Below are 72,089 nucleotides of genomic sequence, written 5' to 3' on the forward strand. Positions count from 1 at the left end.
GGAGTGCCAACAGAAGAAGATCTTCAAAGGTAAGGCATTTATTATATCGCTATTTCTGACTTTTGTGTCACACCTGCCTGGTTGAAATGTTTTTAAATGTTGAAACAGCAGCTGGATTAACAAGAAGTTAAGCTTTATTCTGATGTATTACACATGTATTTTCATGATTGTTAAATATTATTACTTCTGTAGTTTGAATTTCGCGCTTGGCAATTTCACCGGATGTTGTCGAGGTGTCCCGCTAGCGGCACGTCTAGCCGTAACAGTTAAACAGAAGCTGCTTTTGTCTGTTTGGCGGAAAGATTGTCAAATTCTGATTGGTGTAGCAGTCTCTCTTTGTAGAGTTCAGGAGTCTGAGAAGAGGCATATCTGTAGTCCACATCTAGAATGAGTTGACATATAGCTCCGATAAGTGTTTGGTGCTCTGTTTGTTGTCAAACGCTGTGTATGAAATAATGTAGCCCCTTAGATATGCTTTTAACGACTCCCACACAGTAGAGTGAGACATGTCAGGGGTGCATTTGATCTGTAAAAATACATCAATGTGAGTTGATACTGTATGTATTTTTTAAAGGCACTACAGGATGGTAGTAGTGGGTCAAGTTGCCATACGTGCTGTGACACAGTACTGTCCGGAAAGCAGATATCTAGCTGGACAGGGCAATGATCTGAGATAATGATGCTGTGATATTGGCTATTGTCCTGCAGGAAAAATTCGATCCTAGAGTATGAGCGGTGGACAGGAGAAAAAAGGAGTACGGTCTAGAAGTGGGATTGCTCCTCCATGGATCAGACAAATTATGGGATTCTAGAAATGAGTTGATTACTGCGCTTGATTTTGAAATTACATTGTTGGGCTTCGGTCTGGATATGTCTAGACTTGGATGCATTACACAATTGAAATCTCCGCACAATGTCAAATGATGAGTTAAGGTCAGGAAGTGTTGCGATGAGGTCAGAGAGAAATTGAGCATCATCCCAATTAGAACCATAGAGGTTAGCTAGAATAACCTGTGTGGTAAACAATTTCCCCATCACTATAATATACATGTATCTGCCATTAGTATCTGAAATGACTTTGGAGGAGACCAACAGGGTGCCTTTTCTACCCCTCTGGCCTTAGCACCAAAGTTGGAGTGAAATGTTTGGTCTACCCATCCTCTCTTTAGTTTATCATGGTCGCTGGACCGGAGAATGGTCTCTTGGATCATGTATTTTTATTTTTAATTAATATTATTTTTTAATACACCTTATTTAACCAGGTAGGCCAGTTGAGAACAAGCTCTCGTTTACAACTGCGACCTGGCCAAGATAAAGCAAAGCAGTGCGACACAAACAACATCACAGAGTTACACATGGAATAAACAAACGTACAGTCAATAACACAATATAAAAAGTCCATATACAGTGTGTGAAATGAGGTAAGATTAGGGAGGTAAGGCAATAAACAGACAGTAGTAGCGAAGTAATTACAATGTCCGGACTTAAGATGAGCATACACTTGGCTAAGCTTGACCGCCTGGTAAAATCCTTGGGTTCGATTCCATAAATTGGGTTCGATTCCAAATTAAATGTTACAAAATTAATGGGGGAGGTGTTGGTCAAGTAATAATAGTAAATATTTTGACACACCAGGTCCAGATGTCTCTGTCCTAGAGCCTGACACACCAGATCCAGATGTCTCTGTCCTAGAGCCTGACACACCAGGTCCAGATGTCTCTGTCCTAGAACCTGACACACCAGGTCCAGATGTCTCTGTCCTAGAGCCTGACACACCAGGTCCAGATCTGTCCTAGAGCCTGACACACCAGGTCCAGATGTTTCCGTCCTAGAGCCTGACACACCAGGTCCAGATGTTTCTGTCCTAGAGCCTGACAGACCAGGTCCAGATGTTTCCGTCCTAGAGCCTGACACACCAGATCCAGATATGTCCTAGAGCCTGACACACCAGGTCCAGATGTCTCTGTCCTAGAGCCTGACACACCAGGTCCAGATGTTTCCGTCCTAGAGCCTGACACACCAGATCCAGATGTCTCTGTCCTAGAACCTGACACACCAGGTCCAGATGTTTCCGTCCTAGAGCCTGACAGACCAGGTCCAGATGTTTCCGTCCTAGAGCCTGACACACCAGATCCAGATGTCTCTGTCCTAGAGCCTGACACACCAGGTCCAGATGTCTCTGTCCTAGAGCCTGACACACCAGATCCAGATGTCTCTGTCCTAGAGCCTGACACACCAGATCCAGATGTCTCTGTCCTAGAGCCTGACACACCAGGTCCAGATGTCTCTATCCTAGAGCCTGACACACCAGATCCAGATGTCTCTATCCTAGAGCCTGACACACCAGATCCAGATGTCTCTGTCCTAGAGCCTGACACACCAGGTCCAGATGTCTCTGTCCTAGAGCCTGACACACCAGGTCCAGATGTCTCTATCCTAGAGCCTGACACACCAGGTCCAGATGTCTCTGTCCTAGAGCCTGACACACCAGGTCCAGATGTCTCTGTCCTAGAGCCTGACGATCCAGATGTCTCTGTCCTAGAGTCTGACACACGAGAACCAGATCTCTCTGTACTAGAGCCTGACACACCAGGTCCATATGTCTCTGTCCTAGAGCCTGACACACCAAGTCCATATGTCTCTGTCCTAGAGCCTGACACACCATATCCAGATGTCTCTGTCCTAGAGCCTGACACACCAGGTCCATATGTCTCTGTCCTAGAGCCTGACACACAAGGTCCAGATGTCTCTGTCCTAGAGCCTGACGATCCAGATGTCTCTGTCCTAGAGTCTGACACACGAGAACCAGATTTCTCTGTCCTAGAGCCTGACACACCAGATCCAGATGTCTCTGTCCTAGAGCCTGAGGTGTTGGTCAAGTATTAATAGTAAATAGTTTGCCCAAGAAAACACGTCTTCACATGTTGCTGCTCACCAGCGCCCCCCTTTCACTCAAATTCTAACATAAATCCAAGTGGGATTGTGGTCCAAAACCTGCGAGACAGATGAAAACAACATAAACACAATTTAGATTTTAGATTTTTACAACTCAATTAGCCTGACAGTTGCTTGCCAGGCCTATGACATCCCTGGAAGACGTATATGGTGGGTGAACAGAACTAAATCTCAATTCACCTCACAAGCAATATGGAGGACACTGAGTACCAACCAACATATTAACCTGTGTGGGAGATTTTGACATCATACTGGAACCCAAATAAGCAGATCTTTCACTGCCCTAGAGCGAGGCACACCAGATCCAGATGTCTCTGTCCTAGAGCCAGGCACACCAGATCCAGATGTCTCTGTCCTCGAGCCAGGCATACCAGATCCAGATGTCTCTGTCCTAGAGCGAGGCACACCAGATCCAGATGTCTCTGTCCTAGAGCGAGGCACACCAGATCCAGATGTCTCTGTCCTAGAGCGAGGCATACCAGATCCAGATGTCTCTGTCCTAGAGTGAGGCACACCAGATCCAGATGTCTCTGTCCTAGAGCGAGGCATACCAGATCCAGATGTCTCTGTCCTAGAGCGAAGCACACCAGATCCAGATGTCTCTGCCCTAGAGCGAGGCACACCAGATCCAGATGTCTCTGTCCTAGAGCCAGGCACACCAGATCCAGATGTCTCTGTCCTAGAGCGAGGCACACCAGATCCAGATGTCTCTGTCCTAGAGCCAGGCACACCAGATCCAGATGTCTCTGTCCTAGAGCGAGGCACACCAGATCCAGATGTCTCTGTCCTAGAGCCAGGCACACCAGATCCAGATGTCTCTGTCCTAGAGCCAGGCACACCAGATCCAGATGTCTCTGTCCTAGAGCCAGGCACACCAGATCCAGATGTCTCTGTCCTAGAGCCAGGCACACCAGATCCAGATGTCTCTGTCCTAGAGCCAGGCACACCAGATCCAGATGTCTCTGTCCTAGAGCGAGGCACACCAGATCCAGATGTCTCTGTCCTAGAGCGAGGCACACCAGATCCAGATGTCTCTGTCCTAGAGCGAGGCACACCAGATCCAGATGTCTCTGTCCTAGAGCCAGGCACACCAGATCCAGATGTCTCTGTCCTAGAGCCAGGCACACCAGATCCAGATGTCTCTGTCCTAGAGCGAGGCACACCAGATCCAGATGTCTCTGTCCTAGAGCCAGGCACACCAGATCCAGATGTCTCTGTCCTCGAGCCAGGCATACCAGATCCAGATGTCTCTGTCCTAGAGCCTGACACACCAGATCCAGATGTCTCTGTCCTCGAGCCAGGCATACCAGATCCAGATGTCTCTGTCCTAGAGACTGACACACCAGGTCCATATGTCTCTGTCCTAGAGCCTGACACACCAAGTCCATATGTCTCTGTCCTAGAGCCTGACACACCAAGTCCATATGTCTCTGTCCTAGAGCCTGACACACCAGGTCCAGATGTCTCTGTCCTAGAGCCTGACACACCAGGTCCAGATGTCTCTGTCCTAGAGCCTGACGATCCAGATGTCTCTGTCCTAGAGTCTGACACACGAGAACCAGATTTCTCTGTCCTAGAGCCTGACACACCAGAACCAGATGTCTCTGTCCTAGAGTCTGACACACGAGAACCAGATGTCTCTGTCCTAGAGCCTGACGATCCAGATGTCTCTGTCCTAGAGTCTGACACACGAGAACCAGATTTCTCTGTCCTAGAGCCTGACACACCAGAACCAGATGTCTCTGTCCTAGAGTCTGACACACGAGAACCAGATGTCTCTGTCCTAGAGTCTGACACACGAGAACCATATTTCTCTGTTCTAGAGCCTGACACACCAGAACCAGATGTCTCTGTCCTCGAGCCAGGCACGCCAGAACCAGATGTCTCTGTCCTCGAGCCAGGCACGCCAGATCCAGATGTCTCTGTCCTCGAGCCAGGCACGCCAGATCCAGATCTCTCTGTCCTCGAGCCTGACACACCAGATCCAAAAGATCCTTTCCATTTAACCTGAAAAACCAGATAGTAGCAAGAATGGATTGACAGTAAATTCAACATTCTATTCTGTTCTATTATGTTCCAGTAGGGTACATACAGCACTATATAACCTATTTGGGATTGGGAACAGTCCCATAATGTGAGTGAATGATTGATGGAGCAAAAAGTGTAACTACAAATATGGCAGAGAGCGAAGTCATGAGAGTCTTGAGAGGCTACAACTAAATTTGTTCAGGCTGGACATATCTAATGTATTTGTCACACGCGCCGAATAGAACCGATGTAAAGCTCCTTTACTTCAGCAGGTTTGTGTGTGTGTGTGTGTGTGTGTGTGTGTGTGTGTGTGTGTGTGTGTGTGTGTGTGTGTGTGTGTGTGTGTGTGTGTGTGTGTGTGTGTGTGTGTGTGTGTGTGTGTGTGTGTGTGTGTGTGTGTGTGTGTGTGTGTGTGTGTGTGTGTGTGTGGAGTCACTATAAATGTGTGTTTTTGTCAGTGTAGTATGTGTGAATGTGTTGGTAGAGTGAATGTGCATAGAGCCGGTGCAAGAAGGTCTGTGTAAAAAAAATGTAAAAAAGGGGGTCAATGCAAATCGTCTGGGTGGCCATTTTATTAACTGTTCAGCAGTCTTATGGCTTGGGGGTAGAAGCTGTTCAGGAGCCTTTTGGTCCAAGACTAAGCGCTCCGGTACTGCTTGCCGTGCGGTAGCAGAGAGAACAGTCTGTGAATTGATTGGTTGGAGTCTGACAATTTTTGGGGAGTTTCTCTGACATCACCTGGTATAGAGCTATAATATAAAGCTATAATCAACGTGCTCCATTTTAATAGTAGGGGAGAGGGTACGTTGGGGGGGAAAATGTGCTTCGTCAAGGGAAATATAGTATTATTTTTAACAGAATGTTTAGTATCCCTGGAAATAATCAGAATTAATGTAAACATTACAGCTTTAAAAACATAGGTGGCCTGAAAAAAAGTGTTTTTTTAGCATAATTTACGGGGTAAGTTGAGCCATGGGACAGGGTAGCCTAAGTTTAACTGCCTACAAATTTCTCTACTGAATTAAATATGATATAAAACCAGGTCTATATTTATTTCCCGAACAGAAAACACAATCATAATCACTTTTTGTCTTTTAATCATTTTAAACATATTTTAAAACAGACTTAACACCTAACAAACAATTTGTATTTTTTTTAATCATAGACCAGGCCCTGTTGTTACCTCAGACTTAGAATATGTGGACAAGTACAAATACCTAGGTGTCTGGTTAGACTGTAAACTCTCCTTCCAGACTCATGCTGCCAAACATACCCTCGTAAAACTGACCATCCTACCGATCCTCCACTTCGGCGATGTCATTTACAAAATAGCCTCCAACACCCTACTCAATAAATTGGATGCAGTCTATCACAGTGCAATCCGTTTTGTCACCAAAGCCCCATATACTACCCACCACTGCGACCTGTACGCTCTCGTTGGCTGGCCCTCGCTTCATACTCGTCGCCAAACCCACTGGCTACAGGTCTTCTACAAGACCCTGCTAGGTAAAGTACCCCCTTATTTCAGCTCACTGGTCACCATAGTAGCACCCACCTGTAGCACGCGCTCCAGCAGGTATATCTCTCTGTTCACCCCCAAAACCAATTCTTCCTTTGGCCGCCTCTCCTTCTAGTTCTCTGCTGCCAATGACTGGAACGAACTACAAAAATCTCTGAAACTGGAAACACTTATCTCCCTCACTAGCTTTAAGCACCAACTGTCAGAGCAGCTCACAGATTACTGCACCTGTACATAGCCCATCTATAATTTAGCCCAAACAACTACCTCTTCCCCTACTGTATTTATTTATTTAATTTTCTCCTTTGCACCCCATTATTTTTATTTCTACTTTGCACACTCTTCCACTGCAAATCTACCATTCCAGTATTTTACTTGCTATATTGTATTCACTTTGCCACCATGGTCCTTTTTTTGCCTTTACCTCCCTTATCTCACCTCAGTTGCTCACATCGTATATATAATTATTTTTCTACTGTATTATTGACTGCATGTTTGTTTTACTCCATGTGGAACTCTGTGTTGTTGTATGTGTCGAACTGCTTTGCTTTATCTTGGCCAGGTCGCAATTGTAAATGAGAACTTGTTCTCAACTTGCCTACCTGGTTAAAGACAGGTTAAATAAATCAAATATCCCAGTGATAATGCCTTCCTTGCCTTATGCCTGGGAAGAAAACACTTAAATTTGCTCCACATGCTATTGGCTCAACCATTGGCTCAACTTACCAAAAGGCAAACATTTTGATTATGTTAGCCCACGCAGCTACAAGGATAAACTTTCATGGTAAGTTTAGGACCTCATATTGAAGCTTATAGAGACGCCAACTGATGTATAAAACAATCTACATTGGTGTAGATACAAGCATCATGAAACCTCCTAACACATTAAATGAATTTGACTTGGTGAAAATCTGTTTTTGGACCTTACCACTTTTTCCATGTGATTTCTGCCTTCACAGACTCCTTGAAATGATGTCCTCTTTCCTCAAAAAACACTGTTTGCAAAGTTAAACAAACCATACAACTCTATGCACAAGGAAATATTGAAAAGTAATGCACTTCTAAGACTCTGCACCTCAAATGGCCAAACGCTCAATAATTACTGTTTACCAAGCATATAATTTATACAATTATCATCCCGGTACAGACAGCAGTCAGCCCAAACCTGCAATTTCCATTCTGCAAATCTGTGTTATTACTAATTTACATTCCAACCTTGGTCCAGGCTGCTTGCCCTGTACTGATGTCCTTTCCAAGTTATTATTATGATGCGTTCTTTGCATAGCCAAGGGCTCTAGGCAATGTTCATTGCCTTAAGCTGGCTTCTATGGGAGTCAATTGCATTACAGGGCCTGAAAGGCATAGAGGACTAAAAGTAATATAAGGCCTATTCAATACTATACATCTGCACAGGTATTATCCTAAAGCCTATCATTTCGACTTTGATTTATATTGTAGGATAGGATCACTGTTTTCATTACCTCCTTTTGCTGGGTCTGTCAGCTGTACTGTAAGTAACCTGAAAGAACAACTTAGAGGTGGGACATCTATCTGCAAGCCTTTGTTTCCCATGCATCTGAGAAGATAAATAAGAAAGGAAGACCTTGCTGAATTTGGCTACACTGTGAGCGATTCCTGTAAAGTTTGAGTCGCACTTCTCCAGAAGGACATTCATAGATACTCACTGCCATCTTGTGGTACATTTTATATTTTTGTTATTTAGCAGACGCTCTTATTCAGATCAGAAGCAATTAGGGTTAAGTGCTCTGCTCAATGAGAGGGAGGGAGATAGGGGGAGCCTGTTGAGAGCGAAACAGAAGAAGGGGCATTGAACTCCATGTCTGTTTGTGGGGTTTGTCCTTCAGCTGCTCAAGCTGTTTACCCAACTTTTTAGAGAGCAGGTAGATATACTGTATTGAACCAAGCATGCCATGAAAATGGTATATTCTGAATCAGGAGAGGATTTCCGGAACAATCCACACTTTGTCTTTTTTATTTTATTTATTTGAATTGGTTCAAAAGCTATTGACGAGAGATTACCAAATATCCAATATAAAAATCTTTACCTAGGTGCCAAACCGAATGATATAACCACCGGCTTTCTAAAAGGTTGGGTAAACAATAGCATCCTGTGGATATTTTGTCTGAAGCTGCTGAAGAACAAACTGCACAGAAAACCAGTAAAGTAAGTTTAAATGTAATTTGACTCGTGTAGAGGTGATTAAAAGTGGCATTATTCTTCTTTGGTTGTAACTTTAGCATACAGCGACATCTTCTGGTGATACAACAGATGGGAATGACATTGATCATACTAGTATTTTTAGTAGCCAACAGTAGACCCTATATTGGTAATGATAGAGTCATCGGTTCTCTTCAGTCAGTTTGCAAAACATTTTTATTGCTGGTAAGTTAAGTGTAAATATAGCACATTGGGATATGTAAACCTTACTCCTCAGCCTGAAGTATCCCCACGGTGGTACCGAGTTCGCGCCAGGTGTGTGCCGAATTGGGAGAAAGTAGTACTTGCTAAGCAAGCAGTGTGGCGTCCTTTACATAAGCACAATGGTAAAGACAATCGCACTTACTGGTAATTGTAAACCTAAACAGAGAAAGCAAATTTACATGAAGTTGAGATTAATCTGGTTTTTAAAAAAGCTTTTCTATATGCAACGTTATGCTATTCAATATACTGAATAAATTAGTATTCAAAATGTTTGTGTACTTGACAATGTTTCTCCCAATCATTCGTCAAGCCTGTCTGCTCTCAGGGAATGAAGGCCTCTCTGACCTTTCTCTTCCTGTCTCTCCTTTGAGTTGCAGCAAAGATATGATGATTTATTCCTCTAAGTCTGAATCCTATCTGGCTGCAGTCTCCTGACCTGGCGCTGGTTTCTGAAGACACAGACATAATCTATCAATGACTAAAAGCACAGCAGAACATACAATCAAATGGCCCTGTCAGATGGCCCTGTCAGATGGCCCTGTCAAATGGCCCTGTCAGATGGCCCTGTCAGATGGCCCTGTCAAATGGCCCTGTCAGATGGCCCTGTCAAATGGCCCTGTCAGATGGCCCTGTCAAATGGCCCTGTCAGATGGCCCTGTCAGATGGCCCTGTCAGATGGCCCTGTCAAATGGCCCTGTCAGATGGCCCTGTCAGATGGCCCTGTCAGATGGCCCTGTCAGATGGCCCTGTCAAATGGCCCTGTCAAATGGCCCTGTCAGATGGCCCTGTCAAATGGCCCTGTCAGATGGCCCTGTCAAATGGCCCTGTCAGATGGGTCAAATGGCCCTGTCAGATGGCCCTGTCAGATGGCCCTGTCATATGGCCCTGTTAGATGGCCCTGTCAAATGGCCCTGTCAAATGGCCCTGTCAGATGGCCCTGTCAGATGGCCCTGTCAGATGGCCCTGTCAAATGGCCCTGTCAAATGGCCCTGTCAGATGGCCCTGTCAGATGGCCCTGTCAGATGGCCCTGTCAAATGGCCCTGTCAAATGGCCCTGTCAGATGGCCCTGTCAGATGGCCCTGTCAAATGGCCCTGTCAGATGGCCCTGTCAGATGGCCCTGTCAAATGGCCCTGTCAGATGGCCCTGTCAGATGGCCCTGTCAAATGGCCCTGTCAGATGGCCCTGTCAGATGGCCCTGTCAAATGGCCCTGTCAGATGGCCCTGTCAGATGGCCCTGTCAGATGGCCCTGTCAAATGGCCCTGTCAAATGGCCCTGTCAGATGGCCCTGTCAAATGGCCCTGTCAGATGGCCCTGTCAGATGGCCCTGTCAAATGGCCCTGTCAGATGGCCCTGTCAGATGGCCCTGTCAGATGGCCCTGTCAAATGGCCCTGTCAGATGGCCCTGTCAGATGGCCCTGTCAAATGGCCCTGTCAGATGGCCCTGTCAAATGGCCCTGTCAAATGGCCCTGTCAGATGGCCCTGTCAGATGGCCCTGTCAGATGGCCCTGTCAAATGGCCCTGTCAAATGGCCCTGTCAGATGGCCCTGTCAGATGGCCCTGTCAAATGGCCCTGTCAAATGGCCCTGTCAGATGGCCCTGTCAGATGGCCCTGTCAAATGGCCCTGTCAAATGGCCCTGTCAGATGGCCCTGTCAGATGGCCCTGTCAAATGGCCCTGTCAGATGGCCCTGTCAAATGGCCCTGTCAGATGGCCCTGTCAAATGGCCCTGTCAAATGGCCCTGTCAGATGGCCCTGTCAAATGGCCCTGTCAGATGGCCCTGTCAAATGGCCCTGTCAAATGGCCCTGTCAGGCCGCCTTTGACACAACCTCTCTCTCTCTCTTTCCCCACTGTCATCCTCTCACTATCGGATCGATAAAATAAAATTAATGCCTTAGTACATATTTTTTTAAGGTTTCTCATACCTGACATATGCACCTGAGGAAGCGGTAGTAGACGAAAGGGCCAAGAAAGCAAATCCCTCTTCTGAGGACCAGTGCCAACACCTGCCTCTCCACAATAATAACACTGTCCTTTTTCCAGAGTAGTTGTTTCCCACAAGGAAGCTGATTTATTTAACTGACTATAAAAAAAAAAAGAAACATTGGAAGAAGACAACCGTGAAATGCTGTACAGCCACGGTGTGTGTGTGTGTGTGTGTGTGTGTGTGTGTGTGTGTGTGTGTGTGTGTGTGTGTGTGTGTGTGTGTGTGTGTGTGTGTGTGTGTGTGTGTGTCCAGATGTTCAGTGCGTCAGACTCTTCATGATCAGAGCAGATAAGAGTAAGGAAAGAGTGAGGTCTATCAGGTCATGTTATACTTCATACCCCACCACACACCCCCTCTGACATTTACATGTTATGTACAGCTGAGGAAGCTGTAGCATACGTTTTCATGTCCAAGACTACCCTTTAAATAACCACTGGTTATTACCCCTTGTGGTGGTTGATGACTGCTGCAAACATCCAGAGTCTACTCACACAGTACATGTAAGTGTAACGGTTTTCTAGGTGTGAAAGAGAGTCGGACCAAAATGCAGCATGTAGATTGCGATCCATGTTTAATGAACAACGTAAACACGAATTAACACAAACACTACAAAACAAAGAACGTAAATAACAAAAACAGCCTATACTTGTCAACTAACACAGGAACAAAGACACTAAGGACAATCACCCACGACAAACTCAAAGAATATGGCTGCCTAAATATGGTTCCCAATCAGAGACAACGATAAACACCTGCCTCTGATTGAGAACCACTCCAGACAGCCATAGACTTTGCTAGATACCCCACTAAGCTACAATCCCAATACCAACACCAAAACCCCAAGACAAAACACACCACAATACAAAAACCCCATGCCACACCCTGGCCTGACCCAATACATGAAGATAAACACAAAATACTTCGACCAGGGCGTGACAGTAAGGCTATTGTGAGCTATGAGATACAGCTTGAAGAAGCTCTATCTTATTCAGTGGTCTGTACATAGGACCGTCGTTGCTGTCTACTCATGTCACTACCACTTTGCCTTGTGTAAATGAGGTGATGTGATTTTGAACTATGCTTGTGTGATGTTTATACTGGTATTTTGACTAGCCTTCAGTAGGCCCTAAGTGATATTGGCTAAACAAGAGAGTCATAGGTTCGGTCAGTAGCTTAGTAAAATGTTTGTTAAGTGTAAGCAAAGTTAATGACAATAGCACAAAGTTTATTGTTCAGTACACAGTGGGCCCTTATCTATATCACAAGCAGTTAAGATCAACCTGACATTTACATTCATATCAATCTACATTTGATTTATATCTGAAAATACTGGATGTTAAGCCATTGATTATGCTGAATACATTAGTTAATAGAAGCAAAAGCAAGCTGTGGGTACATGACACTGTTTCTCCCATCATGCATTAATCCTGTCCTGCTCTCTCGTGAATTAAGAACGTTCTCTGAGTTGACTTCCTCTCCCTGTCTCTCCTTTGAGTTGCAGACTCCTGGGCCACCGATGCTGCTTGTCTTTGAAAACACAGAGAGACATAAATATCCCTGAATGAATACAAGTGCAGCAGAACATACAACATTCACAGTATACAAATAGTAACAACCCACCATCACCCAATCTGTTAATATTAGACCCATTCAATCAGAAAGAGACAATCATCACTGTTATACTAGTTTGAGGGATTGAATGGTGAAGTGTAGATATAAGTGATGATCACAAATGTGTAGAGAATGTAGGGTGTGGTGTGGTATATCTGTTGTGTGACATGTTATTGTTGAGGTATCAGAAGAGGAGCACTATGTTACCTGACATATACACCTGGTGATTTATTTATTTATATTTCAACTTGATTTAATTAGGCAAGTCAGTTAAGAACAAGTTATTATTTTAAAAGGACGGCCTACCCCTGGACAATGTTGGGTCAATTGTGCGCCGCCCTATGGGACTCCCCATCACGTCCGGTTGTGATACAGCTCGGGATCTAACCAGGTTCTGTAGTGACGTCTCTATCACTGAGATGCAGTGCCTTAGACCGCTGCGCCACTCGGGAACTGTGGCAAGTGATGAGAAGCCCAGTAAATTACAGACCTCCTATGAGTACCAGCATTAACACCTGTTGGTCAACACATGAAATGAAGATGTACATATAGTATAGCACGTGCATTAACTATGGTCCTAGACAAAAATTGTTACCAGTATATTCTGTAATTTGTTTATTTATAATGTGATTTATCTGGTAAAATAAGAGAACATGATTGAACATAATGCTGCAGTATTTGGCAATAAGTATTCAGTGAGGAATGGATAATGATTGATCAGAGGATAAGTATTCAGCCAGGAATGGAGGATAAGTATTCAGCCAGGAATGGAGGATAAGTATTCAGCCAGGAATGGATAATGATTGATCAGAGGATAAGTATTCAGCCAGGAATGGAGGATAAGTATTCAGCCAGGAATGGAGGATAAGTATTCAGCCAGGAATGGATAAGGATTGATCAGAGGATAAGTATTCAACCAGGAATGGAGGATAAGTATTCAGCCAGGAATGGAGGATAAGTATTCAGCCAGGAATGGATAAGGATTGATCAGAGGATAAGTATTCAACCAGGAATGGATAAGGATGATCAGAGGATAGGGCTACCTATGATGCTCAAATTCAACTTCATTATCCTTACACCCCATACACCTGTTACTGTACAATTGTAGAGCCATGTGTCAGTCAGCTCTACATCAGAGATCCTAATCTCTAGGCGTAACAGGATCAAAATTCATCCTGTCTGAAGGGAAGTTGCTCATAGTTTTATTAGAGCAAAAATCACAACTGGGTCTTTTTTCCAGATGACTTGATAAGTAGTCATGGATACATTGCCCATCAAAGCAACACGTTCCCCTAAAGAAGCTGATTAATTTAACTGGCAATCTGCTGGATGTTTAGTTGACTAAAATAGAAAGAACAAAATGGAAGAATACAACTGTGAAATACTGCGAATACGTACAGTATACTGTACAGACAAAAAAAGGTGTCAGCCAGCAAATGAACAGTGTGTGTGTATTTGTATTTATTATGAATCCCAATTAGTTCCTGCCAAGGCAGAAGCTACTCTTCTTGGGGTCCAGCAAGATTAAAGCAGTTTATACAATTTAAAAAACATTACAATGTATTCACAACAGATTTCAGAACACATTAAGCACGCATATTAAGTATATGATCTCAGGCCACTACTCTACTACCACATATCTATTGTGGGTGTGTATGCATGTGTCTGTGCCTGTATTTTTATTTGAAAAATTATCTGAATCGAATGCTTGCATCAGTTACTTGATGTGGAATAGAGTTCCATGTTGTCATGGTTCTATGTAGTACTGTGCGCCTCCTATAGTCTGTTCTGGACTTGGGTGCTGTGAAGAGACCTCTGGTGGCATGTCTCGTGGGGTATGCATGGGTGTCCGAGCTGTGTGTCAGTAGTTCAAACAGACAGCTCTGTACATTTAACATGTCAATACCTCTCACAAATACAAGTAGTGAAGAATCAATCTCTCCACTTTGAGCCAGGAGAGATTGACATGCATTTATTAATGTTAGGTCTCTGTGTACATCCAAGGGCCAGCCGTGCTGCCCTGTTCTGAGCCAATTGCAATTTCCCTAAGTCCCTCTTTGTGGCACCTGACCACATGACTGAACAGTAGTCCATGTGTGACAAACCTAGGGCCTGTAGGACCTGCCTTGTTGATAGTGCTTTTAAGAATGCAGAGCAGTGCTGTATTAAGGACAGGCTTCTCTATATCTTAGCTACTGTTTACAATTTACAATTCAGGGTTACTCCAAGCAGTTTAGTCACTTCAGTTTGCTCAATTTCCACATTATTCATTGCAAGATTTAGTTGGTTTAGGGTTTAGTGAATGATATGTCCCAAATACAATGCTTTTATTTTTAAAATATTTAGGACTAACTTATTCCTTGCCACCCATTTTGAAACTAACTGCAGCTCTTTGTTAATTGTTACAGTCATTTCAGTCGCTGTAGTAGCTGAGATTTAAAGTGTTGAGTCCTCCGCATCCATAGACACTCTGGAATTATTCAAAGCCAGTGGCATGTCGTTAGAAAAGATTGAAAAAAGTAAGGGGCCTAGACAGCCACTCTGGGGAATTCCTGGTTCTACCTGGATTATGTTGGAGAGGATTCCATTAAAGAACACCCGCTCTGTTCTGTTAGACAGGTAGTGGCAACCCTCCATTCAGGGCAGGTGGGGCTCTGACCGACATTTTTAGCAAAATAAATAAAATCTTATTGTTTTTGGGGGGGGGTTGTCTGTTTTGCATGTTATTTTGGCATAATACTTGTCACATACCAGTTTGCAAACAATGTTAAATATATATATATATATATATCATTGACTTAATTAAGCCGCATACAAACATGGTCTCTTTTGTGCTTTCTTGAGTAAGGCAGCTCCAGAATGCAGGTGTTTCAGTCTAATTCAGTGCTTTCTGTGGTGGTGGGGCAAGCCAGCAGAAAATACAGAGCGTTCTGCTGTGATTGGCTCAGTGTAATTATTTATTTTATTTAGAATGTATGCACACATGACTGTAAGTCGCTTTGGATAAAAGCGTCTGCTAAATGGCATATATTATTATTATATTATTATTCTACCAGGTAAGTTGACTGAGAACATGTTCTCATTTGCAGCAACAACCTGGGGAATAGTTACAGGGGAGAGGAGGGGATGAATGAGCCAATTGTAAACTGGGGATTATTAGGTGAATGTGATGGTTTGAGGGCCAGATTGGGAATTTAGCCAGGACACTGGGGTTAACACCCCTACTCTTATGATAAGTGCCATGGGATCTTTAATGACCTCAGAGAGTCAGGACACCTGTTTAACACCCCTACTCTTATGATAAGTGCCATGGGATCTTTAATGACCTCAGAGAGTCAGGACACCTGTTTAACATCCCAGTAGTGTCCCCAATCACTGACCTGTGGCATTGGGATATTTTTTTTTAGACAAGAGGAAAGAGTGCCTCCTACTGGCCCTTCAACACCACTTCCAGCAGCATCTGGTCTCCCAGCCAGGAACTGACCAGGACAAACCATTTACATTTACATTTACATTTAAGTCATTTAGCAGACGCTCTTATCCAGAGCGACTTACAAATTGGTGCATTCACCTTATGAGATCCAGTGGAACAGTCACTTTACAATAGTGCATCTAAATCTTAAAGGGGGGGGGGGAATACTTATCCTATCCTAGGTATTCCTTAAAGAGGTGGGGTTTCAGGTGTCTCCGGAAAGTGGTGATTGACTCCACTGTCCTGGCGTCGTGAGGGAGTTTGTTCCACCATTGGGGGCCAGAGCAGCGAACAGCTTTGACTGGGCTGAGCGGGAGCTGTACTTCCTCAGTGGTAGGGAGGCGAGCAGGCCAGAGGTGGATGAACGCAGTGCCCTTGTTTGGGTGTAGGGCCTGATCAGAGCCTGGAGGTACTGAGGTGCCGTTCCCCTCACAGCTCCGTAGGCAAGCACCATGGTCTTGTAGCGGATGCGAGCTTCAACTGGAAGCCAGTGGAGAGAACGGAGGAGCGGGGTGACGTGAGAGAACTTGGGAAGGTTGAACACCAGACGGACTGCGGCGTTCTGGATGAGTTGAAGGGGTTTAATGGCACAGGCAGGGAGCCCAGCCAACAGCGAGTTGCAGTAATCCAGACGGGAGATGACAAGTGCCTGGATTAGGACCTGCGCCGCTTCCTGTGTGAGGCAGGGTCGTACTCTGCGGATGTTGTAGAGCATGAACCTACAGGAACGGGCCACCGCCTTGATGTTGGTTGAGAACGACAGGGTGTTGTCCAGGATCACACCAAGGTTCTTAGCGCTCTGTGAGGAGGACACAATGGAGTTGTCAACCGTGATGGCGAGATCATGGAACGGGCAGTCCTTCCCCGGGAGGAAGAGCAGCTCCGTCTTGCCGAGGTTCAGCTTGAGGTGGTGATCCGTCATCCACACTGATATGTCTGCCAGACATGCAGAGATGCGATTCGCCACCTGGTCATCGCAAACCCTGCTTAGCTTCAGAAGCAAGCCAGCAATGGTATGCAGGATTGTATGCTGCTGGGATAAATGTAATGCCACTCCTGGGGAGACTACGTCACCGCCAAATCTAAGGGTAGAACTAGAAAATTCTAGCCCCTTGGGTGCTGCTATAGAGTTACATTGGAAGTGCCCCTCCAAGAAGGCTCAAAGGTCATTGACCACAGATAAAATTACGTTAAATCACATTACATCTACAGTAGCTTTGGACTGATCATGTCAACATCATACTTTCAAAATCTTAGCTAGCAGTCATCATCATGAATCAAGTCGACAATCTACTGGCAAATCCTTTTTAATCCTTGTCATATGAATAGAAATACTGAAGAGAAATTATAGATAAAGGGTATCGGTGCTCATCTGCCACTGCACATGAGCATTATTCGCAAATTCAACAGTGAGTGGTTTGGAAGGAATCAGTGACAGTGGCTAACTGCAAGCATTGCAAAGCAATCACTAGCCTGTTATTCAGTGGAGTAGCTGTGTGGTCCCAAATCTGGGATTAAGGGACTCTTTTCCATGTTTAAAATGATAAACATTCAACATTGGCTATGCTGTCAATGAATCATGATTTGTACTGTGCCCAAAACATCTGTTAACTTGACTTCAGTGAGTTCAAGATAACTGGGAAGTCGGGAATAAACGAGCTCCAATTGGAAAAATATGATATGAATGGTCATCCAACTCAGAATTGTAAATCCGGCATCTTTCTAGAGCTACGACCTGAAGATCAATGACATCATCATGATTCGATTTAGCTTTTTTCTGAGATCCCAGTTATTTTGAAATCACCATAACTCCAGAGAATGCCAGACTTTGATGACAATATTTGCCCATGAAGGACCACCATGCCACCTTCCTGTTCAAGTGAGCACCGCACAACAAGGGGGGTCCAAAAATGTATGCTGCTGCATAAATTATGTAATATACCAGGGAGATATATGTATACTGTAGCTAAGAAAGTAATACTAAGTGTATGTTGTGTAGTAAACTGTTAGTAGCCCATGTACCTCACCCTAATCATTTGGTTTATTTACCCCTCTTAATTTCACCTACTGTTCTGACTTGATGGTGCACATGCAGCCTATAACCTGTTTTAGAGAAATGTAATAATTGAATATTGTAAGAGCTTTCATTGTCTGCTTATATGCCCCTTTATTTATCCTATGGTTCTGACTTGGTGTACAGGGAGAACACCAAGGATGCCCCATGTTCTGAATACTGTCACTGTACATTTGAAAAGTGCTAAACAAATAGTTATATAGACTATGGCTGTCCTAGCACGCTCATTAATGTCCTAATCGAAATTGCATCTTATCCTCTTATCGTTCCCCTATGCCATAGTTTGTACTTCTCAATTGTTATTAGAAACCACATTTGTTTAAGCAAGTCAGACATATCAGCTATATATATTTAAAAGGCAGTAAATTAGGCTGAATGAACTATTTCGCTGCCAGACAAGGCTCTGCTGATAGCCAGGTGTAGCGGTGGTAAGGTGTTTAGACAGCTGTTGGTACAGCTTTATTTAGGCCGTTTGTGAGCACCGTAGGTCACGGTTATAATGGTTGATGTGTTGTATTGTATAGTGTAGTGGCTTTGCTGGCATGCATTCTACTTTCTCTTTTTTTGCCCCACCAAGATGTGCATGCTAAAATCGCCACTGTAGACCGGTAACTCTTTATCCACGATATAGCAGGGGTGTAAAGCCAGAACACATGCGCGTTTCCAGCAGCAGACTATGATAAATTTCTATCAGCCAATCATCAGTCATAAGTGCGGTGCTTGTTGAATGTCCTTCTCTATAAGCGTGCTGAAAGTCTGTTGTCAATTTGTTTATTGTAAAATAGCATTGTATCTGGTCAAACACAATTTTTTCCAAAAATGTACTAAGGTTCGGTAAAAGGCTGATTGGTCGGCTATTTGAGCCAGTAAAGGGGGCTTTACTATTCTTGGGTAGCGGAATGACTTTAGCTTCCCTCCAGGCCTGAGGGAACACACTTTCTAGTAGACTTACATTTAATATGTGGCAAATAGGAGTGCCAATATTGTCCTCTATAAACCTCAGTAATTTCCCATCCAAGTTGTCAGACCACCGTGGCTTGTCATTGTTGATAGACAACAATCATTTCCGCACTTACGTTACGGAATTCAAATTGACAATGCTTGTCTTTCATAATTTGGTCAGATATACTTTGTGTATGTACAATTGAAATTACATTTGTTGACATCCTAACATATTAACCATGGCATGTTGATATATCACTACTATATGCAGCATACACTTGTCTTGTTGTTACTAACAACAGTGAATTGATTCCATAAAAATATTTAATTTTTAATTTTTAAATAACAATCTTCCAAATGTGCCCCTCCGGACGGTTTTGAGACGCTATTGACAGCTTTGGGTGATCTTGAAGTTCGGCCCCCTGCGCCAGAAAGGGGCGGACTTGTGGATTGAGGTAATCGGAGTAAACAGTAAAGATGGCGACGTCTGGAGCAGGAGATGGGTGCTCCAGCCTGAACGGGTTCGTTTCCGAGATAGAACAGAAACAATTTACAGACCTGCCAGCCGAATTACTTGAGTACATCTTATGCTTTCCTGTCCTCAAACATGTCGACATTTGCAACGTGTCCTGTAGCTGCAAGCGGCTACACGACGTTTGCCACGGCAGGGGAAGGTCTGGGGACACCAGTACAAACTCAGGTAAACTGACATTATTATCATCTTGTTAGCTATCTTGCTAACTAGAGCTTTGACTCTCTAACGCTAATTGGCATCTAAATCGCAGTTTCCTCTCTAAAATATTAGATCTATTTCAGTACAGTCAGAACAGATCTGTTATAGCGAGCAAGCAAAGGGAGCTGTCTAACGGCGGTTGACTTTCTGCTGATGCACCACATTTGACATCACACAAAGCAGTGGGTACTATAGCCAGTTTAGCTAGGCAGCTGCACTAATAAAATGTCTCAGTCAAAATAACAATTTCACAATTATTGTCTTGTGCCGCTGAGGACAGCTATTGAAATTGTGTGACCTTGAACGGTGGGAAATACAATGATTGGACTGCAGGTCTTGTGTAACGTTAGTTGTTGTAAAAATCAGTTGGCTTGACATGGCACTTTGTTTTTCTCTGAGTCCCATGCAGTAACGTAGTGGTTCAGAATATATTGGTATTCTTTGAAGGTCACGAACTATCAGCATCACCGTTTCGATTATTATTATTTTTAAACATGAAATGCATTATGAAACGATGACTTCAAAATGTTTTTCTGAGCTTTTTAATGGCAATTCCACAGCCTAAACAGAAAATATCCCATTGTCTCTGATCAGGTCCACATTGGGTAGACATCAATAGAAACATAGGAAATTACTATGTATTATTTCAGTTGTGTATATTACTTAGTTTTTATTTGATTACTTTCTTAATTTTTCATTCCTTAAAAGTCACCATCTCATCTGCTCAGGCAGTAGCGGTCAGCCAGGCCATCTAGCATTGTCATCCCCATACTGTACTGTCTTTAGTCATCCTATTTATACTGAACAAAAATATAAATGCAACATGCAAGGAAGTTGTGATGTCTTTAGTAGTTAGCTACCGTGGTTGTCATTCTGACTTAGCCTAGCTATACTGAACTCAAATGTAAATGCAACATGCAAGGAAGTTGTGATGTCTTTAGTAGTTAGCTACCGTGGTTGTCATTCTGACTTAGCCTAGCTATACTGAACTCAAATGTAAATGCAACATGCAGCAATGTCAAAGATTTTACTGAGTTACAGTTAATCTAAGGAAATCACTCAATTATAAATAAATAAATTAGGCCCTAATCTATGAATTTTACATAACTGGGTAGGGGTGTGACCCTGGGTGGCCCTGGGAGGGCATATGCCCACCCACTTGGGAGCCAGGCCCAGCCAATCAGAATGAGTCACCCCCCCCAAAAAAAAGGGCTTTATTACAGACAATACTCCTTAGTTTCATCAGCTGTCCAGGCGGCTGGTCTCAGACGATCCTGCAGGTGAAGAATCTGGATGTGGATGTGGAGGTCCTGGGCTGGCGTGGTTACATATGAAGTCAGTTGGACTTATAGCCAACTTCTATAAAACGATGTTGGAAGGGGCTTATAACATTCCATTCTCTGGCAACAGCTCTGGTGGACATTCTGGCAGGCGGCATGCCAATTGCCCTCTCCCTCAACTTGAGTCATCTTTGGCATTGTGTTGTGTGACACAACTGCTCATTTTAGAGTGGCTGTTTATTGTCCCCAGCACAAGGTGGACCTGTGTAATAATCATGCTGTTTAATCAGCTTCTTGATATGCCACACCTGTCAGGTGGATGGAATATTTTGGCAAAGGAAAAATGCTCACTAACAGGGATGTAAACACATTTGTGCACAAAATGTGAGAGAAATAAGCTTTTTGTGCATATGGAAAATGTCTGGGATCTTTTCTTTCAGCTCATGAATCATGGGACCAACACTTTACGTGTTGCCTTTTTTATATTTTTGTTCAGTATAGCTAGGCTGCCAAAGTGTGCTGCAGAGCTGTCGGACAATCATTTTATGAGATCTACTTTGATGAAAAGGCATACTTTCACATTGTCTCTGGCCCTCTTGTCGTTGTTGTGTACGTTCCTCTCTCAGGTGGTCTGTGTGTATCTAACGTAACGTAGCAGATGTACAGGTGTGTTCTTCCAGAGATCTATCTAATGACGAGATGCTCATGTCTCCGCCCTAACAATGGGAGTCGTTGTCCCAAAGGTGGGAAGGCAGGTGACAAACTTAGGTCCAAAATAAACCCATAGAAACGCATTGGGGTTGTTTTGGACTGATTTTGGCGAGAGTAAAACCTTTTGCTTTGCCTCTTCCTCTCTGATCTGTCTGAACTGCAAAAACAACTGCTGCAAGGGATTATGACCATTGTTGTTAATTACTACGTTTCTGATCTGAACTAGGTTGAATATTTGCTTAATGAAAACAACTCCTTTAATCCCTGCACTCCACATGGTTCTTGATTTGATTAATTTTGTGAATGATTTGATTTCTCTCTAGAGAAATGTGTTGCTCTGTTCACACTGCTATGCTTTATCTTGGCCAGGTCGCAGTTGTAAATGAGAACTTGTTCTCAACTAGCCTACCTGGTTAAATAAAGGTGAAATAAAAAATACAAAAAAACAGAATTGAAGTAATTGAACCGACGTGGGCAATCGTTCAGCACTAAATTGAAGCCTAATGCAGATTGCAGACATTGGATGCTTTTGGATTGTTTTATTGTGAGTGATCATGTGTCAGACTGTCACACACCTCAAGTCAATACTTTATATGGCTAACTGTCTGCCTTAACTTTCTGACTGCAGTCCCTTTTCCTACACTCCCCAGATGGCCAAGATTGCAGAAGCATTACCGCCAGAACGAGTGCTGTGATTGGCTGAAAGAATACAGAACGCGGCACACTGTTGGTCTACAAATACGACGAACAGTTGTATCCATCTCCCAGAGATTCTTCACGGAAGTTGTAAGTGATGTCTTTAGTAGTAAGCTGCCATTGTTATTGTCATTCTGATTCAGCCTAGCTATACTGAACAAAAATATAAATGCAACAATTTCTAATGTTTTACTGATTTACAGTTCATATAAGGAAATCAGTACATTTTTAATATTCATTAGGCCCTAATCTATGGATTTCACATGACTGAGCAGGCCTAGAATTGCATTTAATATTTTTGCTCTGTGCACTTCGTGGAGACTGAAAGAGGTGTTACTAACATTGTAAAAAATTTGCATGAAAGATACTGTATTTATTGGCTATCCTAACCCCACCACATCAGGCTCAATGTGACTGGGCTGGCCTGATGGTGTATATGTGCATTGTGTGTGTGTGTTGAGCACATGCAAGCGTGTGTTACCTGCGCTGCGTGCATGTGCGTGTAGTGGTGTCTGTATTTGAGTGTGTGTGAGCTGGACTGGCCTCTAGCACTAACCCAGAGATCTGTAACGCAGCCTTGCGTTGGCCAGGTGCTGGGGGACAGCTTTGCTGAGATTGAGTCCCTCGGCGCCCCAGAGCACTTCTGTGAAGACGAGCTGCTCTCCATACTCAACTCAGACAGGAGGTAAGAACCATGTCCACACTCCAGTCCAGCACAACAACTATCTTTGGCCATTAATTCTGTGTTAATCCTCCCTGGAGCGTTTTAACAATGGACAATGAAAATCAGTTTTTCTCCCTCCTCTCTTGCCTTCTTTCTCATCACTCTCTCCCCAATCTATCTTTCTCTCTCATTTTCACCTCCCTTGCTCCATCCTTCTTTTGCTCTCTCTCCCTTGCTCACTCTTTCTCCTATCTCTCTTCACACTCTCTCTGCCTCCCATAGGAAAAGCCTGACACTGAAGTACTATGCAAAGAAAATCCTTTATTTCCTGCGCCAGAAGAACATCCTGAGGAGTTTAAAGATGTTTCTGGAGCAGCCTGCAGAGCAGCAGTCAGCCCTAGAGGGTGAGTCGTGGACGTGGAATGGGCCTAGCCATACACTACATTGCACTTAGGTTGATAATACACTTTCTTGACTTGCAGTGTAAACAAGGCAGTGGTGGAAGAAGTACCCAATTGTCATACTTGAGTACAAGTAAAGATATGTTAATAGAAAATGACTCCAGTGAAAGTCGCCCAGTAAAACTACTTCAGTAAAAGTCTAAAATGTTGTTTTAAATATACTTAAGTATGAAAAGTAAATGTAATTGATAATGTACTTAAGTATCAAAAGTAAAACTATAAATCATTTAAAATTCCTTATTTTAAGTAATCCACATTGCACCATTTTTTATTTTTAAAAATATATTTATGGCCTGCCAGGGGCACACTCCAACACAGTTTACAAATGAAGCATGTGTGTTTAGTGAGTCATCAGATCAGAGGCGGTAGGGATGACCAGGGATGTTCTCTTGATAAGTGCGTGAATTGGCCCATTTTCCTGCCCTGAAAAGCATTCAAAATGTAACGAGTACTTTTGGGTGTCAGGGAAAATGTTTGGAGTAAAAAGTGCATTCTTTTCTAATGTAGTGAAGTAAAAGTTTTCCAAAAATAAAAAATTGTCATGTAAAGTACAGATACCAAAAATAAAGACTTAAGTAGTACTTGAAAGTATTTTTACTTAAGTACTTTACACCACTCAAACAAAGTAACGCTGAATAATATGGACATAATAGCATACATGTGGAGTGGGCTTAGCCATACACTGCACTGCACACTGCACTGCACAATACACTCTTATCCTAGTGACTAGTGTTAACAAACTCAGAGAAACAGCTTGGTAAGCATTGTCTTCTTGTGAATAATGTTGGGAATCTTGGGCATAATGTTGGAAATAATGAGGTGTTTAGGGAAAAAAAACAATGTCTGTGTTTCCCTCTGCATTGTGGTTTTTGAAAATAACAGAGTGAAACTGTTAAGGTCATAAGAATGAATGTGTATAACCAGCTTTTAACCGTGTATTTTTACAGTCTCCGATTGTCTCCTCTCCTGTTGTAGGAGCTCTGCTGGTAGACCAGTATTGTAACCCCTGGCAGATGTGTCATTGACGGTATATCCTCCCAGCTGGAGGAGATCACTGACAAGATCAAGAAGATGCTGCAGATAAAGAACCCTCTCATCCAAGCCTGAGGGTCACACAAGGTTGGTCTGGACTGAGGAGTTGGAGAGAAACACATGTTCTCTCAGTGTCTCTTAGGAATGAATACAAAGAGCTTATTCCAAAGCAAAAAAACATAGTCTTCATGAGGATTTGAAGCAGAATAATTAGTCTGTCGTTTTGAGTCCATGCACGTTCATATTGACATACGATCCTTTTTTGTTCTGAAAATGCCAAACTTGATTTTAGAGTTAACTCGCCCTTTAAAATATCTAACCAGGTACAGTTGAAGTCGGAAGTTTACATACACCTTAGCCAAATACATTTAAACTCAGTTTTTCACAATTCCTGACATTTAATCCTAGTAAAAATTCCCTGTCTTAGGTCAGTTAGGATCACCACTTCATTTTTAAAAATTGCAATGTCAGAATAATAGTAGCGAGAATGATTTATTTCAGCTTTTATTTCTTTCATCACATTCCCAGTGGGTCAGAAGTTTACATACTCTCAATTAGTATTTGGCAGCATTGCCTTTAAATTGTTTAACATGGGTCAAACGTTTTGGGTAGCCTTCCACAAGCTTCCCACAATAAATTGGATGAATTTTGGCCCATTCCTCCTGACAGAGCTGGTGTAACTGAGTCAGGTTAGTATGCCTCATTTTCTATAGGATTGAGGTCAGGGCTTTGGGATGGCCACTCCAATACCTTGACTTTGTTGTCCTTAAGCCATTTTGCCACAACTTTGGAAGTATGCTTGGAGTCATTGTCCATTTGGAAGACCCATTTGCGACCAAGCTTTAACTTCCTGACTGATGTTTTGAGATGTTGCTTCAATATATCCACATCATTTTCCTCCCTCATGAAGCCATCTATTCACCCCCGTGCTTTACGGTTGGGATGATGTTCTTCGGCTTGCAAGCCTCCCCTTTTTGCCTCCAAACATAATGATGGTCATTATGGCCAAACAGTTCAATTTTTGTTTCATCAGACCAGAGGACATTTCTAGGGAAAGTACGATCTTTGTCACCATGTGCAGTTGCAAAGCGAAGTCTGGCTTTTTTATGGCGGTTTGGAGCAGTGGCTTCTTCCTTGCTGAGCGGCCTTTCAGGTTATGTCTATATAGGATTCGTTTTACTGTGGATATAGATACTTTTGTACCCGTTTCCTCCAGCATCTTCACAAGGTCCTTTGCTGTTGGTCTGGGATTGATTTGCACTTTTCGCACCAAAGTAAGTTAATCTCTAGAAGACAGAACAAGTATCCTTCCTGAGTGGTATGACGGCTGCGTGGTTCCATGGTGTTTATACTTGTGTACTATTGTTTGTACAGATGAACGTGGTACCTTCAGGCGTTTGGAAATTGCTCCCAAGGATGAACCAGACTTGTGGAGGTCTACAATTTTTCTGAGGTCTTGGCTAATTTATTTTGATTTTAATATGATGTCAAGCAAAAAATCACTGAGTTTGAAGGTAAGCCTTGAAATACATCCACAGGTTGACTCAAATGATGTCAATTAGCCTATCAGAATCTTCTAAAGCCATGACACAATTTTCTGGAATTTTCTGAGCTGTTTAAAGGCACAGTCAACTTAGTGTACGTAAACCTCTGACTCACTGGAATTGTGATACAGTGAATGATAAGTAAAATAATCTCTGTAAACATTTGTTGGAAAAATTACTTGTGTCATGCACCGACTTGCCAAATCTATAGTTTGGAAACAAGACATTTTGTGGAGTGGTTGAGAAACTAGTTTTAATGACTACAGAAAGTGTATGTAAACTTCCGACTTCATCTGTAGGTCTTGAGTGTAAGTATAATTTTGTTTAATTCTCAGCCCTATTCTTCACTGACGTACTTTACAATGTGATCCTGTTTTCTGATTGTGTCTGGTTCTAGGCGATTGTTCTGCTGTAGATGACTTTGATCTCCAGAGACAGGTGGTCGTTACCCTCAATGCTGTTTTATACGAGCAGCTTCAGTACAAGGGCAACGAGTGTGACTACTACAACCCTCTCAACTCCTATATACACCAGGTATGAGCTACTACAACCTTCAACTCCTATATACACCAGATATGAACTACTACAACCTTCAACTCCTCATACACCAGGCATGATATACAACCTTCAACTCCTATATACCAGGCATGAGCTACTACAACCTTCAACTCCTATATACACCAGGTATGAGCTACTACAACCCTCTCAACTCCTACATACACCAGGTATGAGCTACTACAACCCTCTCAACTCCTACATACACCAGGTATGAGCTACTACAACCTTCAACTCCTACATACACCAGGTATGAGCTACTACAACCCTCTCAACTCCTATATACACCAGGTATGAGCTACTACAACCCTCTCAACTCCTACATACACCAGGTATGAGCTACTACAACCTTCAACTCCTACATACACCAGGTATGAGCTACTACAACCTTCAACTCCTACATACACAACAACCCTCTCAACTCCTATATACACCAGGTATGAGCTACTACAACCCTCTCAACTCCTATATACCCAGGTATGAACAATCTCAACATCTACACACCAGGTACAGTAGCTCAGAGAGGTTATAGAGGACATGGATGATGATGTTTTCCTTGGCCAGTATTCGCAAAGCGTGTCAGAGTTTTAGTTCTGTGTGTCTTTTCAATCATGATGAATAACAGTAGGGGACAGGGGGACCTGATCCAAGATTAGCACTGTTACTCTGAGACCTTGTGAAAATGGGCCCTGGACTTGATTATTCAAATAAAGTGAAAGTCTATATAGGACCTTTTTATAATGCTATATCAATCAACTAAGAAACATGACAGACATTACGTGGTTCTCATACTCCCATGTCTCCTCCCTACGTAGGTGTTGCTCCGCCGGACAGGCATTCCCATCAGCCTCTCTGTCCTTTACATGACGCTGGCCAGGAAACTGGGGGTTCAACTGGAGCCTGTCAACTTCCCCAATCACTTCCTGCTTCGCTGGTGCCAGCAACAAAGAAGGTAAGGGGCCAAAGTCTGAGAGGAAGTGAATGGAAGGCAAATGCATCTTTAGTGATCAAGGACTATACGTTTTTCCATCCACTGGCATAGTTGTGCATAGAGACAATCATAAAATTAATTGATCTTGATGGGATAGTTTAACGTTTAGCTTTCAACTAGTTCATGATTGGGTGAAATTCAGTATTGCGCTCCCAAAAATGCTTGTTTTCAATATACCCAATGTAGCATTGTCTGCATTGCATGCCAGAAACCGCGTCAAAGTAACATGTTTGTACTGGTATTGATAAAACCTCATGTCTCATTCAGGAGTGGGGACATCTATGATTTTGTGTACATTGACGCCTTCGGTAAAGGCAAGCAGCTGACGGCTAAGGAGTGCGAGTACCTCATTGGTCATCAGGTGACTGCAGACTACTACAATGCCATCAGTACAACAGAAGTGCTGTTAAGGATGGTGGGAAATCTGCTGAACATCGGCAAACGAGGGTAAGACTTATGAACATAGGAATGTTTTTTTTCGGACTAATATATAATTGATGCTTTTCTGACATCAGAATTTCCAACCGTACATCATGGAATTGAATCAATCCAAATGTTTCTTTTTTTTCCTGATTTTTCTATGTTGTCCTCAGGATCTCATCCTTGAGGTAATGTTAGAGTTGGTCAAAAATAAATTCCTACACTCAGCTGTTGCTGTTGTGGTATGAAACAACACTGTGTATCACTGTGCTATGTCATGCAGGGAGGGCAATGAAAAATCCTACCAGCTGCTGAGAGACTCTCTGGATCTCTACCTCACCATCAACCCAGACAACGTTCAGTACCTTCTACTACAGGCCAGACTCTACTTCCACCTGGGCATCTGGCCTGAGAAGGTTAGCATGATATTTCAACACGGCATATCTACATTTACATCTTGGTAATTTAGCAGACGCTCTTATCCAGAGCGACTCCCCCATAACCCTGGCGTTGCAAGCGCCATGCTCTACCAACTGAGCCCCACGAAACCCAAATACACTACAAGGCCAAAAAGTAGGTGGACACCCCTTCATATTTGTGGATTCGGCTATTTCATCCACACCCGTTGCTGACCGGTGTATAAAATCGAGCACACAGCCATGAAATCTCCATAGACAAATAATGGCAGTAGAATGGCCTTACTGAAGAGCTCGGTGACTTTCAACATTGCACCTTCATCGGATGCCACCTGTCCAACAAGTCAGTTCGTTACATTTCTGCCCTGTTAGAGCTGCCCCGGTCAACTGTAAGTGCTGTTATTGTGAAGTGGAAACGTCTAGGAGCAACAACGGCTAAGCCGCAAGGTTTTAGGCCACACAAGCTCATAGAACTGTACCGCCGAGTGCTGAAGCGCGTATGGTGTAAAAATCGTCTGTCGTCGGTTGCAACTGCTCGTCGGAAGCTTTATGAAATGGGTTTCCATGGCCGAGCAGCCGCACACATGCCTAAGATCCCCATGCACAATGCCAAGTGTCGGCTTGAGTGGTGTAAAGCTCAACACGTGTTCTCTGTAGTGATGAATCACTCTTTACCATCTTGCAGTCCGACAGAGGAATCTAGATTTGGCGGATGCCAAAAGAACGCTACCTGCCCAAATGCATAATGCCAACTGTAAAGTTTGTTGGAGAAGGAATAATGGTCTGGGGCTGTTTTTCATGGTTCGGGACCCTTAATTCCAGTGAAGGGAAATCTTAATGCTACAGCATACAAAGACATTCTAGACAATTCTGTGCGTCCAACTTTGTGGCAACAGTTTGGGGAAAGCCCTTGTGCCCCTGTTTCAGCATGATAATGCCCCATGCACAAAGCGAGGTCCATACAGAAATGTTCAGTGTGGGAAAACTTGGCTCAACCCCATGGAAAACTTGGCTCAACCCCATCGAACACTTTTTCCAACATCGAGTGGAAAGTCTTCCCAGAAGAGTGGAGGCTGTTATGGTAGCAAAGGGAGGACCAACTCTATAATAATGACCATGATTTTGGAATGAGATGTTTGACGAGCAGGTGTCCACATACTTTTGCCCATGTAGTGTACATGTAATTGGACCAAATGGATTTATGCTGGCTTTGATACTGGCTTTGATACTGCAGATTTTTGGGGGGGAAAAAAACAACAAAAATTGGTCTGCCTTTCTTTTTTTTTAAAGTTGTATTGTCACATACACCAGATATGTCCAGTGAAATGTGTTGTTTTATACGGCACCCCTGGAGCAAATAAGGGTGCCTTACTCAAGGGCACATAGGCAGATCATTTTTTTCGCCTCGTCTGCTCAAGTTTTCGAACCAGCAGCCTTTTAGTTACTGGCCCAATGCTCTAACCATTAACTTGCCTCTACCTGCTTACTACAGTCCAGAGCAGAGGACAAGCTTTCCCCAACTGATAATGACTGGTGTCTGACCCCTCTCCTGCCTCTTCCAGGTCCTCGACATCCTGCAGCACATCCAGGCGTTGGACCCGTCCCAACATGGGGCAGTGGGTTATCTGGTACAACACACCCTGGAACACATCCAACACAAGAAACACCCTGTAGATCCAGAGGTGAAGAGACGCAGCGCCCCCGAACACCTAGAGCTGCAGTACAGTGTAGGCCTCATCATGAAACACAAGAGGTGTGTCTGAGCAGTCAGTCTGTCCGAGCAGCCTGTCTGCCTGCCTGCTTCCCTGTCCGAGCAAACAGTCCGTCTGCATGTCTGTTTGTTTATCCATTCCGTCTATTAATCCCTCAATCTTTCCATCTGTTTGTCCTTTCATCCATCCCTGAATCAGCTGTTTGTCCTCCACCACCCTCTATCTGGGTAAAGCTGCCATCCTCTGCTGTTGATTAACACTGTCAATGTAAAACTACTGTACTCTGTTGAATGGCAGAATAGCTATTTATGGAATAATACTTTTTATTATAATCATTGTGATTTATAAACCTGTAGACCTGTGGTCCTTCTGTAGCTCAGTTGGTAGAGCATGGCGCTTGTAACGCCAGGGTAGTGGGTTCGATTCCCGGGACCACCCATACGTAGAATGTATGCACACATGACTGTAAGTCGCTTAGCGTCTGCTAAATGGCTTATTATTATTATTATTAGTGTGCCCTTTCCCCATGTGTGACACTGTGTGACTGTCCCCTTCTCTCCAGGTCTGGCTATAACTGTGCAATCTATGGCTGGGACCCCAAGTGCACCATGAGCCAGGAGTGGATTACCACCATGAGGGTCCACCAGCTGTCCAGCGGTGCTAACCAGCCCTTCTACAACGTCTTAGTGCAGGATGGCACCTGCCGATACGCTGCCCAGGGTACATCTATACCAGAGACATTATCTTTCAGTGACATGTACAGTATGTCATTCTTAATGTCAGGGCAGTGGTAGTTTGTTAAGGAGGCATTCTGAGAAGAAACATGACAAATGTAATACTTGAAATGCTTATTGAAGAGTTATACATGCTGGATGAGTAAGGTGCTGCTAAGTAGTAGGCCTATATACTTTCAAATGTACACAGAATATGCAGCTATCTTGTACAGTAACTTGCCTCGGCTCAGTTTGAGACTTCCTATTAAATGATACTATACTTAGTATCTTTATGCCTCTTTTTCTCTCGTCTCCTAGAAAATCTAGAGCCCCATTCTGCCCCTCTGGAGATTGCTCACCCGGAGGTGGGACGCTACTTCTCAGAGTTCCATGACAGCCACTATGTTGCCAACGAGGAGCTGCAGACACGCTACCCAGAGGACATGGCAGAGACCCTGGGCACCGTACGGGACCTCTACCACAGACTGATGCCCAGCCCAGTGCAACAGGAGAGCCCCAATGGCCCAGAGGGACCTTCCCAGGAGAACCAGGACAGCCAGGAGAACCAGGACACCATGCCCACATAGCTAAGCCTTCACTACTCCTCGGCCCCATTCAAAACAACCCCTAGTTCCTACCACCTAGGCACAGGTACATCTGAAAGGATTGGATGTGTATAAACAATATGGCAGAATTACAACTAGCCTGTCATAGGGAAGATTGTAGCTACTACTAGCCTAACCTAATGTGGAAAGATGCCTGAGCGGAGTCCTCACTTCTGTTTTTCAGGGGAAATGGAAGTTAGGTTGAAAATACTTTATCCCTGAAAACCAGACATCCGCTTTCAGCCAATGCCGCTAAGGGTGCTACTAGCCTATTGTGTGGCAGGTTGGCGCTACGACTAGCCTTTCATAGGACAGGGAGGCATTACTACTAGCCTATTATAGGGCAGGGTGGAGCTACTACTAGGGTCTAGGGGTTGTTTCTGGACAGGGCCCTCTGTTCCCCATCCAGTTCCATTACTTGACACAACATCCTGTCCCCAAAACCATCAGGGACGTCGGTATTCACAGAGTCTGAGTAGAAAGTGCTGATCTACAATCAGGTTCTCCACCTGTCCATATTATCTTATTCATTATGATCTTAAGGGCAAAACTGGTCCTAGATCAGCGCTCTTACTCTTGAGAAGCTTATTTTGAATACTGACCCGTTAATTCTTCAGTACCTGGATCATGTGCTGTACCACCGCCTGCCAACCAACACCAGTCAAAGCCAAAGCCTCCTTTCTCTCTCTAACTTCATGAAGACTTACTGAGATCAAAACACTTACTCTCTCTCCACCACAATATACTTTCTCCAACATCTGTCAAGAAGAGGTCTTCCTAGACTTGACTCCTAGTCTCTCTACCCCTTTCCACTTCCACATGAAACAATATAAAAAATTACTTTACAGTATGAAACAATATGGAAATGAACCTTGCAGTATGAAAATGAGCCTTGCAGTCTGAAATGATATGAAAATGAACCTTGCAGTATTGAAAATGAGCCTTGCAGTCTGAAATGATATGAAAATGAACCTTGCAGTATTGAAAATGAGCCTTGCAGTCTGAAATGATATGAAAATGAACCTTGCAGTATTGAAAATGAGCCTTGCAGTCTGAAATGATATGGAAATGAACCTTGCAGTCTGAAATGATATGAAAATGAACCTTGCAGTATTGAAAATGAGCCTTGCAGTCTGAAACGATATGAAAATGAACCTTGCAGTGTGAAAATGAGCCTTGCAGTCTGAAACGATATGGAAATGAGCCTTGCAGTCTGAAACGATATGAAAATGAACCTTGCAGTGTGAAAATGAGCCTTGCAGTCTGAAACGATATGGAAATGAACCTTGCAGTCTGAAACAATATGAAAATTAACTTTACAGTATTAAACAATATGAAAATGAGTGTTACAGTATGAAAATGAGTGTTACAGTATGAAAAGATATGAGAGCGTTCCAGTTTCTCCTCACACATTTTGAGTTGAATACATTCAGTTGTTCAACTGACAAGGTGTCCCTCTTTTCTTCTGTCACATTACATTATAATAATGATTCATGCACTTATGAAAGGATGACTTTCACATTTCTAGAACGTGTTATTAAAAAATGCTGTATATTTACAAGTAAAACATTGCAGGACTACAATGACTTGAAACAGGAATGGGTTGCCAGACTTAATAAATATAAATCAAATGTTTCTTTTGGTCTTGACTGTGTTTTCTGTTATTTCTTCTAGAATGTTCTCTGACTTGAGAATATAGTAGGTATATGTTTTTGAAAGATGGTCCTTCTGTAGCTCAGTTGGTAGAGCATGGCGCTTGTAACGCCAGGGTAGTGGGTTCGATCCCCGGGACCACCCATACGTAGAATGTATGCACACATGACTGTAAGTCGCTTTGGATAAAAGCGTCTGCTAAATGGCATATATTTTATTATTATTATATTAGATAAGGGTCTAACGTTACACTCAATGACAATGCCTTTTCACTACACGCAAAGATTACATTTGAAATTAAAGTCTCATTCTGCTATTAATGACTGATTGTGCATCCGTCACATTACCAGTAATTAATTCAAGGACACAGTCGATTCATTCTGAATTGACTCGTGTAAAAAAAAATCGATATATATTCCTCCACTATGGTACACTGTTTTAGGACCTTGGGGAAGTCAGCACAGCGTCTCTCCCAATGGACCATAAAGAGTATGTTACTAACTTCCTTATGAAAGCAGAGGAAAGAGCTTCTTGGTACTAGTGAGGACAGTACAACTCAAGTAGTTTTACCTGCGGTTATGATCATAGTTCGCTCCTGAAAGAACTTCAATGCGCATTTGCAGCTCTTTTGAGAATAATCGCAATGGGAGCCTCGCAGTCTGCGGGCACTGAACACGAGTTCCAGGATCTGGCTGATCGAACTGGATGTAAGTAGCCTAGGCTTTACAATACTCTTAACAGTTTTATTTCACTTTCTATTTGATTATAATCAAATGCAAAATAACTCCTTATTTATCAATAAACAGACTAACCTTTGATGAAGGGAAAATACTATACATGTCCAAAAGTATGTGAACACCCGCTCACTGAATATATTCCAAAATCATGGGTATTAATATGGAATTGGTAACCCCTTTACTGCTATAACAGCTTCCACCCTTCTGGGAAGGCTTTCCGCTAGATGTTGGAACATTGTTGCAGGGACTTGCTTCCATTTAGCCACAAGGGCATTGGTGAGGTCGGGTAATGTTGGGCGATTAGGCCTGGCTCGCAGTTGGCTTTCCAATTCATCCCAAAGGTGTTCGATGGGGTTGAGGTTAGGGCTCTGTGCAGGCCAGTAAAGTTCTTCCACACTGAACTCGATAAACAATTTCTGTATGGACCTCGCATTGTGCATGGGGGCATTGTCATGCTGAAACAGGAACATTTTCCCCAAACTGTTGCCCCAGAATTGAAAGCACAATATTTTCTAGAATGTCTTTGTATGCTGTAGCGTTAAGATTCCCTTTCACTGGAACTAATTGGCCTAGCCCGAAACATGAAAAACGGCAGCAGATCATTATTTCTCCTCCACCAAACTTTACAGTTGGCACTATGCATTGGTGCAGGTAGCGTTTTCCTGGCATGCGCAAAACCTAGACTCTTTTTGGATTGCCAGTTGGGGAAGCGTGATTCATCACTCCAGTGAACACGTTTCCACTGCTCCAGAGTCCAATGGCGGCGAGCTTTACACCACTCCAGCCGATGCTTGGCATTGTGCATGGTGATCTTAGGCTTGTGTGCGTGCGGCTGCTAGGCAAAAGTAAAATCATTGCATGAAGCTCCTGACAAATAGTTATTGTGCTGAAGTTGCTTCCAGAGGCAGTTTGCTACCCAGTAGTGAGTGTTGCAACCGAGGACAGACGATTTGTACGTGCTATGCACTTCAGCACCTGCCGATCCCGTTCTGTGAGCTTGTGTGGCCTACCACTTCGCGGCTGAGCCGTTGTTGTTCCTAGATGTATCCACTTCACAATAACAGCACTTACAGTTGACCGGGGCAGTGTAGTGTCATTCCATTGAACATTTGATTAGAAGGTGGTAGGTGGTGGTAGGTAAGGACCCACTGTTTATTGAACCAGATGTATAGAATGTCATGCAACTTGCCAATATGGCTTGAGTCTATATGTTGAGTCTATAGGTTACTCTATAGTCAGATTTTTTACTTTGTAGTAAAAATTATAATTTGTGATTTCAATATTGCACTGTCAATTATGTATCTAAAAATTAATTGACAGTCCAACAAATATCACAGTATTTTTGGAAGTGAAAAGTGTTGCTTCCCCTCAGTGTATAACACGTGGATGAAGTACAGGTTTGCTTCCCCTCAGTGTATAACACGTACATGTTTGAAGTGGTAGCTAGGTGTTTGGAACATTGATCTGCTAATCTTATCAGCTGGCTGCTTTCATAAACGGGATGACTGATTTTCAGAAGAGAGGGTGAGAGAGTTCAATGAAGACTGATAATAATACTCTGATTGATCATGGACCGTTTCCAATAAAATTCCAACTTAAGTTTATTACCATGTGTGTAAAGTGAGAATGGAGATCTTGACAATGAATGCACCGCCACCTACATTAATCTCTACACCTGCCTGTGCAAAGTCTAGTGTGTGGTAGCCTATTGTTCTGTGGTTACTGAAGCATATTCACCTACAGTAGTTGTTGCTCCTGTAAATATCCATTTGAGTATGTGCTCTTAACAGGCACTGAGAGGCGAAGCAAGTTCCTCCTTTAAAATAAACACTATTGTCGGCTAAATAACCTCTTCCAAATATCACAAACTGTGGTTCTATAACTGTATCTAGCAACCATAACATTCAAATGCTCATGTGAAGACATTAGCCCACACATAAGTCAATAATTCAACGTTCCCTTTGAATGCAAATATAATCACACCAGTGTGTTTGTTTTTCCATCAGACTGATTGTGTTTTTTCATCAGGCTGATTGTGTTTTTATCATCAGGCTGATTGTGTTTTTATCATCAGGCTGATTGTGTCGTAGGCCCATTTTGTCACAGTTCTGAACAGGTCTATCTGTTCTGTACCTGTTTGCAACTTATTTTTTGCTACAGTTCATTGACATGTTTTGCATTTCACAACAGATAGAATCCAGAAGGAAAGCTTGAATGAAAATGAAAAGCAGTGTAAAGATATCCAAACAGTCTAGGAGGGCGGTGTATCTGGAAAAACAATAAAGCTAATCTGCTCTAAACTACTGTGATTGGTTTCTTTCAGTTTCCCTGGAGCAGATTGGCAACATCAACAAGAGATTCAGACAGCTGAGTAACAATGAGGAGACACTAAGGTATTGTCACCAACGCCCTCATACAGTCCACCAACGCCCCTACAGTCCACCAACGCCCCCTACAGTCCACCAACACCCTCATTCAGTCCACCAGCGCCCTCATACAGTCTACCAACGCCCTCATACAGTCCACCAACGCCCTCATACAGTCCACCAACGCCTCATACAGTCCACCAACGCCCTCATACAGTCCACCAACGCCCTCATACAGTCCACCAACGACCTCATACAGTACACCAACGCCTCATTCAGTCCACCAACAACCTCATTCAGTCCACCAACGCCTCATACAGTCCACCAACACCCTCATACAGTCCCCCAACACCCCTACAGTCCACCAACGCCCTCATTCAGTCCACCAACACCCTCATACAGTCCACCAACACCCCCTACAGTCCACCAACGCCCTCATTCAGTCCACCAACACCCTCATACAGTCCACCAACACCCCTACAGTCCACCAACGCCTTCATTCAGTCCACCAACGCCCTCATTCAGTCCACCAACGCCTCATACAGTCCACCAACAACCCCCTACAGTCCACCAACGCCTCATTCAGTCCACCAACGCCCTCATACAGTCCACCAAAGCCCTTATTCAGTCCACCAACACCCCTACAGCCCACCAACGCCCTCATTCAGTCCACCAACGCCTCATACAGTCCAGCAACACCCCCTACAGTCCACCAACGCCCTCATTCAGTCCACCAACGCCCTCATACAGTCCACCAACGCCTCATACAGTCCACCAACGCCCTCATACAGTCCACCAACGCCTCATACAGTCCACCAACGCCCTATACAGTCCACCAACGCCACATACAGTCCACCAACGCCCTCATACAGTCCACCAATGCCTCATACAGTCTACCAACGCCCTCATACAGTCCACCAACGCCTTATACAGTCCACCAACGCTTATACAGTCCACCAACGCCCTATATACAGTCCTCCAATGCCCTCATACAGTCCTCCAACGCCCTCATACAGTCCACTAACGCCCTCATTCAGTCGTCCAACGCCCCCATACAGTCCAGCAACACTCCCCTACAGTCCACCAACGCCTCATACAGTCCACCAACGCCCTCATACAGTCCACCAACGCCCTCATACAGTCCACCAACGCCCTCATACAGTCCTCCAATGCCCTCATACAGTCCTCCAACGCCTATACAGTCCACCAACGCCCTCATTCAGTCGTCCAACGCCTCATACAGTCCAGCAACACTCCCCTACAGTCCACCAACGCTCATTCAGTCCACCAACGCCCTTATACAGTCCACCAACGCCCTCATTCAGTCCACCAACGCCCTCATACAGTCCACCAACACCCCTACAGTCCACCAACGCCCTCATTCAGTCCACCAACGCCCTCATTCAGTCCACCAGCGCCCTCATTCAGTCCACTAACGCCCTCTTATACAGTCCACCAACGCCTCATATAATCCACTAACGCCTCATACAGTCCACCAACGCTCATACAGTCCACCAACGCCTCATACATTCCACCTAACGCTTCATACAGTCCACTAACGCCCTCATACAGTCCTCCAACGCTTCATACAGTCTCTCCAACGCTCATACAGTCCACCAACGCCCTCATACAGTCCACCAAAGCCCTCATACAGTCCACCAACGCCCTCATACAGTCCACCAATGCCCTCATACAGTCCACCAACGCCCTCACAGTCCACCAACGCCTTATACAGTCCACCAACGCGCTCATACAGTCCACCAACACCCTTATACAGTCCACCAACGCTCATACAGTCCACCAGCGCTCATGCTGTCCACCAGCGCTCATGTAGTCCACCAACGCCCTCATGCAGTCCACTAACGCCCTTATACAGTCCACCAACGCCCTCATACAGTCCACTAACACCCTCATACAGTCACCAACGCCCTCATACAGTCCACCAGCGCCCTCATACAGTCCACTAACGCCCTCATACAGTCCACCAGCGCCTCATACAGTCCACTAACGCCTCATACAGTCCACTAACGCCCTCATTCAGTCCACCAACGCCTCATACAGTCCACCAACACCCCTACAGTCCACTAACGCTCATTCAGTCCACTAACGCTCATTCAGTCACCAGCCCTTATTCAGTCCACCTAACGCCTCATACAGTTCACCAACGCTCATACAATCACTAACGCCCTTATACAGTCCACTAACGCTCATACAGTTCACTAACGCCCTCATACATTCCACTAACGCTCATACAGTCCACCAACGCTTATACAGTCCTCCAACGCTTTATATACAGTCCTCAACGCCTCATACAGTCCACTAACGCCCTTACAGTCCACCAAAGCCCCCTTTATACAGTCCACTAACGCCCTCATACAGTCCACCAACGCCTCATACAGTCCACCAACGCCTCACAGTCCACCAACGCCCTCATACAGTCACCAACGCGCTCATACAGTCCACCAACACCCTTATACAGTCCACTAACGCTTCATACAGTCACCAGCGCTTATGCTGTCCACTAGCGCCTCATGCAGTCCACTAACGCCTTATGCAGTCACCAACGCTCATACAGTCCACCAACGCCCTCATACAGTCCACTAACACTTTCATACAGTCCACTAACGCTCATACAGTCCACTAGCGCCTCATACAGTCCACTAACGCTTATACAGTCCACTAACGCCTCATACAGTCCACTAACGCCTCATACAGTCCACTAGCGCCTCATACAGTCCACCAGCGCCTCATACAGTCCACCAACGCCTCATACAGTCCACCAACGCCCTCATACAGTCCACCAACGCCTCATACAGTCCACCAACACCAACATATAGTCAGTCCATCATTGTCTGTTACCCATATCCATGTATTCATAACACATCACCTCTTCATTGAAAATAGTTTGAGTATTATTTACCTAAACTAAGGGTACTATTCAATCAGATCCGCTTTAGCCGACATCCACATAGCGGTTGTTTTGGCGGTGTCGGAGGTGAAACTGTGTTAGAGCTGTCAAATCCACAAGCAGCTCCTGGTATTATACCTAAAGAGAACATGAGATGCCAAAGAAACTTCTAGTTGGTAAATGGTAAATGTAAGTTGACAGTAAGAATGGAGACCCTGACAATGCATGTGCTCCCACCTTTATACAGTGGGGCAAAAAAGTATTTAGTCAGCCACCAATTGTGCAAGTTCTCCCACTTAAAAAGATGAGAGAGGCTTGTAATTTTCATCATAGGTACACTTCAACTATGGCAGACAAAATGAGGAAAAAAAATCCAGAAAATCACATTGTAGGATTATGGTGGAAAATAAGTATTTGGTCAATAACAAAAGTTTATCACAATACTTTGTTATATACCCTTTGTTGGCAATGACAGAGGTCAAACGTTATCTGTAAGGCTTCACAAAGTTTTCACACACTGTTGCTGGTATTTTGGCCCATTCCTCCATCCAGATCTCCTCTAGAGCAGTGATGTTTTGGGGCTGTTGCTGGGCAACACGGACTTTCAACTCCCTCCAAAGATTTTCTATGGGGTTGAGATCTGGAGACTGGCCAGGCCACTCCAGGAACTATTGTTGTCAGAGACTTGTGTATAGGTGGCAGGGAAGTCAGGCGCAGGCGAGTCAAACGGAGTGTAAAATGGAGTCTTTTAATAAATGTCCACGTAACATGCTCCATTACACTAATAAGAAAAATGAATATAAAACAAATATGGGTACGAAGACCCGTCGCGCACCTATACAAATAAACACTATACTGACAATTAACAATCTCTGACAAAGAAATGAGGGGAAACAGAGGGTTAAATACACAACAGGTAATAGATGGGATTGAAAACAGGTGTGTGGGAAGACAAGACAAAATCAATGGAAAATGAAAAATGGATCGATGATGGCTAGAAGACCAGTGACGTAGACCGCCGAGCACCGCCCGAACAAGGACACTTGTATGTCTTCCATTTCCTAACAATTGCTCCCACAGTTGATTTCTTCAAACCAAGCTGCTTACCTATTGCAGATTCAGTCTTCCTTTCTACAATTTTGTTTCTGGTGTCCTTTGACAGCTCTTTGGTCTTTGCCATAGTGGAGTTTGGAGTGTGACTGTTTGAGGTTGTGGACAGGTGTCTTTTATTCAGTTAACAAGTTCAAACAGGTGCCATTAATACAGGTAACGAGTGGAGGACAGAGGAGCCCCTTAAAGAAGAAGTTACAGGTCTGTGAGAGCCAGAAATCTTGCTTGTTTGTAGGTGACCAAATACTTATTTTCCACCATAATTTGCAAAGAAATTCATTAAAAATCCTACAATGTGATTTTCTGCATTTTTTTCTAATTTTGTCTGTCATAGTTGAAGTGTACCTATGATGAAAATTACAGGCCTCTCATCTTTTTAAGTGGGAGAACTTGCACAATTGGTGGCTGACTAAATACTTTTTTGCCCCACTGTAAATCTACACCTGCCTGCACGGAGTCGCATTATGAGAAATCTCATTCAGCCTTGTTTATAAGTTTGAACACTTGAATGTGAGATGTAATCTACACCTCGATTAGGCCAATAGAAATCCTCATCATTTTGTTTAATTATTTTAAATGTGAGTGTCATTATTTCTATATCGCTCACACTTTCTCCTTCTGAACTAATATTAGTGGGATGAGTGTGGCTTCGTGACAATGAACAAGAGCAGCTGCTCAGCAGTTCCACCTCTGACACCTCCAAAACATCAGCTATGCGGGTGTCGGCTATCGTCGGTTAACGCATGATCTGATTGAATCCAGGCCTAAAATAGTGCCTGCTAAGTCCTCTTGAATGTACACATGCACACAGACATAGGCACACACACACACACACACACACACACACACACACACACACACACACACACACACACACACACACACACACACACACACACACACACACACACACACACACACACACACACACACACACACACACACACAATCACTCATCATTGGCAGGTTGCCCTGCATAGTGACATAGTGATAGATTGCACATGCGTTCCCTTTAAAAAGAAAGAGGGGTGTGCAAGTATTTATTTTTGATTTTCTGTATTGTACTGAATTTAAATAATATGTATTGACAGAACAATAACCTTGACCTTTAGAAAAAAGACACCCTTTAACTTTGATTAATAGAGGTAAATAACTATTATATCATGTTTTCTGTTTTGTTGTTGACTTGTTACTAACGATTGTCATATCATGTTTCTTCTGCAGTCGAGAGGATTTGGCCAGCATCCCTGCTCTAGATAACAATCCAATCCGGGCTCAAATTATAAATGCATTCTTTGATAAAAGGTGAGTATATAGCCAAAGTGTAATATTGAAAATATCCTCCGACACATTGGTGTGGCTGGCTTCCGGGTTAAGTGGGTATTGTGTCAAGAAGCAGTATGGCTTGGTTGGGTTGTGTTTCGGAGGACGACGGCTCTCGACCTTCGCCTCCCGAGTCCGTACGGGAGTTGCAGTAATGAGACTAGACTGTAACTACAAATTCGATACCACGAAATTGGGGAGAAAAATAGGTAAAAAATATGTAAAATAAAAAACAATGATGAAAATATTGAAATCCCTCATGCAATACATCTTTACTGCCATTGACTGTTATAACCAAGTTGTTACACATAGACAAGAGTTTTGTTCATGAAGTAATCAGTGATGCTGTGAAGGCTTTAGTCGTGAAGCATGTTCAGCACATGGCTGTCAGTGAATTACCATGTAACTGTGACCCTATGCCTCTAATTGTTTGGTTGAACCAAACTGAACCCTGCCCTCACTGGTGAGCCTGGTTTAACCAGCTAAATGCCTCCTCTGTATCCTGATACAGAAACCTCCACCAGAATGAGACGGGTACAGTCCAGGAGATTGGCTTTGAGGAGTTTCTTATGGTGATGACTCACTTCCGCCCAGCAGCCATGGGCCTAACGGAGGAGGAGAGGGAGAACCTGAGGAGGGAGAAACTACGATGTGAGTTTGGTTTGGTGATGAGTAAAGTATGATTGTCTAAAAGTTGGGTTAGTACCCTGGGCTAATGCCTAGGCTTTAACTCAGTGAGCTAACATGGTCTTGAGTCATGCAGAATACATGGGTTTGATACTATGTCAACACCAAGATTTATAATTGAAGAAAAATAACATATCCTGAGTTTCTATTTTAAGGGCTATTCTTCAAGCGTAGATAGAATTCTAACAAAGTTTCAGTTCAGTAATCATACTCTTGTCTAGAATCTAAATATGGCCTAAAGTGCACCAGCCAGTCTGTCTTGATCCTCATAATCATGGCTGAATCTCAGAGGCAAATAGTTTTCTAATCATTCATTAGAGTCATTAGAGCCATTAGAGTCATATCCTTCCCCTGAACAATGATTGTAAGAGACCCTTAAGTTACACTATATTTGGGGAGAAAATATTTGGTAAAAAACATACTGTTTAGCTTGTTCCGCTTTGTCTCTTCAGTTCTGTTCAACATGCATGACACAGACAGCGACGGTACCATCAACCTGGAGGAGTACAGACGGGTAACGCCTCCCTTTACTTCTCTCTCCTCACCATAGTCCTCCAGGCCCAGGGCCTGTATTCACAAAGGGCCCGATTCAGACTTGGGAAATGTACGCCTTTCCTACACACTTCTCAGTAGTTGGTATTCACCTTGTGCTGGTGCGTAACAGGCTTTGCAGGCATGGTTCCCTTGGCGCACGGAATTCATTTAATTCAACTGCTGAAAACCCCTCCCACTTGCTAGCCAACAGATTTTCTCGTGGAGTTTCATTCAATATGTTTTTCAGTAAATGTATCTGAAGCCATCCCTTTGAATTTAGTGTTGGCCTGTCTTTAATTTGAATTTAGTATAGGCCTATCTTTCATTTGAATTTAGTGTAGGCCTATCTTTCATTTGAATTTAGTGTAGGCCTATCTTTCATTTGAATTTAGTGTAGGCCTATCTTTCATTTGAATTTAGTGTAGGCCTATCTTTCATTTGAATTTAGTGTTGGCCTATCTTTAATTTGAATTTAGTGTAGGCCTATCTTTAATTTGAATTTAGTGTAGGCCTATCTTTCATTTGAATTTAGTGTAGGCCTATCTTTAATTTGAATTTAGTGTAGGCCTATCTTTCATTTGAATTTAGTGTAGGCCTATCTTTAATTTGAATTTAGTGTAGGCCTATCTTTCATTTGAATTTAGTGTAGGCCTATCTTTAATTTGAATTTAGTGTAGGCCTATCTTTAATTTGAATTTAGTGTAGGCCTATCTTTCATTTGAATTTTCTTGACAGACTCAATAGAATTTATGGAGAGAACGGTTCAGAATATTAGGGATCAATTAATGAAAGCCATCTAACTATATGCATATTCATCTCTGTTTCAGAACTAATTGGTAGATTTAAAAATACTCTGATCTTGTATATTATTTAGGGTTAGGAAAGTATTTATGAATAAAATCAAATAAAATACAGTTGTTTGATTCATCCTGAAAGTTACCATATTCAATTGTTCAATCCATTACATATTGTAAGGTGTACAGTGTGAACAGTGTACAATAGGGGTTGAACAGTAGTCCTATAAATCTACCCTAATAATCATGGAACTGTGATGACAATGGTCCTGTCGTTACGGCTTACTCATTTACCTAGCTATTATCAATAGTTCTTATCAATCTGTAAATTGCAGTGCATGGAGAATGGTGTTATTTCCATCAGAAAAAAATCAAGTTGATGTTGTTCCACTTGGAGCCGACAGGTTTCTCGCCCTTATTCACAGTTTCAGCGCATGTAAAGGTGGGATTTAAGTCAAGGTCAGAATCCGGTGTATCTGTAGACACCACAGCCAAACCTTCATTTATTTGATCACCACCCCAAACGAACAGCAGGGTGAATAGCATGCTATTCTCATGCTAAAGATCAAGGTCAGTATACTCGTAGAGAGAAAAGTGCATATACAGTGGGGCAAAAAAGTATTTAGTAAGCCACCGACTGTGCAAGTTCTCCCACTTAAAAAGATGAGAGAGGCCTGTAATTTTTATCATAGGTATACTTCAACTATGACAGACAAAATGGGAGAATTTTTTTCCTGAAAATCACACTAGCATTTTTAATGAATTTATTTGCAAATTATGGTGGAAAATAAGGATTTGGTCACCTACAAACAAGCAAGATTTCTGGCTCTCACAGACCTGTAACTTCTTCTTTAAGAGGCTCCTCTGTCCCCCACTCGTTACCTGTATTCATGGCACCTGTTTGAACTTGATATCAGTATAAAAGACACCTGTCCACAAGCTCAAACAGTCACACTCCAAACTCCACTATGGCCAAGACCAAAGAGCTGTCAAAAGACACCAGAAACAAAATTGTAAACCCGCACCCCAAAGTGTCTCAGAGAAGTAGTGCTGATGAAACATCAGGTCCCCTGTCCACATAGTAATATTTTACATTAGGATCTAATAATATAATAAATAATAATATTAATAATAATAATATAAATAATAATAATAATATAATAATAATATAATAATAATATAATAATAATCTAAAACGCAATACTGATCCTGTCAGCACTCCTATCCCTGTGACACTTTGTGATGGACGGTTTATCATTGACCATTTTAGTATAAATTGAGTTTATTCCAAAATTCATGGCAGCTTTAAAGCTGAATTGCGTGTACATCAGAAATTCAAGATAACACAATAAATGACTAAATGTTTTATGGACCATTGTGCTGTTTTCTATCTAGGTGGTGGAGGAGCTCCTATCTAAGGCTGGCACTATCGGACAGGAGACCGCCAAAGCCATCGCAGACGCTGCCATGCTGGAAGTGGCAAGCACTACAAGGGGCAAAATGGTAACGGAGTTAATCACTAACACTGCTTTATTGTACTACTGATCAAATAGTTGATGAAGTAGGTATATGAGTAAGATATGCTGATAGCGCGATTAATTACAGTGAACCACACCTTATTTTGAAGTGCAAAGTACTGTTCTACTGTGTACTGCTTCGAGTCGTGCCTATGAACAGGTCATCATGCCATATTGCTTGAATTGGGTTACTTTGTTTTTCAGGAACCTGATGAATTCTATGAAGGAATCACTTTTGAAAATTTTCTACAGGTATGGTGTTACTGTGTATTGCACAAGATATTCAAATTGTCTGTTTCATTAAAAAAAAGGAAATGCCATTTCACTATGAGTTATACAAACACAAGCTATTAAAACAGTGACATTTGGTGTCTTTAAATTCTGGTATACTTTATATACAGTATACTTTCAATACTGTATACTTGATATACTTTATGCTGTTTACTTTATATAATGTATACTTTATTCTGTTTACTTTATACACTGTTTATTTATTTATATACTGTATACTTGATATACTTTATGCTGTTTACTTTATATACTGTATACTTTATTCTGTTTACTTTATATACTGTTTATTTATATACTGTACTGTATACTTTATATAATGTGTACTTTATACTGTTTATTTATATACTGTACTGTATACTTTATATACTGTATACTTTATTCTGTTTACTTTATACTGTTTATTTATATACTGTACTGTATACTTTATATACTGTATACTGCCATATCAGTCTTATATTCCACTACCCTTTCTCCCCTCAGATTCTAAACACCTTCGATATTGAGACGAGGATGCATGTTCGCTTCTTACACATGGACACTGCAACCTTGCGATGTGGAAAATCTAAATGAGCCTCGGTCTCCTTGAAGAGACATCGTTATGGTACCGCTGTTTTTGTTGAATTAGTCTCTCCCCTCTTCCTCTGTAATAAAGCCAAATACTTTTCATATGCACTAAAGTGTAATTAAATACCTTTCATATGCACTAATATTTAAATACAATTAATATGCACTAATGTTTTCATACTTTTAATTATTCATGGGAAATTATTATCAGAATAATACATTGTGATACATGACATGTAAATGCACAATATTATCTACATATACCCCCCTCAGCCTTCATACCCCCCTCCTCCCTTCATACCGCCCCCCTCATGTCAATGTTATGTTTACAGTACTAACATTTTGAGTGCCTAGATGTTCACATGACCTGTTATGTGGATCACTTCTGAGGATCAGAGTTGGCAATGGCATCCAGGGTCACTATTATTTTGGCTCACATTCAGAGCGTGAGACACGGGGCACAGTGCATTCCTACAGGGCTAGAGACTTGGGACTCATTTATCTACTTCACCCAGCTTTATTATGTCTGTGCTTTTCCAATTGAAACACTGGACACTGTCCTCTGCTATGGCCTTGGTAGGGAGACTTACAGCACTCTCTAAGTTGTAAGTTTCACCTTCCTACCCTCTAATACCAAAGAATAACCACTTAAATGTACTACTTCTTTGTTTAAGTTCAATTTCTAATACATTAAATGGATATTGTGCCCAAAGAAGTTGTAATAGCCTTGACAGTAATTTATATACATTTTCTATAAATTCAAAATAAAAAATTGTGATGAAAAATGTCAACATTATTTGTGTTTTGCGTGCATCTTCTTGTGAATACAGAAACACTTTACGCAGTTCCACTGAAGTAAATTAAGCAGAACGATTAGTTGATTGTTGTTCAATTTATGGAGCAGACTGTATATCAGTGTGAAGTTCAATATCTCTTTATTAACAAAATATAATCCCATCATGACAATGCATTTTTTCTAATTTAATTTATTTTACATCATAAGTTCAATTAAACAATTCACTGTACAAAATGTGGATAGCAAAACCAATGCTTTGAATGTACATTTACACCTTTATGAGGAAACATGAGGTTCTTTAAAAATAAATACGGACTACTACCTTCACAAACAAAATTTAAAAATTAATTTAGTTTGGAAAATCAAACAGATTTATAAAAGCTGGTTTGATTTGTGCAGACCCCATATCCTGGTTAAACCAGACTGAACACTGATGAAACAACAGTGAGCACAGCATTCAATCTTCTTATCTATGCATAGTCACTTAACGCTACCTACATGTACAAACTACCTCAAACACCTCAACTAACCGGTGCCCCCCCGCACATCGACTCTGTACCGGTGCCCCCGCACATTGACTCTGTACCGGTGTCCCCGCACATTGACTCTGTACCGGTGTCCCCGCACATTGACTCTGTACCGGTGCCCCCGCACATTGACTCTGTACCGGTGCCCCCGCACATTGACTCTGTACCGGTGCCCCCGCACATTGACTCTGTACCGGTGTCCCCACACATTGACTCTGTACCGGTGTCCCCACACATTGACTCTGTACCGGTGTCCCCACACATTGACTCTGTACCGGTGCCCCCACACATTGACTCTGTACCGGTGTCCCCGCACATTGACTCTGTACCGGTGTCCCCACACATTGACTCTGTACCGGTGTCCCCGCACATTTACTCTGTACCGGTGTCCCCACACATTGACTCTGTACCGGTGTCCCCACACATTGACTCTGTACCGGTGTCCCCACACATTGACTCTGTACCGGTGTCCCCACACATTGACTCTGTACCGGTGTCCCCACACATTGACTCTGTACCGGTGTCCCCACACATTGACTCTGTACCGGTGTCCCCACACATTGACTCTGTACCGGTGTCCCCACACATTGACTCTGTACCGGTGTCCCCACACATTGACTCTGTACCGGTGTCCCCACACATTGACTCTGTACCGGTGTCCCCACACATTGACTCTGTAATGTGGACGGAGAGAATGAGGTGAGTTAAACAACAGACACTACTCTCTGTCCCCTGTGTCGTGTGGACAGAGAGAATGAGGTGAGTTAAACAACAGACACTACTCTCTGTCCCCTGTGTCGTGTGGACAGAGAGAATGAGGTGAGTTAAACAACAGACACTACTCTCTGTCCCCTGTGTCGTGTGGACAGAGAGAATGAGGTGAGTTAAACAACAGACACTACTCTCTGTCCCCTGTGTCGTGTGGACAGAGAGAATGAGCCAATGCTCTCTGCATAATGTTCTCTGTAGATCAGAGTAGAGGTACGCTAAGCCCAAAGCTTATAAGTATGAGAAGTATTTTCTTGTGCAAGGATCTGTATTGGGATAGGACAGCCTGAGGAAGTACTTAGAACCGGGATATGCCATGTTTATGAATAGCATTAGCATCAAACAGCCTTCAGGGTTTAGAGTGTTAGCGGGAGTCAGTGTTAGAGGGATGAGGGAGGGTCTGTGCGTTATCAGTCACCTGCAGTAGGCTGTGAGGTCGTCGTCTGTGATGCAGGCCCCTCGTGGAGACTTTTGTCTGGGAGGTTGGTGGTCATCAGGGAGCTAGTGTTGAACCGGACGTGTCTGACTGGGTGCCTGAAAATAGACAGGAAGGAGAAACAACAAACACCATTTTTTACAATTAAATCTTTTTTATATGTATTTTTTTAAACATATTTTTCACACAAACCCAAACACACACAAACACTCACAAACCCAAACACTCACAAACCCAAACACACACAAACACTCACAAACCCACACAAACCCAAACACACACAAACACTCACAAACCCAAACACTCACAAACCCAAACACAAACACTCACAAACCTACACAAACCCAAACACACAAAACCCAAACACACACAAACCCAAACCCACACAAACCCAAACCCACACAAACCCAAACACACAAAACCCAAACACACACAAACCCAAACACTCACAAACCCAAACACTCACAAACCCAAACACTCACAAACCCAAACACACACAAACCCAAACACACGAAACCCAAACACACACAAACCCAAACACATTCACTAAGGAGCTGAGAATTGATCAATCAATACTGATGCACCTATTGGAAGTGACAGGAACCGCAAGACACATAAATGAGGATATGAATAAGTGCAGAACAGCACATGTCAGTACTCTACCTGCCTTTAGGGATACAAACAAATAGATGTATCAACAGATGCACACTAAACAACCAAGAGAAAGAACTCTCTTGTCCCACCTTCCACAGGTTGGCTCCCATCCTCATCTCCCAGAAGCAGACCAATCCCTCAACCTCAGCCACTCACAATCTTCCAATCGTCTGCCTGCACGGAGGTCACGCCCATGTGGTGGGCGTACAGTGATGTCACAGAGGAGCCGGTGCGCAGGTAAAACACCCTCACCCTGAAACGGAACACACAGAGAGGAAGTTGTAATTTCATATTTACTAGATTACCAGAGCAACAGTGGTGTCTCAAAACAATGAATTACAGAGGGAACTAACAGAGAAGCAGTGAGACATGATCAGAGAAGATACACACCAACAAAGACAGGTAGAAACAGCAAGAGCAGGTGGCATTGAGAGGTTTTCATCTGCTTCTGCCCTCATATAAACCAAAATGTCATTACTATAGCCACCAATAACACAAATTCACTCAAAGCTACAGGTATTGTAGGTGTTCTGAACTGATTAAACATGATCTCTGTCCCAAATCCCACCCTATTCCCTATATAGTGCACTTCTTTTCATCGGGGCTCTGGTCAAAAGAAGTGCACTATATAGGGAATAGGGTGCCATTTTGGGCCGTGTTATGGCAGTGCTGTAGCATTAATAAAACTAAGAGGAAGTTTCTTGGGTCTGGTTTGACGAGCCACACATGCCCCATGGACCTCAGCTCCATCTGTTCATCACCGCTTCAGTTTATTGGGTACCCAGCAACAGCCAGAGGATGAGTCCATGCTAAAAGCTTTCCAAAAGTTCATACACCAAATCTAATTTATTTGGGGGTGAACAGATTAAATTTCCGCTTCAAGAAATTAAACGAATCAGGGTTGCATAGCTAAATGGGCATTAGTATTGTAACTAAGACGTATGGCGAGACATGGGTGTGTCCCAACAGGCACCCTATTCCCTACCTAGTACACTACTTTTGTCCATAGCCTTATATGGGTCCTGGTCAAAAGTAGTGCACTATATAGGGAATAAGGTGCAATTTAAGATGCATCCATGGTCGTGGCTGCTGAGTGGTGTTGTTTCAGGGGATTAAAAGTTACTGTCTGGCAGTCTGTTTGAACTGTGCCCCTGTCTTCCCTAAGCTGCCAGTGAACACACTACTACACATTCATCATTCCCATCCTTGTTTTCTACTAGAAAACACAGCAAAGTGACAGTGAGCCTGCACACACCAGATTGGGATTACATCATCGTACCGTGGACACTCAAATACTGGAACATGTTATGTTAACAGTTGAAGTCAATAAAGGTATGTTGAAAACTAGACTAACTATTTGATGTTTTAACACATAGTGCAGAGTCACAAACTGCCATGAAACAGAAAGCCTACTAGAGGAGACATTGCAGACAGGCTATTTTTCTACTGGCACAGGACCACTGGGCGCGACCTTGGCTCTCTCTCCCTCTCCCCATCTGTGGCCTGGGCAGTTATGAACAGGCAGTATTCCAGACAGCCCCGGTCTAATCAAGACCCTCATTTGCTCCCTGGAAACTCCAGAAAAAGAGTGAGAGAGCAACCAATTTGGAGAGGAGGAGGAGAGGAGGAAGACGTGCATTAGACCCTGGCCCTTGGCCACCCTAATGGACAGCCAGAACAGACTCCAGCCCCACACAGCCAGAACAGACTCCAGCCCCACACAGCCAGAACAGACTCCAGCCCCCAGCCCCCCACAGCCAGAACAGACTCCAGCCCCCAGCCCCCCACAGCCAGAACAGACTCCAGCCTCACACAGCCAGAACAGACTCCAGCCCCCAGCCCCCACAGCCAGAACAGACTCCAGCCCCCAGCCCCCCACAGCCAGAACAGACTCCAGCCCCACACAGCCAGAACAGACTCCAGCCCCTAGCCCCACACAGCCAGAACAGACTCCAGCCAGCAGCCCCCACAGCCAGAACAGACTCCAGCCCCTAGACCCACACAGCCAGAACAGACTCCAGCCCCTAGACCCCCACAGCCAGAACAGACTCCAGCCCCTAGACCCCACAGCCAGAACAGACTCCAGCCCCTAGACCCCCACAGCCAGAACAGACTCCAGCCCACCACAGCCAGAACAGACTCCAGCCCCTAGACCCCACAGCCAGAACAGACTCCAGACCCCCACAGCCAGAACAGACTGCAGCCCACCACAGCCAGAACAGACTCCACCCCTGGCCCCACACAGCCAGAACAGCCTCTAGCCCCCACAGCCAGAACAGACTCCAGCTCCCCACAGCCAGAACAGACTCTAGCCCCTAGACCCCCACAGCCAGAACAGACTCTAGCCCCTGGCCCCACACAGCCAGAACAGCCTCCAGCCCCCCACAGCAAGAACAGACTCCAGCCCCTAGCCCCCCACAGCCAGAACAGACTCCCTCCCTAGCCCCCACAGCCAGAACAGACTCCCTCCCTAGCCCTCCACAGCCAGAACAGACTCCAGCCACCAGCCCCCACAGCCAGAACAGACTCCAGCCCCTAGACCCCCACAGCCAGAACAGACTCCAGCCCCTAGACCCCCACAGCCAGAACAGACTCCAGCCCCTAGACCCCACAGCCAGAACAGACTCAAGCCCCCCACAGCCTAAACAGACTCCAGCCCCTAGACCCCCACAGCCAGAACAGACTCCAGCCCCTAGACCTCCACAGCCAGAACAGACTCCAGCCTCTAGACACCCACAGCCAGAACAGACTCCAGCCCCCACAGCCAGAACAGACTCCAGCCCCTAGACCCCCACAGCCAGAACAGACTCCAGCCCCTAGAGCCCCACAGCCAAAACAGACTCCAGCCCCTAGAACCCCACAGCCAAAACAGACTCCAGCCCCTAGAACCCCACAGCCAGAACAGACTCCAGCCCCACACAGCCAGAACAGACTACAGCCCCCAGCCCCCCCCAGCCAGAACAAACTCCAGCCCCCACACAGCCAGAACAGACTCCAGCCCCACACAGCCAGAACAGACTCCAGCCCCCAGCCCCCACAGCCAGAACAGACTCCAGCCTCACACAGCCAGAACAGACTCCAGCCCCCAGCCCCCCACAGCCAGAACAGACTCCAGCCCCCAGCCCCCCACAGCCAGAACAGACTCCAGCCCCACACAGCCAGAACAGACTCCAGCCCCAGCCCCACACAGCCAGAACAGACTCCAGCCAGCAGCCCCCACAGCCAGAACAGACTCCAGCCCCTAGACCCCACAGCCAGAACAGACTCCAGCCCCTAGACCCCCACAGCCAGAACAGACTCCAGCCCCTAGACCCCCACAGCCAGAACAGACTCCAGCCCCTAGACCCCCACAGCCAGAACAGACTCCAGCCCACCACAGCCAGAACAGACTCCAGCCCCTAGACCCCCACAGCCAGAACAGACTCCAGACCCCCACAGCCAGAACAGACTGCAGCCCACCACAGCCAGAACAGACTCCACCCCCTGGCCCCACACAGCCAGAACAGCCTCTAGCCCCCCACAGCCAGAACAGACTCCAGCTCCCCACAGCCAGAACAGACTCTAGCCCCTAGACCCCCACAGCCAGAACAGACTCTAGCCCCTGGCCCCACACAGCCAGAACAGCCTCCAGCCCCCCACAGCAGAACAGACTCCAGCCCCTAGCCCCCCACAGCCAGAACAGACTCCCTCCCTAGCCCCCCACAGCCAGAACAGACTCCCTCCCAGCCCTCCACAGCCAGAACAGACCCAGCCACCAGCCCCCACAGCCAGAACAGACTCCAGCCCCTAGACCCCCACAGCCAGAACAGACTCCAGCCCCTAGACCCCCACAGCCAGAACAGACTCCAGCCCCTAGACCCCACAGCCAGAACAGACTCAGCCCCCACAGCCTAAACAGACTCCAGCCCCTAGACCCCCACAGCCAGAACAGACTCCAGCCCCTAGACCTCCACAGCCAGAACAGACTCCAGCCTCTAGACACCCACAGCCAGAACAGACTCCAGCCCCCCACAGCCAGAACAGACTCCAGCCCCTAGACCCCCACAGCCAGAACAGACTCCAGCCCCTAGAGCCCCACAGCCAAAACAGACTCCAGCCCCTAGAACCCCACAGCCAAAACAGACTCCAGCCCCTAGAACCCCACAGCCAGAACAGACTCCAGCCCCCACAGCCAGAACAGACTACAGCCCCCAGCCCCCCCCAGCCAGAACAAACTCCAGCCCCCACACAGCCAGAACAGACTCCAGCCCCACACAGCCAGAACAGACTCCAGCCCCCAGCCCCCACAGCCAGAACAGACTCCAGCCCCCAGCCCCCCACAGCCAGAACAGACTCCAGCCTCACACAGCCAGAACAGACTCCAGCCCCCAGCCCCCACAGCCAGAACAGACTCCAGCCCCCAGCCCCCACAGCCAGAACAGACTCCAGCCCCACACAGCCAGAACAGACTCCAGCCCCTAGCCCCACACAGCCAGAACAGACTCCAGCCAGCAGCCCCCACAGCCAGAACAGACTCCAGCCCCTAGACCCACACAGCCAGAACAGACTCCAGCCCCTAGACCCCCACAGCCAGAACAGACTCCAGCCCCTAGACCCCCACAGCCAGAACAGACTCCAGCCCCTAGACCCCCACAGCCAGAACAGACTCCAGCCCACCACAGCCAGAACAGACTCCAGCCCCTAGACCCCCACAGCCAGAACAGACTCCAGACCCCCACAGCCAGAACAGACTGCAGCCCACCACAGCCAGAACAGACTCCACCCCCTGGCCCCACACAGCCAGAACAGCCTCTAGCCCCCCACAGCCAGAACAGACTCCAGCTCCCCACAGCCAGAACAGACTCTAGCCCCTAGACCCCCACAGCCAGAACAGACTCAGCCCCTGGCCCCACACAGCCAGAACAGCCTCCAGCCCCCACAGCAAGAACAGACTCCAGCCCCTAGCCCCCCACAGCCAGAACAGACTCCCTCCCTAGCCCCCCACAGCCAGAACAGACTCCCTCCCTAGCCCTCCACAGCCAGAACAGACTCCAGCCACCAGCCCCCACAGCCAGAACAGACTCCAGCCCCTAGACCCCCACAGCCAGAACAGACTCCAGCCCCTAGACCCCCACAGCCAGAACAGACTCCAGCCCCTAGACCCCACAGCCAGAACAGACTCAAGCCCCCCACAGCCTAAACAGACTCCAGCCCCTAGACCCCCACAGCCAGAACAGACTCCAGCCCCTAGACCTCCACAGCCAGAACAGACTCCAGCCTCTAGACACCCACAGCCAGAACAGACTCCAGCCCCCACAGCCAGAACAGACTCCAGCCCCTAGACCCCCACAGCCAGAACAGACTCCAGCCCCTAGAGCCCCACAGCCAAAACAGACTCCAGCCCCTAGAACCCCACAGCCAAAACAGACTCCAGCCCCTAGAACCCCACAGCCAGAACAGACTCCAGCCCCACACAGCCAGAACAGACTACAGCCCCCAGCCCCCCCCCCCCCAGCCAGAACAAACTCCAGCCCCCACACAGCCAGAACAGACTCCAGCCCCACACAGCCAGAACAGACTCCAGCCCCCAGCCCCCACAGCCAGAACAGACTCCAGCCTCACACAGCCAGAACAGACTCCAGCCCCCAGCCCCCCACAGCCAGAACAGACTCCAGCCCCCAGCCCCCCACAGCCAGAACAGACTCCAGCCCCAGCCCCCACAGCCAGAACAGACTACAGCCCCCAGCCCCCCCCCAGCCAGAACAAACTCCAGCCCCCACACAGCCAGAACAGACTCTAGCCCCCACAGCCAGATCAGACTCCAGCCCCCACAGCCAGAAGAGCCTCCAGCCACCAGCCCCCCACAGCCAGAATAGACTCCAGCCGACCCACAGCCAGAACAGACTCCAGCCCCTAGACCCCCACAGCCAGAACAGACTCCAGCCCCCACAGCCAGAACAGACTCCAGCCCCTAGCCCCACACAGCCAGAACAGACTCCAGCCCCTAGACCTCCACAGCCAGAACAGCCTCCAGTCCCCCACAGCCAGAACAGACTCCAGCCTCCTGTCCCCCACAGCCAGAACAGACTCCAGCCCCTAGCCCCTCTCAGCCAGAACCGACTCCAGCTACCAGCCCCCCACAGCCAGAACAGACTTCAGCCCCTAGACCCCCACAGCCAGAACAGACTCCAGCCCCCCACAGCCAGAACAGACTCCAGCCCCTGGACCCACACAGCCAGAACAGCCTCCAGTCCCCCACAGCCAGAACAGACTCCAGCCCCTAGCCCCACACAGCCAGAACAGACTCCAGCCCCTAGACCTCCACAGCCAGAACAGCCTCCAGTCCCCCACAGCCAGAACAGACTCCAGCCTCCAGTCCCCCACAGCCAGAACAGACTCCAGCCCCTAGCCCCTCTCAGCCAGAACCGACTCCAGCTACCAGCCCCCACAGCCAGAACAGACTCCAGTCCCCTAGCCCCCCTCAGCCAGAACCGACTCCATACAAGACTACTACATCACAGACTGACTACATACAATACTACTATATCAGAGACTGATTACATACAACACTACTATATCAGAGACTGACTACATACAAGAGTACAACATCAGAGACTGACTACATACAAGACTACTACTATAGAGAGACTAACTCAATACAACACTACTACATCAGAGACTGACTACATACAATACTACTACATCAGAGACTGACTACATACAAGACTACTATATCAGAGAGACGGAGTACATACAAGACTACAATATCAGAGACTGACTACATACAAGACAATTATATCAGAGGCTGACTACATACAAAACTACTATAGAGAGACTGACTACATACAACACTACTACATCAGAGACTGACTACATACAAGACAATTATATCAGAGACTGACTACATACAAAACTACTATAGAGAGACTGACTACATACAACACTACTACATCAGAGACTGACTTCATACAAGACAATTATATCAGAGACTGACTACATACAAAACTACTATAGAGAGACTGACTACATACAACAATACTATATCAGAGACTGACTTCATACAAGACAATTATATCAGAGACTGACTACATACAAAACTACTATAGAGAGACTGACTACATACAACACTACTACATCAGAGACTGACTACATACAAGACTACTACATCAGAGAGACTGACTACATACAAAACTACTATATCAGAGAGACTTATTACATACAAGACTACTATATCAGAGACTGACTACATACAAGACAATTGTATCAGAGACAGACTACATACAATACTACTATATCAGAGAGACTTATTACATACAACACTACTATATCAGAGACTGACTACATACAACACTACCATATCTGAGAGAATTATTACATACAAGACTACTACATCAGAGTCTGATTACATACAAGACTACTATATCAGAGTCTGATTACATACAATACTACTATATCAGAGAGACTGATTACATACAACACTACTATATCAGAGAGAATTATTACATACAATACTACTATATCAGAGACTGATTACATACAATACTACTATATCAGAGAGAATTATTACATACAAGACTACTACATCAGAGTCTGATTACATACAAGACTACTATATCAGAGTCTGATTACATACAATACTACTATATCAGAGAGAATTATTACATACAAGACTACTACATCAGAGTCTGATTACATACAAGACTACTATATCAGAGTCTGATTACATACAATACTACTACATCAGAGAGACTGACTACATACAAGACTACTATATCAGAGAGAATTATTACATACAATACTACTACATCAGAGAGAATTATTACATACAACACTACTATATCAGAGAGACGGAGTACATACAAGACTACTACATCAGAGTCTGATTACATACAATACTACTACATCAGAGAGACTGACTACATACAATACTACTACATCAGAGTCTGATTACATACAATACTACTATATCAGAGACTGACTACATACAAGACTACTACATCAGAGACTGATTACATACAAGAGTACTACATCAGAGACTAACTCAATACAACACTACTACATCAGAGACTGACTACATACAATACTACTATATCAGAGACTGACTACATACAATACTACTATATCAGAGACTGACTACATACAAGACTACTACATCAGAGAGACTGACTACATACAAGACTACAATATCAGAGACTGACTTCATACAAGACAATTATATCAGAGACTGACTACATACAAGACTACTATAGAGAGACTGACTACATACAATACTACTATATCAGAGACTGACTACATACAAGAGTACTACATCAGAGACTGACTACATACAAGACTACTATATCAGAGACTGACTACATACAAGACTACTACATCAGAGAGACTGACTACATACAAGACTACAATATCAGAGACTGATTACATACAAGACTACCATATCAGAGACTGACTTCATACAAGACAATTATATCAGAGACTGACTACATACAAAACTACTATAGAGAGACTGACTACATACAATACTACTACATCAGAGACTGACTACATACAATACTACTATATCAGAGACTGACTACATACAAGACTACTACATCAGAGACTGATTACATACAAGAGTACTACATCAGAGACTAACTCAATACAACACTACTACATCAGAGACTGACTACATACAATACTACTATATCAGAGACTGACTACATACAAGAGTACTACATCAGAGACTGACTACATACAAGACTACTACATCAGAGAGACTGACTACATACAAGACTACAATATCAGAGACTGACTTCATACAAGACAATTATATCAGAGACAGACTACATACAAGACTACTATAGAGAGACTGACTACATACAAGACTACTATATCAGAGACTGACTACATACAAGACTACTACATCAGAGAGACTGACTACATACAAGACTACAATATCAGAGACTGATTACATACAAGACTACCATATCAGAGACTGACTTCATACAAGACAATTATATCAGAGACTGACTACATACAAAACTACTATAGAGAGACTGACTACATACAACACTACTACATCAGAGAAACTGACTACATACAAGACTACTACATCAGAGAGACTGACTACATACAAGACTACAATATCAGAGACTGACTTCATACAAGACAATTATATCAGAGACTGACTACATACAAAACTACTATAGAGAGACTGACTACATACAACACTACTACATCAGAGAAACTGACTACATACAAGACTACTATATCAGAGACTGACTACATACAAGACAATTGTATCAGAGACAGACTACATACAATACTACTATATCAGAGAGACTTATACAACACTACTATATCAGAGACTGACTACATACAACACTACTATATCAGAGAGAATTATTACATACAAGACTACTACATCAGAGTCTGATTACATACAAGACTACTATATCAGAGACTGACTACATACAATACTACTATATCAGAGAGAATTATTACATACAAGACTACTACATCAGAGTCTGATTACATACAAGACTACTATATCAGAGACTGACTACATACAAGACTACTATATCAGAGACTGATTACATACAAGACTACTATATCAGAGACTGACTACATACAATACTACTATATCAGAGACTGACTACATACAAGACTACTATATCAGAGTCTGATTACATACAATACTACTACATCAGAGAGACTGACTACATACAATACTACTACATCAGAGTCTGATTACATACAATACTACTATATCAGAGACTGACTACATACAAGACTACTACATCAGAGACTGATTACATACAAGAGTACTACATCAGAGACTAACTCAATACAACACTACTACATCAGAGACTGACTACATACAATACTACTATATCAGAGACTGACTACATACAATACTACTATATCAGAGACTGACTACATACAAGACTACTACATCAGAGAGACTGACTACATACAAGACTACAATATCAGAGACTGACTTCATACAAGACAATTATATCAGAGACTGACTACATACAAGACTACTATAGAGAGACTGACTACATACAATACTACTATATCAGAGACTGACTACATACAAGAGTACTACATCAGAGACTGACTACATACAAGACTACTATATCAGAGACTGACTACATACAAGACTACTACATCAGAGAGACTGACTACATACAAGACTACAATATCAGAGACTGATTACATACAAGACTACCATATCAGAGACTGACTTCATACAAGACAATTATATCAGAGACTGACTACATACAAAACTACTATAGAGAGACTGACTACATACAATACTACTACATCAGAGACTGACTACATACAATACTACTATATCAGAGACTGACTACATACAAGACTACTACATCAGAGACTGATTACATACAAGAGTACTACATCAGAGACTAACTCAATACAACACTACTACATCAGAGACTGACTACATACAATACTACTATATCAGAGACTGACTACATACAAGAGTACTACATCAGAGACTGACTACATACAAGACTACTACATCAGAGAGACTGACTACATACAAGACTACAATATCAGAGACTGACTTCATACAAGACAATTATATCAGAGACAGACTACATACAAGACTACTATAGAGAGACTGACTACATACAAGACTACTATATCAGAGACTGACTACATACAAGACTACTACATCAGAGAGACTGACTACATACAAGACTACAATATCAGAGACTGATTACATACAAGACTACCATATCAGAGACTGACTTCATACAAGACAATTATATCAGAGACTGACTACATACAAAACTACTATAGAGAGACTGACTACATACAACACTACTACATCAGAGAAACTGACTACATACAAGACTACTACATCAGAGAGACTGACTACATACAAGACTACAATATCAGAGACTGACTTCATACAAGACAATTATATCAGAGACTGACTACATACAAAACTACTATAGAGAGACTGACTACATACAACACTACTACATCAGAGAAACTGACTACATACAAGACTACTATATCAGAGACTGACTACATACAAGACAATTGTATCAGAGACAGACTACATACAATACTACTATATCAGAGAGACTTATACAACACTACTATATCAGAGACTGACTACATACAACACTACTATATCAGAGAGAATTATTACATACAAGACTACTACATCAGAGTCTGATTACATACAAGACTACTATATCAGAGACTGACTACATACAATACTACTATATCAGAGAGAATTATTACATACAAGACTACTACATCAGAGTCTGATTACATACAAGACTACTATATCAGAGACTGACTACATACAAGACTACTATATCAGAGACTGATTACATACAAGACTACTATATCAGAGACTGACTACATACAATACTACTATATCAGAGACTGACTACATACAAGACTACTATATCAGAGTCTGATTACATACAAGACTACTATATCAGAGACTGACTACATACAAGACTACTATATCAGAGACTGATTACATACAAGACTACTATATCAGAGACTGACTACATACAATACTACTATATCAGAGACTGATTACATACAATACTACTATATCAGAGACTGACTACATACGATACTACTATATCAGAGACTGATTACATACAAGACTACTATATCAGAGACTGACTACATACAAGACTACTATATCAGAGACTGACTACATACAAGACTACTATATCAGAGTCTGATTACATACAAGACTACTATATCAGAGACTGACTACATACAAGACTACTATATCAGAGACTGATTACATACAAGACTACTATATCAGACTGACTACATACAATACTACTATATCAGAGACTGATTACATACAATACTACTATATCAGAGACTGACTACATACGATACTACTATATCAGAGAGAATTATTACATACAAGACTACTACATCAGAGTCTGATTACATACAATACTACTACATCAGAGACTGACTACATACAAGACTACTATATCAGAGAGACGGAGTACATACAAGACTACTACATCAGAGACTGATTTACATACAATACTACTATATCAGAGAGAATTATTACATACAAGACTACTATATCAGAGACTGACTACATACAAGATTACTATAGAGAGACTGACTACATACAACGCCACTACATCAGCGAAACTGACTACATACAAGACTACTGCATCAGAGAAACTGACTACATACAACGCTACTACATCAGAGAGACTGACTACATACAAGACTACTATATCAGAGACAGACTACATACAAGACTACTACATCAGAGAGACTGACTACATACAAGACTACATAAGGCGGAGGGACAAAGTTAAGTATTCTACTTTGGCTGTTGTTGCAGGTAAGCTGGGGGTCCCACCTTTAAAAGACTGGCTATGCACAACGAGACATAGAGTTGTCTGGGCTTTGTCTGCATTAGTCTGTCTATTTATTGCCTGATGAATTTGGTAGGAAAATCATGGCAGGAGTTTGATTGGTAAGGATTCTGCCCAATTCTTTTTCCTTTATTTTACCTGCCAACTCCTGCACCGCTGTCAGGGACAAGTGCAGATCAAAATGGCTCGTTTTCTGTCTTTCTTTCCCCCATTCTGAGAGCCAGGTTGCAGATACAGTGTGCGTGTGTGTGTGTGTTTTAGCGGCTGAATGGCGAGGCCACAGGACAGCAGTGTGAAGGCTGCCAGCATCTGCCTCCCGTTGTCTCCCTCACAAATACCCCCAGGCTATAACACTCTGCAGATCCACGTAGCTCCCTCTTATAAAATCTATTTTTTTTGGCTGACTTCATTTAGGTTCTCTGTTTAGTTTTTCCAGGTTTCCGTTTTCTCAGGTTTTCGCTCTCAAAATCAGATTTTTTATTTATTATTATAGAAAAACAACTATATTAGTTGGAAGTCCACAGCAATGCTTAAAGCACACCAGGAGAGCACTTTTGAGGTCTAGGATTTTTGGGTGTAGTTATCCTTAAAATTCCAGCAAGAGGCAGTTGTTTTTGTAGCACGTGTGATGGTAGAGTTTGCAAAACAACTACCCACTGGATTGATGCAAATAATCATGATATCATTCTGCCAGGTAAGCATAGACTACTTTGTAGACTACTTTCAATACATTTAGTTGATTTTCTACATATCTCTCTCACTCTCTCTCTCTCTCGGCAACCCGAGAGAGAGAGGTGCGAAGAAAATTGCTTTTCTTTTTCCAAACACCTGAGCCTCCCTCCTGCAAGTATGCTGTTTGTACCTCCATATTTCAATGTTCCTAATCAGTTGTGATTGTGTGTTGAGGAATATTGTGTTGTGATAAACAGGTTTGTTTCTGACTAGAGCCCAGCAGATGTACCCAAGGGAGCCACTGGATCTAATCTGGTACTACTGTGGTGCTCAAATCTGACTGGCAAAATAATGTGCCAGTGTGTGTGTGTGTGTGTGTGTGTGTGTGTGTGTGTGTGTGTGTGTGTGTGTGTGTGTGTGTGTGTGTGTGTGTGTGTGTGTGTGTGTGTGTGTGTGTGTGTGTGTGTGTGTGTGTGTGTGTGTGTGTGTGTGTGTGTGTGTGTGTGTGTGTGTGTGCACTCAGCAGGTGTAATGACACCTCCTGTCTTTGTTTCCTCACACCATCAGGTGAGGGGTCTGTCTCTTAGGTGGACACAAGAACAGTCTCCTGTTGAGTTTCCCAGAGACACCTCAGACTGGCCTGTCTATAGACTGTCTATCTGGATCTGTACACAATACTACACAGAGTTAGACTCCTTCACTGGCTACTAAAAATTATTCTGTACCTGATTATAAACAGAGGTAACACATAGAAACAGAGTTATTTGGCCATGGATACTGTTGCTACAGACACTGCAGCATGAGTTAGATAACACCTGGATTTGAGCAGATTGAGCAGAGCGTAAAACGTCCTCATGGTGTACTCTACATCTAGCAGCAGCATGAGACATGAAGCAGTGAAGACAGACGTTGATCCTCACAACTTTCTTCTCTCACACACACAGTCTCTGTCTGTATGAGTTCCGAGACTCAACACAACACTTTCCATTGCCTACGCTTTTACACAGGAATTCATCTCTGTGCTGTTAACAAGCAGGCAGCAGACCATGCTTTGTAACTGGCATGAAGGGACATTAACAGAATCTAAATTCAATTAAATGGTTGTCAGTAATTATAAACACTACATTTTCTTGGCAAAAGGGGCTATGAATACAGTATTGTAAAGCTTAAATAACAAAAAGGTTTGAATATGATAGGAAGGACATTGACCCACAAGCATATCAATATTAATTCTAAGAGAATGATTAATTGTGTTCCCTCCAGCTCCATAACAAAAGCCTTTTAGAATGTTATTTAAATGATGTAATCTGGCTGTGTTATAATTGGTCAATTAGTGGCTGGAGCGGTTCTCTTTTCAAAACAACACTAAACAAACTAGCCAACCTTCAGACAGCATGGGGAATGATAGATAAAGACATTAAACAAAGGATGAGAGAAAAGAGAAGAGGGGGAGAAGAGAGAGAGAGAGTGTGTAGGAGAGAGCGAGAGAGAGAGTGTGTAGAAGAGAGCGAGAGAGAGAGTGTGTTGGAGAGAGAGCGAGAGAGAGAGAGTGTGTAGGAGAGAGAGAGAGAGGAGAGGGAGCAAGCAGCATGATGTAAGGCTTGAGGAGATGCCAATTGTTTTGTGTCTCTTATTTGGGCCAGGCAGCGTTAATGTGAGCTAGCCCCAAGCGGAGCAAGCCAAAATCACACACAGGACATACACAGGACACACTCTCACACACACACACAAACCCACACACAGGACTTTGAAATGACAGCTTGATGGGATTCGGGAAGGGACCTAGGAGGAGAGGGGGAAGGAGAAGAGAGGGGAGAGGAAAGGGCAGGAGGGGAGAAGGAAGAGGGGAGGGGGAAGGAGAGGAGAGAAGGAAGGAGAGGGAGAGGGAAGGGGGAATGAGAGGAGAGAGGGACGGAGAGGGGAGCGGGGAGGAGAGAGAAAGGGAGGAGAGAGAGAGCAGAGGGGGGATGAGAGGAGAGAGAGCAGAGCGAAGGAGAGGACAGGAGATGGAAAGAGAGGAAAGTGGAGAGGAGAGAGAAGAAGGAAGGAGAGGAGAGAGGGAAGGAAAGGGAAGGAGACAGGAGTGGATGAGAAGGGGCTGTCTGCTTGTCTTTTTTTCGATGAATCATCTCAGTTTTGGGGGAGGGGATTTGATTAAAAAGCAGCCCAAACCAGCTATTATATGGAGGAGCTGTCAGCAAAAGGGAGTATAGAGGCAGTTTGACGCTAATATGGAAACAGTTTAGGGAGCACCTCAGCATGCTTTGATGAAAGGCCTCATGGCTTTGGCTACAGCAGAGTCATCGTGCTGCTAGATTCCTGGAGGGATAGTTAGAACAAAAATAAAATGATCTATAATTTGTCCTATATCACTCCCTTCACGAGTTCCTTTGTTAAGTAAATGAAGATGAATGTCCCTAAATGATTGTCAAATTATGCAGTCAGTTGAGTTCATGTTGCATTGTTTTTACACTGACTTTCAGATGTCAGGTAGGTTAATGCATTTAAAAACAAGTAGAACTAGCTTATAGATCCAATGTGAACAAACATTGGCATGAATACAGTATATCAAGCTCACAGAGTTTGAAGACACACATTCAAAGCAACTGTCAGAAGTTAATCAAGACCATTGATCCTAAACGACGAAAGGATCAAATCAAATCAAATTGATTTATATAGCCCTTCGTACATCAGCTGATATCTCAAAGTGCTGTACAGAAACCCAGCCTAAAACCCCAAACAGCAAGCAATGCAGGTGTAGAAGCACAATGGCTAAACGACGAAAGGATCCTAATGGAACATTGCCACACTTTTCACTGAACAAATCTATGTCATGGATGTGTTGTGTGTAACCTATAGAGGTGGCGGGTAACAGGGTAACAGGAGCACTGAGCAGATGTCTAGACCCCCAAGTCCACTGGCTCGGGAGGGGAGAGAGGGAAGGGAGGAATTGGGCTGGGGAAGGGAAGGAGGGTGCAGGTCCAGAGGAGAGGGAGACTGACTGTTCAGCTGACTCTGGCTGACTCTCACAGACACCAAACAGGCAGGCCAGTAGACAAAGACATGAATAAGACAGACAAATACATGAGACACTTAGCAACATACCATACACATGAGCAGACAGGACAGACAGACAGACAGACAGACAGACAGACAGACAGACAGACAGACAGACAGACAGACAGACAGACAGACAGACAGACAGACAGACAGACAGACAGACAGACAGACAGACAGACAGACAGACAGACAGACAGACAACAAGTGTGAAGAATCAACAACAAGACAGACAGGAGACAATCAGATGAAGTGAAGAATCAACAACAATTTATTGGATATTTCAAACTTTTTTTCAAACTTTTTTAACAAATCAAAAACTGAAAAATTGGGCGCGCAAAATTATTCAGCCCCCTTAAGTTAATACTTTGTAGCTCCACCTTTTGCTGCGATTACAGGTGTAAGTCGCTTGGGGTATGTCTCTATCAGTTTTGTACATCGAGAGACTGACATTTTTTCCCATTCCTCCTTGCAAAACAGCTCGAGCTCAGTGAGGTTGGATGGAGAGCAGCTTTCAGTTCTTTCCACAGATTCTCGATTGGATTCAGGTCTGGACTTTGACTTGGCCATTCTAACACCTGGATATGTTTATTTTTTAACCATTCCATTGTAGATTTTGCTTTATGTTTTGGATCATTGTCTTTTTGGAAGACAAATCTCCGTCCCAGTCTCAGGTCTTTTGTAGACTCCATCAGGTTTTCTTCCAGAATGGTCCTGTATTTGGCTCCATCCATCATCCCATCAATTTGAACCATCACACCTGTCCCTGCTGAAGAAAAGCAGGCCCAAACCATGATGCTGCCACCACCATGTTTGACAGTGGGGATGGTGTATTCTGGGTGATGAGCTGTGTTGCTTTTACGGCAAACATAACGTTTAGCATTGTTGCCAAAAAGTTCAATTTTGGTTTCATCTGACCAGAGCACCTTCTTCCACATGTTTGGTGTGTCTCCCAGGTGGCTTGTGGCAAACTTTAAACAACACTTTTTATGGATATCTTTAAGAAATGGCTTTCTCCTTGCCACTCTTACATAAAGGCCAGATTTGTGCAATATACGACTGATTGTTGTCCTATGGACAGAGTCTCCCACCTCAGCTGTAGATCTCTGCAGTTCATCCAGAGTGATCATGGGCCTCTTGGCTGCATCTCTGATCAATCTTCTCCTTGTATGAGCTGAAAGTTTAGAGGGACGGCCAGGTCTTGGTAGATTTGCAGTGATCTGATACTCCTTCCATTTCAATATTATCGCTTGCACAGTGCTCCTTGGGATGTTTAAAGCTTGGGAAATCTTTTGTATCCAAATCCGGCTTTAAACTTCTTCACAACAGTATCTCGGACCTGCCTGGTGTGTTCCTTGTTCTTCATGATGCTCTCTGCGCTTTTAACGGACCTCTGAAACTATCACAGTGCAGGTGCATTTATACGGAGACTTGATTACACACAGGTGGATTGTATTTATCATCATTAGTCATTTAGGTCAACATTGGATCATTCAGAGATCCTAACTGAACTTCTGGAGAGAGTTTGCTGCACTGAAAGTAAAGGGGCTGAATAATTTTGCACACCCAATTTTTCAGTTTTTGATTTGTTAAAAATGTTTGAAATATCCAATAAATGTCGTTCCACTTCATGATTGTGTCCCACTTGTTGTTGATTCTTCACAAAAATATAGTTTTATATCTTTATGTTTGAAGCCTGAAATGTGGCAAAAGGTCGCAAAGTTCAAGGGGGCCGATTACTTTCGCAAGGCACTGTATCATAATACCTCTAAAATATGTAGCTGGAAAAGCAACAAGTCCTAGTGATGACTCAACTCCTCGGTGTGAAGAGAAAACGTCTGGATGCCACCTCCATTCTTTTCACAGCTTTTAATTAGGCATATGTCTTCTCATGAACACATAACACATTCTGCCTCAGAGTTTGTTGGCAATTCTTACTTCCCACTTTGCAGAAGGAACATGCTGTCAGAAACACTATGAAACCGATAGACTTGTTAAAGCCGATTAAAAGCTGTAATTCTTCAGTTTAATTAGTGAAGCGAAAATGGGCTAATCATGAATTGGCATAATTTAGAGAAGATGAGCTAGCTAGGTCTATAGTGGAGAGATGAAACGAGCGAAAACTCAATGCTCGATTTAATTCATGATCACTACCATAACAAATATTATCCAATCAGTAGTGTTGTTTTAGAATAATTCATATGGAAAAAGAGGCCTAAGCGGCAGTATTTTGGACAGGGCGTGAGACATCAACATGTATGCCTAGTCAGGTTGAAGACCCGTGGAGCTGCTACAGTAGCAGGAAAAAGTATGTGAAACCTTTGGAATTACCTGGATATCTTCAGAAATTGGTCATCAAATTTGATCTTTTATTTATTTTTTATTTTTTTCACCTTTATTTAACCAGGTAGGCTAGTTGAGAACAAGTTCTCATTTGCAACTGCGACCTGACCAAAATAAAGCATAGCAGTGTGAACAGACAACACAGAGTTACACATTGAGTAAACAATTAACAAGTCAATAACACAGTAGGAAAAAAAATGGGCAGTCTATATACAATGTGTGCAAAAGGCATGAGGAGGTAGGCGAATAATACAATTTTGCAGATTAACACTGGAGTGATAAATGATCAGATGGTCATGTACAGGTAGAGATATTGGTGTGCAAAAGAGCAGAAAAGTAAATAAATAAAAAACAGTATAAAAACAGTATGGGGATGAGGTAGGTGAAAATGGATGTGCTATTTACCAATAGATTATGTACAGCTGCAGCGATCGGTTAGCTGCTCGGATAGCTGATGTTTGAAGTTGGTGAGGGAGATAAAAGTCTCCAACTTCAGCGATTTTTGCAGTTCGTTCCAGTCACAGGCAGCAGAGTACTGGAACGAAAGGCGGCCAAATGAGGTGTTGGCTTTAGGGATGATCAGTGAGATACACCTGCTGGAGCGCGTGCTGCGGATGGGTGTTGCCATCGTGACCAGTGAACTGAGATAAGGCAGAGCTTTACCTAGCATGGACTTGTAGATGACCTGGAGCCAGTGGGTCTGGCGACGAATATGTAGTGAGGGCCAGCCGACTAGAGCATACAAGTCGCAGTGGTGGGTGGTATAAAGTGCTTTAGTGACAAAACGGATGGCACTGTGATAGACTGCATCCAGTTTGCTGAGTAGTGTTGGAAGCCATTTTGTAGATGACATCGCCGAAGTCGAGGATCGGTAGGATAGTCAGTTTTACTAGGGTAAGCTTGGCGGCATGAGTGAAGGAGGCTTTGTTGCGGAATAGAAAGCCGATCTGATCTTCATATAAGTCACAACAATAGATAAACATAGTGTGCTTAAACTAATAACACACAAATTATTGTATTTGTCTTGTCTGTATTGAATACATAATTTAAACATTCACAGTGTAGGTTGGAGAAAATATGTGAACCCCTAGGCTAATGACTTCTCCAAAAGCTAATTGGAGTCAGGAGTCAGATAACCTGGAGTCCAATCACTTAGACAAGATTGGAGATGTTGGTTAGAGCTCCTTTGCCCTCTAAAAAACACTCACAAAATATGACTTTGCTATTCACAAGAAGCATTGCCTGATGTGAACCATACCTCGAAAAAAAGAAATCACAGAAGACATAAGATTAAGAATTGTTGACTTGCATTTAAGTTAGAAAGGGTTACAAAAGTATTTCTAAAAGCCTTGACGTTCAACAGTCCCAGTAAGACAAATTGTCTATAATTGGAGAAAGTTCAGCACTGTTGCTACTCTCCCTAGGAGTGGCTGTCCTGCAAAGATGACTGCAAGAGCACAGCACAGAATGCTCAATGAGGTTAAGAAGAATTATAGAGTGTCAGCTAAAGACTTACAGAAATCTCTGGAACATGCTAACATCTTTTAGATACGTAAAACACTAAACAAGAATGTTGTTCATGAGGGGACACACCACGGAAGAAGCTATTGCTGTCCAACAAAAAACATTGCTGCACGTCTGAAGTTTGCAAAAGTGCACCTGGATGATCCACAGCGCTACTGTCATAATATTCTGTGGACAGATGAAACTACAGTTGAGTTGTTTGGAAAGAACACAGAACACTTTGTGTGGAGAAAAAGGCACAGCACACCAACATCAAAAAAACCTCATCCCAACTGTAAAGTATGGTGGAGTAAGCATCATGGTTTGGGGATACTTTGCTGCCTCAGGCCCTAGACAGCTTGCTATCATCGGTGGAAAAATGAATTCCCAAGTTTATCAAGACATTTTGCAGGAGAATGTTACGCTATCTGTCCGCCAAATTAAGCTCAACAGAAGTTGGGTGATGCAACAGGACAATGACCCAAAACACAGAAGTAAATCAACAACAGAATGGCTTCAACAGAAGAAAATACACCTTTCTGGAGTGGCCCAACCCGATCGAGATGCTGTGGCATGACCTCAAGAGAGCGGTTCACACCAGACATCCCAAGAATATTGCTAAACTGAAATAGTTTTGTAAAGATGAATGGTCCAAAATTCCTCCTGACCGTTGTGCAGGTCTGATCCACAACTACAGAAAATGTTGAGGTTATTGCTGCCAAAGTGAGGGTCAACCAGTTATTAATAAATCCAAGGGTTCACATACTTTTCCCACCCTGCACTGTGAATGTTTACACAGTGTTTTCAATAAAGACATGAAAACATATAATTGTGTGTTATTAGTTTAATGCGACTGTGTTTGTCTACTGTTGTGACCTAGATCAGATCATATTTTATGACCAATTTATGCAGAAATCCAGGTATTTCCAAAGGGTTCACATACTTTTTCTTGCCATTGTATATGACATCTCTCTTGATTTTACAAGATTTAAAAAAAATCCTTTAGCTGTAACCTTGAGAGGAAGCACTGCAGCAAAGTTATCCCTCAAACTTTCTCCTAGGCCCAATATGTGGCGCTTTAGTGATAATATAACATCATCAGGAATGAGAACATTGTAATGATGTCAGTGGGATAGCTCTGCCAAAGAAATGTCTAACCAACAGAGAGAGGCTCCATTTAGGTCCGGTCCCTAGTCTCTCGACTAATTACTTAAGTACCAGCATCTGGGCCTATCAAAACATTCAACATTTAGAGAGAGACAGACTAAGGTGTTTAACAAAGTGGGTTTTTCAAACAGGGTTTTTGTCACAAAACTACATCTTGCAAATATTTATCTTGAAATACACTGAAATGCATGACACCGATTTACAACTACAACCCAAATTGGATCCTGAAATTAGAGCTCAGGTGCATCCTGTTTCCATTGATCATCCTAGAGATGTTTCCACAATTTTTATTCCACCAGTGGTAAATTCAATTCATTTGACATGATTTGGAAAAGCACACACCTGTCTATATAAGGTCCCACAGTTGACAGGTCATGTCAGAGCAAAAACCAAGCCATAAGGTCGAAGGAATTGTCCGCAGAGCTCCGAGACATTAATGTGTCAAGGCACAGATCTGGGGAAGGACCAAAAAATGTCCACTGCAAAATGTTTGCTGCCTTGAAGGAACCCAAGAACACAGTGGCCTCCATCATTCATAAATGGAAGACGTTTGGAACGTCAACCGTCTCTGCAGCAATCCACCAATCAGGCATTTATGGTCGAGAGGCCAGACGGAAGTCAGTTTGCCAAAAGACACCTAAAGGACGCTCAGAACATGAGAAACAAGATTCTCTGGTCTGATGAAACCAAGATTAAACTCTTTGGCCTGAATGCCAAGTGTCTAGAGGAAACCAGGCAGGGATTGAGAGACTAGTCAGGATCGAGGGAAATGTGAACTGAGCTAAGTACAGAGAGATCCTTGATTAAAATGTGCTCCAGAGCGGTCCGGGCGTCAGACTGGGGTGAAGGTTCACCTTCCTACAGGTAAACAACCCTAAGCACACAGCCAAGACAACGCAGGAGTGCCTTCGGGACAAGTCTCTAAGCCTGGACTTGAACCTGATGGAACATCTCTGGAGAGACCTGAAAATAGGTGTGCTCTGGTTCTGAATACTTATATAAATATGATATTTCAGTTTAAAACATTTTTTAATTAGCAAACATTTTTAAAAACCTGTTTTTGCTTTGTCGTTATGGGGTATTGTGTATAGATTGACGAGTTGGGGGAAAACTATTTAATAAATTTTAGAATAAGGCTGAAACGTAACAAAATGTAGAAAAAGTGAAGGGATCTGAATACTTTCTGAATGCACTGGACTGTATAATATTCTACAAATTAATTTTAAGCAACAAAAAAAGCTGTAGCAAACATTGTCGTGGAAATATTTGGTCAATCATATTTTACAAATGCCGGAGCATGTGAGTTCAAATAGACTTTTAATTGTTATTTGTCCTCATTACGTTATACTCATAGTAACCCCTCTTAATGGCTCATCACCTCTGGCATTTAGCCACCGTTATCATATTGCCTTCATATTAGGACATGGAACCTGTAGAGCCACAGAAATAGTTTCATGCATGTAGGACCATAGTAACAGACTTTGGCACTCTACAGGAATAACCAATACATGTCATCTTGCTAACTCTTCTGAAAGGGACACCCCTGTTCTGGAAAAGACCCAAGAGGTATAACCATAGATGGCCATAACAATTACAAGAATAACCGACAGGTGCATATCTAATGGTATCCAATGACCTAGAGCACATACAGAGTACTAGTTTTGCTGACACCTTCTGAAATAAATAATTGCCACATATGTACTGGAAAATTCACTATAATATACACAACATTGTTTCCCATTCTTTA

At 43.6% G+C, this 72,089-nt stretch overlaps 1 protein-coding gene and 1 pseudogene across 1 annotated transcript; both read left to right on the plus strand.

Annotated features, from left to right (window-relative positions):
- Positions 1-19,476: 19,476 nt before the first annotated feature.
- LOC124023585 lies at positions 19,477-32,352 on the plus strand (annotated as a pseudogene).
- A 1,340-nt stretch (positions 32,353-33,692) lies between these two features.
- Positions 33,693-46,836, plus strand: LOC124023583 (calcineurin B homologous protein 3-like). Its single transcript, XM_046337964.1, has 8 exons — positions 33,693-33,927; positions 36,281-36,350; positions 41,566-41,646; positions 42,176-42,315; positions 42,804-42,865; positions 45,075-45,182; positions 45,401-45,448; positions 45,968-46,836. The coding sequence occupies exons 1-8, from the start codon at positions 33,864-33,866 to the stop codon at positions 46,055-46,057; spliced, it is 663 nt and encodes a 220-aa protein (XP_046193920.1). The 5' UTR covers positions 33,693-33,863; the 3' UTR covers positions 46,058-46,836.
- Positions 46,837-72,089: the final 25,253 nt, after the last annotated feature.

Source organism: Oncorhynchus gorbuscha, unplaced genomic scaffold (genome assembly GCF_021184085.1).
Source record: "Oncorhynchus gorbuscha isolate QuinsamMale2020 ecotype Even-year unplaced genomic scaffold, OgorEven_v1.0 Un_scaffold_1646, whole genome shotgun sequence".
Lineage (NCBI taxonomy): Eukaryota > Metazoa > Chordata > Actinopteri > Salmoniformes > Salmonidae > Oncorhynchus > Oncorhynchus gorbuscha.

What these genes read in the sequence shown, in the direction of transcription:
- LOC124023583 (XM_046337964.1), top strand. Translation starts at nt 33,864, where the DNA reads ATGGGAGCCTCGCAGTCTGCGGGCACTGAACACGAGTTCCAGGATCTG. An exon ending in GCACTACAAGGGGCAAAATG is followed by an intron (nt 45,183 to 45,400) that starts GTAACGGAGTTA and finishes TTTGTTTTTCAG; the next exon opens with GAACCTGATGAATTCTATGA. An exon ending in CTTTTGAAAATTTTCTACAG is followed by an intron (nt 45,449 to 45,967) that starts GTATGGTGTTAC and finishes TTCTCCCCTCAG; the next exon opens with ATTCTAAACACCTTCGATAT.